The sequence below is a fragment of the Topomyia yanbarensis genome, chromosome 3, assembly GCF_030247195.1.
Source record: "Topomyia yanbarensis strain Yona2022 chromosome 3, ASM3024719v1, whole genome shotgun sequence".
Taxonomy (NCBI): domain Eukaryota; kingdom Metazoa; phylum Arthropoda; class Insecta; order Diptera; family Culicidae; genus Topomyia; species Topomyia yanbarensis.
Genome location: NC_080672.1, coordinates 288,672,628 through 288,723,691, shown reverse-complemented (window position 1 = coordinate 288,723,691; position 51,064 = coordinate 288,672,628). Strand labels below are relative to the sequence as shown.

At 37.2% G+C, this 51,064-nt stretch overlaps 1 protein-coding gene and 1 long non-coding RNA gene across 3 annotated transcripts; both read right to left on the bottom strand.

Moving 5' to 3' along the window:
- Positions 1-17,053: 17,053 nt before the first annotated feature.
- Positions 17,054-40,196, bottom strand: LOC131692038 (uncharacterized). 2 transcript variants are annotated; one of them, XM_058978866.1, is made up of 2 exons: positions 40,010-40,196; positions 17,054-17,334 (listed from the first exon to the last, which is right to left on the bottom strand). In XM_058978866.1, the coding sequence occupies exons 1-2, from the start codon at positions 40,034-40,036 to the stop codon at positions 17,161-17,163; spliced, it is 201 nt and encodes a 66-aa protein (XP_058834849.1). In that variant the 5' UTR covers positions 40,037-40,196; the 3' UTR covers positions 17,054-17,160. The 2 variants fall into 2 exon arrangements, with proteins under 2 accessions (XP_058834849.1, XP_058834850.1); XM_058978867.1 differs by lacking the exon at positions 40,010-40,196 and adding an exon at positions 24,743-24,883.
- On the bottom strand, positions 33,006-33,825 carry LOC131692039 (uncharacterized). The gene is made up of 2 exons (XR_009305901.1): positions 33,690-33,825; positions 33,006-33,489 (listed from the first exon to the last, which is right to left on the bottom strand). It is a non-coding gene; the product is annotated as an uncharacterized LOC131692039 (long non-coding RNA).
- Positions 40,197-51,064: the final 10,868 nt, after the last annotated feature.

Genomic DNA, 51,064 nt, shown 5'->3' with positions numbered 1-51,064 from the left:
ATGATCGCTACCGTGGGAATCAGGGATCACCTTCCACATGCAATCTAACTGTAGCGATGTCGAGCAAAGCGACAAATCCAACGCAATTGCGCATGCTGGTGGTGTAGGAATCCGCGTCATTTCTCCCGTGTTTAAGATGGTCATGTTGAAATTATCACAAAGGTCTTGGATTAATGTTGATCTATTATCATCATGAAGACAGCCCCATACCGTACCGTGCGAGTTAAAGTCTCCCAGAACTAGCCGCGGTGCCGGTAAGGATTCCGTGATATTACAAAGCGTTCGGTGCCCTACCGAGGCTCTAGGAGGAATGTAGATGGAAGCAATGATTAAAACTTGACAAGCGACAATTTCAATGCCTGGTGTCGAAGGGAGGTTAATTCGGTTGAAAGAATGGCACCTTTTGATCCCCAAAAGTACTCCTCCATAGGGGGTTTCTCGATCCAGACGAATTATATTAAAGTAGTGGAAGTTGAGATTTATATCGGAAGTTAACCAAGTTTCACATAATGCGAAAGCATCACATTTTAAACTATTTAGTAAAAATTTAAAGGAATCGATTTTCGGGAGGATACTTCTGCTGTTCCACTGTAGAACAGTGATCGAATCGGTGACCTCGTTCGATGACTTAGCCATCGAAGGATACGATCGCTGCAAGGAGGGGCCATTTAGTAGTCAACTGCTTCAAAAATGTTTGCACTATAGGGAGAAAACGTATCAGAAGGCTTTTAAGAGGATCAGTAACATTGAAAGCTGTGAAAATTAAGTCCACTATGTCAGAAAATTTCATTAGACCGCTACTGGACTGAGTATCTGTTTGAAAAAAGGGGACACTTGGGGTTTTTGGTGTCCCTGGAAGTGGTGGGTACTCCTTGTTAGAATTAATATTTCCAAGTCCTGGAGCAAATTGCTTCGGATTTTGTGCATCACTTCCGTTGGATTTATTGATTGTGGTTGGCGCACTCTGAGTGGACGACACCTTGGCACCCTTACGAGGCAATGTAGGGGAGGCTGGATTTCTCCTCTTCCTGGATTCCCCTGGGTTAACCAGAGATGTTCCCTCTCGTGGGTCGTCAGATTCTTGCTCAACGTTAGCCAAACCAGCATAGGGATTTTCGGACAGGACAGATGGCGAAGCATTCTTTAGCATTTCTGCATAAGAACGCCTTGAGCGTTCCTTAAGGGAGCGCTTAATTTTATCCCCGCGCTGCTTGTACGCAGGGCATGATTTAAGAGCATGTGAAGGGCCCCCGCAGCAAATACACTTTTCAGTTTCTTTGTCGCAAGAGTCATCCTCATGCTCTCCTTCGCATTTGCCGCATCGTTTCTTATTTCCACAATATGTGGCTGTGTGGCCCAACTGCTTGCAATTGCTGCAGCTCATGACCCGCGGTACAAACAGGCGAACTGGTAGGCGAACCCTGTCAAGGAGGATGTAGTTGGGAAGAGAGGACCCGGCGAATGTCACCCGAAGCGAGCCTGATAGAGAGTAGGTAGTCTTACCTCCCTCGGTGTTTGCGGTATACAATTGTATGCATTCCAAGATCTTAATCTGTTCAAGTGAGGGGTCCTTAAAGCAGCCAACCCCATGCTCCAACAGTTCTTCGCATTTCAGGCCCGGTTCGGACACTACCCCATCGATTTCACAGGCCACACAAGGCACGTACGCTTTAAATTCCCGCGTAAAGCGCTCACAGCAAGCAATCGCGTTTGCCTGCCCGAGATCATTCACTAGAACATGTATCTTGTTTGCCCGAACACGTGTTATCTGAGTTACGGCCGGGTAATTAGCAGTCAGATCTCGAGAAAGTTTTAATATATTAACCGGTTTCTCTCCGGTCCGAAAATATACCACCCATGGCCCAGAGGAACCTTCTGGGTACTGCTTTATACGGGGAGCAATGCGAGTGTTAGGGGGATCAGGGACTTCCATGATTACATCAGATGGTATTTCGCCCTCGGCCATTTAAGCACGAGGGCAGAGCGTTATATAAACGGGAATGTGTCTTATTATTTGATTACAAGGTAGAGTAAAAGTAGGGAAAAGAAAAGAAAGCAAACGAGGAAAAAAAATTAAGCAAAACTTATCTGCAAACAACGTCGATTGTTCCGCACCAGCGAAAACAATGTACTAGATTTACTGCCGGCACCAGCAGAATGGCAGCTAACGAACGAACAAAGGATGACCTTCACTCACTTAAATTTACACACCGAACACCACTGTGAAATATAACGATCCGTTCCGTTCAAAGGTTGGGAGACGTATGGCAAATGTGGTTTTAAGCAAGTCTCTGCTTATTTAAGTTAGCTTATCACAAATGAGTTTCCCGTGATTGATCAAAACCTTTTGAAATTGCAGATTTGAACAATTTTATGATGCTTGGGAGTATAACATCATGCTCATGGCAGCGCACATGCAGGTCAATTTTGGGATGGGAAGGAATTTTAGTTTGACACTTGTTGATATTGATGATCAAGGAATTCTCAGCATCACCTACATGCGTCGTAGGGGGAAATTGGTGTTAGTAAAGACAAACACTGCAGTGTGTTAGTGGTGCGTAATATGCGTACCAACTTTTCACATACACACATTGTGCTTCTAATGAGGAATGATGTTGAAAGTAAAGTAAACTTCGTTTTCTCTTTGAATGTTGGTGATTTTTATTCAAATTCTGTCATTTGGACTCAATTTTGTTAGGGTGCTGATAACCGACCACATTTTTCTAAATGGTAAGAAGATATCCTTTCACTAAACTGTCAGTAACATATTTCATATTGACGGAATAAATTAAATTCCTTCACTAGTTATTAGCTAAGGGTTCTAGCTTCCCATTGGTAAGATTATATCTTTATATTATGTAATTGGAGAAATGTTATGAGCCAAAGAGGTGCCGACAACTGACCACATTCCCCTATTATTATTAATGATAATTATGTATTGGCTTCTTTCTCTGCGGACGATTGATTGTGTTTTAATTATTCGCGCGCGTTGTGATGCTATCTAAGGCACATTTTAGACGGTATAAAATAAGCCCTACCACAATACCTTAAGCGACTAACTTTGTATGTCGGATATACAACCGATGATATGTGCGCGTTTTTTGCGCTAATTGCTATAACAAGACTGAAAACAATAAAAAACGAAAAGAAACTAACTTATCACCTTTTGCGTCAATAATCAAGCTACAATATTTTTATACTCATGCAGAAATATGGTTATCGTGACAATAATATAGTGCATACACTACTCCAAAGCATATGCAAGTACTCAATACAATAAGAACAATTAATATAATTTATTGATAATTTAATGGACTAAAAGTAAACAGATGAATATGACAATGAAACATTTGTTCTTCGTGCTGATATGACTGCCGAAAATTGGTAACTGGTTTTAAAGTCTTCATATATATTTCATATATAATTCAACAGTCATCATTCACTCAGATAAGACCATGCGTATTCCCCACGCGCATTAGATACCATTAGTGGATTAGTTTCCTAGTTGGCCAAATAAACACTAAACAAACAAAGTTAGTTTGCTTAGTCCAAAGAAATGTCAGCTTGATTCGCATCAACCGGCGGATACGTGTTCCTTTACAATGCCATCAAATAAAAAAAACCTGTTTTAATCCACCTAGCGGTGCAATTGTGCCTTTCTCAATCATGAACACGAGAATGTTTGCGTTGTTTATATTCATTAAAAGCTTTCAAATGCATATATTATATTTTATTATTATACATGACATGGCAAATATACAAGAAAAAAATCATTATTCAAGTTCTAAAATTTTGCAAAAGAAAACACAGCCACGGTAATACTGAACTGAAAAAGGTGCGAAATCGGCAAAGTCACAAAAAGTCGATTTTTTTTAAAAATTTTTTTCGTGATAGCATAAAATCTCGACGTTTCATGCATTTTAAAGATGTTTAGCATCAAAAATACGAATTCGATTTCTGAAATTTCATGGGGTCCCCCCTTTGAAAAAAAATTGAGTTCCGGCTTATATGGGAATTTCATATCTGACCGGACGGTTTAGTCTATATTTCCGAACCAATATACGCGATCCGTACGAAATTTTATAGATATCTGTGGGGATATTATAGCTATCATTTGGGACTAATTTGTGAAAATCGGCCCAACCATTTCCGGGAAACTGATGTGAGTTCGTCAATTTTGAGAGATGGCCGCTTTTCCCGGGCACTTCCGGAACCGTCTATGGTGGTTGGCCGTCGGTGACCTAGAACAGCAAATTTAAGTTGTTTGAGAGACATTTTAGCGAAATTTTTGCCTTTTTTGCTTTCATCGGAGTATCGGTTTGAATCGCATTTTGCTATGTGATCGCACGCCACAACCTGTAACTCCGGAACCGGAAGTCGGATCGGGATGAAATTTATTAACCATTTACGGGGGCGCAACACTTTTCATTTGAGACTAAGTTTGGTTGAATCGGTCTAGCCATCTCCGAGAAACCGATGTGACTGTTATTCTGAATTTGGATACTTCCGCCGGGGCTTCCAGAACCGATGATGGTGGCCAATGTGGCCAAGGAGACTTTGAAATTTTCTGCGTGATCGTGCTCACCACATTTGCCGAACTCGACGAACTGAATCGAATGGTATATGTCACTCGGCCCACCGGGCCTCCGTTAAAAAGTCGGTTTTCAGAGCAATTTCAATACCTTTCTATTGAGAAAGGCAAAACATTTAAAATTACATACGACAAAATATGTGCAATTCAGAATATAACGAAATGAAGACTGCTTAATTATTTGCATTAAAATAAGATCGGAAAAATAGCTGCATAACCGAGGTGGTCCATTTTCAAAGATAGCACTGCTGATGAATCAATTTATAAAAATAAGTGATAAGGGACGCGGACGGAAATAGCTGACCACCGCCTATCTTCTTTATTTGTTGTGCACATATTTATTTAAAACTATCCTCTAAATGCCACTTTTATTTAAAATAAAATAAACTTCTAGAAATATCTGCCAACTTGCCTCATTCACATATTGAACCGAAACAGAACGCAACGATGCTTAACAAAACTATGTGCTATGAGCCGACAATTGCTGCTTCATATCTCTTTATTCTGCCAGAAATATGTTAAACATTGCACCGATACATGCCTTTATTTTTGCAGGAGAATCGTTTTTTTTACTAATTCACTACAAAAGCACTCGGTAAACGTTAAGATAGGCCAAGTATTGTAATACGTGATTCAGAAATACGGTGGTACACATTATCGCCATGTTTTTCAGCTACACTACCAAAATCAAAACAAACTTTTTTCATCCAGCACTTAGCAAAGAATTAGGGTAAGGTGGGGCAAATCCGACCTAGTAAATGGTTTTGACTGTAAAATACTCATTTTACATCGGATCAAGTCGTCTTATATACCAAATTAAAGGTTAGACTTCTGGGCAATTTTCTATTTACATAATTTTATTCGTATCTTGAGAAAATTTTGAGATACAAGCGTTTTACGAAAACGTTATTTTTTGCTGTTTTCAAAAATGGTGGGGTAAACCCGACCGCCTATGATTTTGGTTGATTTAGTACAGATATTACCCAAATTTTATGGTTTTTCAATGATAAATCAATGAACGCTATTGAATTGTAAGATGAAGAAAATAAAATTCAATGTCAATCTTGTAATGTCAGAATCACGAGCAGTAGCACGTAAAGATATTCCTATTTGCATCGGAGCAATTGCTCGACGAATACTATATTCATCACGTTTTTGTGTCTTTTGTTTGTAATTATGAACCATTGTGCAAAAAAATAATAAATAATAACAATAAAAATATATTTCAATTTGATAAATAAACATTTTCTTAGCAAAAAAAGCGGTCGGATTTACCCCACTGTTTAGAGGTCGGATTTGCCCCACCGCATCATTTTTCATTACGATGCAATTAAAAACAAATATGAAAAAAGTTGGACAAAATTCGTCTATGCACTTTGTAGGACTGTAATCAAAGAATTTAAATCCACTTACATTTTTTATGCTATCACTTTAACAATCAGAAATATCCTGTAGTCAATGATGCACAAAAATCAAATGAAAAGTTGTAAAAACACACTTACTGTCGTTTGAGCATCTCAATGTAGACTAATAAAACGCTGTCATACCACCATTATGATTATTTTCGATGCTCTACACGACAACATTGATATTAGTTCGCGTAGTGCTTCCGATTTTCGATAACAGAGGGGGCTCAGGTTTACCCAACGGTCGGATTTACTCCACCTTTCCCTACCAGTGAGGCCAAACTAAAACATAAACTTGAAAATATATTGTTATGCAGGGGTTTTCCCAGAAACACATCATCGACAAAGTGAATAATTTATTGTTGTATAGGTTCAAAACTTCGTATTATAGACAGAGGGGGAACAACTTGACAGCTCCTATACAAATCGTTGAAACCACTTTTTTTGGGTCTGTGGGTCTAAAATGGCGGATCTATCTTTATTCAAGAGCAATTTCTAAAAAAAAGCGTAAACTTGTTCACAGTGAAAATTTTCTTGTTCAGATTTTTTTACTTCCGATAATTCAATTTTGAAGACTTTTTGGGTTTGGTTTTGTTTTGTTATAAAATAGTGCATCTTTATTCCGATGCATTATTTTTAAATGATTCATGATTTTTTGGAATCATCAGCATACAAACAAGCGGCACTTATGCTAGTTAGTGAGCATCTTCATTTAGTTTCAAGATATTAGGTAGTAATATTTGCATTGCAATGTAAACAACACACACAATGATACTGGACTGTTTTTCTCCCTCTCCGATAGAAAATGAGCCGTCATCACTTCTGAATTTTGTGGAAACCTTTGCACAGTAAATATCGCATGCTATCAGAAATAAACAATCGAATTCAATCCCGCCTTTATTAAATGCGAAGTGAAAAATGATAATCACAAAACTAAATGTATTTAATGCTGATTTCGTTTTTAGATCAGAGTTGCTCTAGGTTCGATCGGAGCTGTCACTTTTGTATGGAAACTGTAAACATTAGAGCGAACAGCATAAGATTAACGACAAACTTTCGAGAATTGTCATATACGAAAGATATTTCAAGGGCGACGGGAGAAGAAAAAGTTCACACTAGAAGCGCACTCAAATCAAATCATGTATTTAGATTACATTTTTACATTTAGCACAATTTGTAAGCCTTTTATGAAACTCCAAAATGATGAATTAACTTGTTTGTATTTATATTAAATTATTACGCTGTTTTGAAATGATCATCTTGATTACCGCTTCCGAATGTAAATAAAGAAAACAAGTTCGTAAAAGACGTCACGGAATTATTTTCTCGCATAGAAATTTACAGTATCGCACGGTGTTCTATGGTGGCGACATCATTCGAAACACGGTGGTTTCATGCAACTTAGGCTAAACGTCAAGTTGCGGGAGGGTTGATTATAGACGACTCATTGGTGTGTTCACAATTGAATATTAGAGCCATGAAAAAATATCGTAGTCGCTAGTTGGATTTTCCAGTTTTCAGCTGTATCGCTTGATACTTCGAAGACACGGGTTGCAGGTAAATTAACCGCAACGGGACAACCCACGTTCTTCGCCCTAAAGACTTGACGCACAACGACCCATTTTAGCAATATGTAAAAACTCTTAATGTTGAGGTGTATATGCTTTAAAAACATTTTGAAATTTTTCTCGCATTAGTAAAATGGTCGTGGGTTTGATGGGAACGCATTAAACAACAGTATGTTGTTTTCGAGGTTATGGTCACTCACAACTCACAAAATGTCCGGCACAGCAACACTTCAAATTATACAACATGAATAATATCATCTACCAACTTGACCCTGAAACGTGATCGAATGTCCAACTTCACAAGCTGAATATATCATGCTCTCGGGTTGATTAGATAACCGCTCTGCCGTATGACGTAAAATAGGCGTGATCTTATCCTCGTGTATGCGAGCCCAGTAGAAGCTGCCCATCTGGAAGGTAATCGAGCGAAAGTGTTTACAAATGGTGTGAACAGTTCGCGGATTTCGGAGCCACAATGGCTGCTAGCGTCGAATGGAGCAACAAGTCATCTTTATGAACTTGCAGTTAGCATACAATATGCAAATAGAAAAGTAGGTACGACACTTGACACACCGGTGTAAAATAAGTAGAACAAGTTTTCCAAATACTATCAACGTATATGCGATGCCGGTCACACGTCTCTCGAGGGGCATACTCTCATTAGATGAACCCGCTTTGCCAAAGGCAAGTGATACTTGAAGATGAATAGATTTTCAGTTTAGGTGTGCCAGTATACATCTTTGTGGTTTTCCATATTGATAATGTAGTCTAGCATTGAATGCTTACTCGCAAATACGTATGCATATGCTGTAAAACTGTTTTGATTAGTTAGTGTTTGATCGGAGATATGTAATGCACAACTTCAATCGCAGCCCACTGTACGATTCTTATGATCTTCTCTATGTGCCAATGACAATTGGTTAGAACATATTACTATCCGTAGTAACAAGATAAGCGATATTGAACTAAATCTATCAGTAACGGTTCCAGGAGGAGGGTCCTGGCGATCCGGACCCCCTCAGAAATTTTTCAGCTTGTTGAGAAATCTTAAATCAGTTTCAATTTTATAGGGTAGACGAGCCCTTATTCATCTCATTAGTCAGGATATCACACTATTTCGTTGATAACTCGACTTAGAGTTAGTGGATTGCGCTTAAATAGGTATCATCATCTTTGCTTCGTTCCTAAGAAGCAGAACAGTTTAAAAAAATTTCCTGGGAAATGTAAAATACTTGCGTTTGAGCGAAGCGAAAAGTCGAGCACAACGTACCCTTATTCATCCTACCATTTGAGCTAATGCGTTGAATAGAGATAGCAGATACTGCTCTAACTAATGTGTTCAAATGGGTGAGATGAATAGAGGTGCTAAGATGAATTAGGGAGCAGTTACCCTATTAGCTTCAAACTTAAAATCATTTCAAACCAAATTTGAGCACCAAAAATGATTTTCATGAAATTAGGTTTTGACGCATAACGTATTGTACAGTGTTCATTCCAAATCGGACTCCTCCCGATTTTTTTTTCTGGATCCGCTCCTGAAATCTATACTGTGTAGGGATGAGTACGGTGAAGTATCACTAAATCGAGTTACTCTCCAACGCAACCATTAAAGTCTTTCATTTCATTGAACCAGCCGGAATTCCGGCTCATTTCTGGCTGAACTTAGGCTTAGGCAGCATAACTACTGTAAGTAGTACTAAGTAGTTATGTTGCCTAAGCTCGACCCTCATCAGCAGAAGACAAAAGTTAGCCCGTACGATATGAAGCCTGTTCTAATGACTCTGCCACTTGTAGTTTTCCGATCTGTTTACTTCACATCCTTGCTCTCACTTGAGTACTATGGCTCTAATTTTCATAACTTTCCCTACCCAGTAATATCTAGCTAATTGAATGTCGTTAAAATGTCTTGCAACAAGAACGGTGCGAAAATCGAGCAAACTAATTCGTTAACTATACTCAAAGTAATCAAGAATTAAAACCGGAAGCAAGTGTTTTGGACCCATTATTCGTGTTTCGTTTAATAGTTGTGAATACAGTGCTGTTTCATAACCAGGAACAATATCCGCCATTAATTTTCAATATTGAAACGATTTTTTCAAGCAAAAACTGTTCATGAAATTTTTCGAGCATGACAGCCTTCTGTAACAATGAAAATTCTTCGGTGTTATTCTTCTATATTGTTGGTGATATCGATTATGAGCTTTAGCTTCCCAAGACAGCATTTAATCTGTTAATTTATAAGCAGCAGGACAAACACATTAACATATCTAGCAGGTTTAGTAGTCCATATAACGAACCCATCCTATCTGCCTTTTTTGCGTAAGACTGTCGCAACTCTTGTACGCATCAGCTAGGTTTTACACCCTCATCACCAAAGTAACGTGACGTGACTCAGATCTTTCGTTTGTGATGTTGGGGATACGCCAACATAACTCACCGGTTTTCTGGTGTCATCGAGACATGTATTACGATGACACCGTTTGCACGAATCTCTACGTGGTGATAATCATTTCTCCCTCTCAGAAGAAAGCGACAGTTTGTACGCCGCCATTCTTCGGCGGCAATAGCCTACTACGTGTCCGGGGAGGATCACGATAAGGTATTTTTCTTCTTATAAAAAGTGGTTGGTATAGTTAAATATGCTTCAGTTACCCGACGACCGTCTAGATAAATTCCAATAAGTGTACCTTTCCCGAAGCAGGATGAAGTTCGTTTTAATGGTGCGTTTTGTGAGGAAGTATAATTTTGATAATTGAGTGAATACCGTGAGGATATCCGTTGCAATTATGCGTGCAAGAATGAAGTGGGGTGTTGTTGAGTGTAGTTGGATGGCAATACTCACAATAAAAAGTGCGATTTTAGATTCCATTAGTTGAATGGGGTCCAAAGAGAGCTAACTTATATTTTTCCCCAAAATTCACTTTTTGCATTTTTCAATAGTTCTAAGTAATCCACATGTACGGTCATTTGAGAAAGGTGGATATTGTTTTTAGTTTTTTTACGAGTGGCAACCAAAGTTAGCCATGAAAGTAATCCCTGTAAAAGCTGGCTTCTTATGGAAACTCGATATTCCTCGTTAGTTTCCCGAGGTTCTCAAAAAAGTGGTCTATGAATTTGCCATCTAGAAGTGTTTGGTTGTAGCTTATATATCGGCGAACTCGATATGAACCGATTTTAGTTGGATTGCGCTGTATGTTAACGTTTCGGACCAAACAGTTGCTCCTGAAGATGAGCAGCGCTCAAGTACTTGCGATGTATGGCTTTTGCACGAATGTACACTAAGATTTTTTTTACAAAAGGAATACCGCGTTAATTGCGAAATCCGTGTAAAAAACCGCGTTAAATTGAATGCAAAAGACTTAGACAATTTTAGGAAAGTGATGATTTCGCAGTTTTATCAAAAATAGTCTTTTAGAAGGCAAAAGACAAGACTTAGACCAGTGGTTTTCAACCTTTTTCGATCCATGTACTCCTCTCCGAATGTTGATTTCCATCATGTACTTATTTCTGAAATTTTTCTTACCCTGCCAAGAAAAAAAGTATATTTGCAATTGAATTAACTCCACCCTTTTTTATTTTGAAACCTATTCCTCTAGGACACTCTCAACCAACATCCTAGTTCATGACGCACTGAAACTATATATAAATGCTATGGGAATATTAGGAAAACAAGTGAAAATTATCTCGCATAATTCACCCCCTACAATAGGCTTTTTTATCCCTGGGGGTGAATTCACCCCCGGTTGAAACCCACTGACTTAGATGATTTCTGAACAGTTTTTTTTATACGGATTATGCAAGTAACATGGTTTCTGCTTTTATTCCGATTCTCAACTTAACTTACCTTAGAAGATTTTTGGAAAAGACGGATCTTGAAGTATCCTATTGGTCTGCACTTCAATAATATGGTTGTTTTCGGAACGGCATTAACGACGCCAATTATTGATGCCTGATGCCATTTTGAAAACCAAGATGGCGACTTCCGATTTAGTGAAATTCTCTAAATCCCAATCAATATCAGACCCCCTCGATTTAGCAGAAAATCGTAAGATTTTCTTACTGTCGTACATATGTGTGGAACCGCTATTCTAAAACATTAATGTTGACAGCTGAATACCATTCTTCATTTTGTGCCACCCTTAAAACAAAAATCATTATAATGGTAAAACCGTGATTAAAGAAACAAATAAAAGTGAAAAAACTAAAAGGTAAGAGTTTTAGAAAACTTGAGGCTCCTATTTTATGGAATGATTTGTGTTTGGATGAAAACACAGATAATTTCAAGACGCTCACCACTTTTGTGCGTAATGCGCATACGGGGCTATTAGGACCCCTTATTCCATCAACCACTGTTCAGCGACTTGCGTCTGCGCACACGATTGCACACGCCACAGCAAAGAAAATACATGATGCGCCAATTGACAACTGTGACTAACTAGATTAAGTTTTTTTAACGTATTTTTTTGCTTCTCCAATAAAGATTTCACAGGTATAAATAATTCCATTATCAAAAACCTGTTGTAATCCACCTAGCGGTCCAATTGTGCCTTTCTCATTTGTTCAAACTACGATTCCATGGCTCATTATGTTCAATACAATGGTGGAAATGTATCTTACATATTCAGTACGATTTGCATATAGTACATACAATGGATCGACAGCCACGATTTTGAGATACTATGTGTCGATACTGAAACATCGCTTGAAACCAGCGGCGAATCAAGGAGGAAGATCCGTTAAGAAATTGAACGCTATTCCAAAAACTCACATTGTTGCGGTTATAGAAAATTTTATTAATCCAAAGTCGCCATCTTGGTTTTCAAAATGGCCTCAAACATCGATATTTGGCATCTACTCATCAATCTCGTTACAAAAATGTCCATATTGATGAGGTTTTAGAGGATTCCACTGAACCGGAAGTCGCCATCTTGGTTTTCAAAATGGCATCTGATATCGATATTTGGCTATTACTTATTAGGCCCGTTCCAAAAATACCCATATTGATTGGGTATCATAGTATTCCACTGAGCCGGAAGTCGCCATCTTGGGATTCAAAGTGGCCTCAAACATCGTTATTTAGCGTCTGCTCTTCATTTCATATTGATTGGGGTTTTAGAAAATTCCACTGATTCGCAAGCCACCATCTTGGTTTTCAACAAGGCTTCAAACATCGATATTTGGCGCCTACTTCTTAATAATGTGGTCAAAGCTACTTTGATCGATCAATAATGATTTAGACCCGCAAATCCAAGTAATGCTGCACACATTTCAATATGTATTACATAATTTGGAAACCACGGTGGTACCAGTTTATATGGGAATTTGCTGTGTGACCGCGCTCTTCAACCCATAACTCCGGGACCGGAAGTCAGATCAACTAAAAAATAATTTGAAATTAATTTTATGTAAATCGGTTCAGCCATCTCTGAGAAAACTGTGTGAGTTTAAGGGGGGCGTCTTGTGTGGAGGGCAAAAATAATCGATTTTTTTTTTCATTCGCCTAATTGTTAGTATTGAACCTCTAGAAAGATCTCCCGCAATCTCGGTGGCCACGCTGAACTTCTTTTGTGTGTATTTGCTATAATACACGCAGATTTCAATTGATCGGCAACTATTTTCGAAAAACGATTGCGACAAAAATACAGTCTAAACAGTACACTCTAAACTACTTCTACCCAAATTACACAACGATTCATTTTCTACAGCGTTTTTTCCGTGACGCAATTTGATGGGGGACACCCTTTAAAAGCGTTTTTCTCGAAACCGCGTTCACATTGGCGAACACGATAACTCAAAAACTAATCAACGAATTGACTTGATTTTTTATGAGGTTATTCAATATGTTGTAAGTTTGTCTTACTTAGAATGAATTATTGTATTCAATAGTATATGCATGACGATTGCCATGCATACATCGATACATAGTACATAGGGTCATAGCGTTAGACGCCTGGAGTGACAATTTGCTGCGTCGTATCCATGTGCCTTGCACGTCATGAAATGTGCAGCGTCGACAATAGACCTCGGTGATCCCCCGACTTGGAAATGGTTGGACGTCTACTCTTGGAACAATAATATGTGTGGCTCTGTATGACAGCTAATATTTTTTCGTACATAATAAATGTATAAAACGATCCTAACATTACACAAAAGATCTATGGGACGATCCCTAAATGACGTAGAATTTTTGAGTGATATTTAACACCCCCCTCCCCCATCGTAGCATTTCGTCACAAACCTCTAAATACCCTCCCCGGTAATTACGTAGCTTGACGGTAATTCTCTCCCCCCCCCTTGTCACCGTAAAATTAAAAAAAATATATAAAAAACGATGTTAATTATTCCCCTTTAAAAAGCTACGTAGCTTGACATGACCCCTACCCCCTGTCGTCACACATCATCACAAAATACAATACTCCCCCTCCCCCATATAATGCTACGTCATTTATGGATGATCCCTATTGTTACCTTGCCTTCAAAATCGTTAAACAAAAAACTTTCGTTTTGAGCACTTTACACCAGACGCTCCCCTTAAATGACACAAATACATACACACAGACATTTTCCGATCTCGACGAATTGAATCGAATGGTATATGACACTCGGGCTTCTGTTAACAAGTCGTTCCATAGACTGATTGATAGGTCGGAATTTAGTCGCTAGTGTAGCGCTGTTATCAACTTTTTAATGATGGTAGATACAAATATGGTGTCTTCGAGATAGTTGTTAGGGGTTATTATTGTAAATATTTCTTCTGAAGATGCGAATAATAACTTAAACTAGTGTTCTTTTCACCAGATATCGACCAAATGTAATTATTGAAGATTTCAATTTTGTATTTTCAGACCATTGCCCTGATGGTGCTAATTGTGGCTTTCGTATCCGCCGTGCCTGCTGTTCAGGATGAGTCTCTTTTAAGCGATCCGAGTGCCATACATGAAGTGGAGATTATCAATCCCCAGGATCCACAAGCCTTCTTCAAGTGGCGCAAATTGAAGCGACTGCTCTTCCTCGGGTAAACTGTTACACCGAACGAATGCCATTGCTCCCGTGTCAGTATTATGACTTTAAGTCAACATTAATTTTAGACTAATTGTTGTTTCATAATTGACTGTTAGATAATATGTTAAAGTTTTGTTGTTCGCTTTTGCATACACGATTAAATTTTGCAATAACAAGAAAAAAATGCTCACGTGCAACATCGATTACGAATAAGTGTAAAAATGCAAAATATAGATCCTTGTTCGGAGGCTCGTAAAAGTTCGGAATCATATTTTTATACTACTTTTCAACACAATAAAATATTATGTATGTATTCTCTGTTTTGATTACAACGTAGGAAGTGACCTTTAAAATGACTAACGAGCATACTCGTTCCATTTAAAATCAATTTTTACGCCCAAACGCCGGTATTTTATTCATCAACATTTAGCGGGTCTAAGGCGTAGAAATCGATTTTATTCGTAACTGCTTGATCTGGTACTGAGAGGCGTACTAAGAGTTGAATCAACAAATTTAATTGGCTTCGTATGACATTTTATTATTCGAATGAAGCACTTCCAACAGAAGTATGTTGTGAAGGGCATGACCAGTGTATAGCGTTGTTAGTAAGACATTCGCTTGGCTTAGGTTAGATTTCCCAGTTCTAATCCCCTCACTTAGATTATATGTCAAATTGAGGCTAGATAAATTTCTGGTTGAAACGGTGCAATACAAGTATTCTATATTGAGTTCTAAAACTATTTATGCAACGATTTTTTATAATCACAATAATACCCCGATGACATTTCGAAGAAATGTATGAGCCAAATAGTTGCAAATGGCTGTAATTTCAAAATAATTGCAAATAAAACTAAATTTCTTACTCGTTTCATTCATATTTTGGCAGTGGTAAGCCTTTTCCGAGCACAAAATGAAGTTTTTGTTGTAAGCTACGACTCATTTGCGGGTGAAAAAAAGCAAACTGTATCACTTTGTCAGTTCATGAGCTGAATCATAGGTGTCGCATGACTAATTTTGGTTTTGCCGCAAATCGCCAATACAGTACAGCTTGTTGCCAATGGGTCTGCTTTATTTTTCATGCTCCATTGTACCGCCGAGTAGCGAGCGCAGATTTCTTCTCGCAAGCATACCGACCACTTGATAGCCTGTTATGTTCTAGGCATGCCCCGTAAACACTAAAATCTAAATGATCAGAAAACTCATCTGTCAAGTCATCGCATTTGTCGGCGTGCTGGCGTCGATCAAGCTGTAGTTGAAAAACATGTCCTTTATCCTCAATACGTAGATACGGGAGCCGTAGTTGGGTTTACTGTGCGAAATTCCCCCTGTGCAGAGCTTTCGGACTTACGGGAGGGCTGAAATCTGCACCTTCCCAGTTCCAAGTTACCGAGTTTCCAAAAAGTTTCCGATAAACATAGCCATACCTAAGCTGACCAACTCTGACGAAATAATCCGTACACTGTGCGGACTGTTTGCCTGAGCGTGGTGAACGATTTCGCTTCGTTGCGGTATGGTGTACGGATTTTTTCGTCAGAGTTGGTCAGCTTTGCCATACCTATTGCGGATCCATTCTGTATCTTCTTTAAATTTTTTGGGTTTGTTGAATTACATCGCACCTATAAAATTAATTACAAAAATTCCGTACCCGACCCGATTTCAAGGGTTTGTTTATTAAATTGTTTTTCACACAGTTTGTTAAATAATATGAAAAGTATAATTACAACATTTTGTGTACGGTTTAATTCATAATTCGTAAAATAATCTGTTCTCTCCTAATATGTACCACCTAATGTCACTGGGGGCGTGTATGAATTTTTTCCCAATTGAGACCGCCATCGTTTAAATTTGATTAAACCATTCAGACTGTTTGTCGACAGATGAGAAGTGGAATACACACATTATGCACAGTAAAAAACAGCATTTGTATTGGTGACCTAAGTTTCCCAGTTCATTTCTCAAGTAGTTTTTTTTTCTGTAAATTAGTGCTTTTAGTTGTTTGATATTTGAATTGATTAATGAATAGATTATCTCATCTAAGCTGACGTGGGAATTGAGCTTCGTTACAGTAATCCACTTATGGATACGGAAGCGGTTATTTTCGTTATCAGATGCGATAATTTATTTGCTGTTGAAAAAACTGCCAGGCGAAGTTTCGAAGAGAAAATGATTCACGGTTTTCTGATTGTATGTACAATCGCACATTATTTATTAAACATTTAAATTTCAATAACAGTTGAGTGATCGAACTACTCGAACTTTGTTGATATCCTTTTTGTCATGTATTGCTTTGTTCAATGGGAATGCAAGAATCACTATCGGGGAATGTAACTGGTAGGGGAAACCGAGGAGAGTTGAAACAGAGGAGATTTCAAACAAAGCCCATTTCTAGCGAAACTGTTGTTAAACATATAGGAAAGATGTATAACAAATGTTCTTTGACCAGATTACTAACGACATGGTTTCGCTACCAATGAGCGGTTTCCCCTACATGTTATCTAGTTTTGCCATTAGAGCAATAATTAATCTAAGTTTGGATGCAGCTACTGCATCTTTGCACACGTTAAACCAGCTAAATTACTTTTGGAGATTATTTTTACCCCCAGAAAAGTAGCTTTTTTAGCAGTAATTTCTTTTTGAGTAGAAAAGCTTGCGGATCCTGGGGGTTAAGTACATCATCACTGGCTCCTGTCAATCCCAGAATAGTCTCGTCATTGGTAGCAGGAATGGCCGATACCAGAGCAAAAGCCAGTACGAGGATGCACAGAGTCTGTGGAGAAATATAAAATGAAATGTTAAATGCTAGATCAAACTAAAACTTATATCAAAACTATTCCAAAAATCGATAAATTGTTTTTAAAATTCCTTTTTCCTCTGGCAATTAGAACATTTTGACACGAGAGCAACTTTTCAAAATGACGTAATGAAGTTTTTGCATGCATTACCTTAAAAAATTGTTCGATTGACATATTTTAACATCAAAGCTATCCTAGAATAAGTTAAAGGGAATATAAGAAATATAAACTAAAAAATTGTGACACTAACAAAACCAAATAATCTTTAAAAATTAAATTGTTTAAAACCTATTTTTTGTCAATAAGACAGAAAATATTTTAAATGTCATTGCATCATACAGAAACCACTAGTGAAAAAGATTTTTCTAACAATAACATTAAACATGTTCAAAATTTCATACTGATTGACAGACAAAACTGTAATTTTATTGTGGAATATGATTCTAACTAAATGTCATTTCAAATAAAAGTGCTTTTAACTAAAATCTTTCAAAATGTGATAGTTGTCGAAATATTTGGAATTTTGGTTCAACTAAAATAATCGATTCGTGAAATTATGTTCTTATAATAAGTTATTCGCGTTTGTCTCCAATCAATTTTTTTTGTTAAGTGTATTTGCATCATACAATAAAGAAGTTTTCCTTTTCATATTGTTTGCATGCAGAATACAACTTTTTTATAGAATATGATTCTAAAAGATAATTTAAATCGAAATGCTCATAGCAAAAAAATGTCAAAATATAGTCGTTTTCAAGATATTTTAAATTTTGTATCTACAAATACAATTATTTTGTTTGCTTACGACTTTTTCTTAAGTTTTGCTCGTTTCTCTACCAAAAACAAAGGGTTTTTCAAAATGCGCAAAAATTTCCTATAACATTCCTTTTGACATAAACGACATTGTGAGCCATTTGAAAGGTACATGAAAACATCTTAGCACCTCTATTTATCCCACCCATTTGAACACATTAGATAGAGCAGTGTCTGCTATCTCTATTCAACACATTAGCTCAAATGGCAGGATGAATAAGAGTGCGTTGTACTCGGCTTTTCGCTTCGCTCTAACGCGAGTATTTTACATTTTCCAAGCCAGATTTTTTATTAATCCGCGGCTTAAGAACGAAGCGAAGATGTTGAAACCTATTTAAGCTCAATCCAAAGCCGAGTTATCAGCAAAATAGTGTGACATCGTGACTAATAAGATGAATAAGGGATCGTCTACCCTAGTTAAATCATCTGACAGTTAACTTACATATTAATTAGCAACTTGTTTTTTTTTTAAATTGTTCCGAATATCGACTTGGAGTCAAAACCTATTGTTTGTGATGGAGAAACGCGAATAACATATGAGAAGATCGTAATAAAACAAAGTAATTGAATTTTGTTGAAACAAAATGTAAAATATTTTGAAAATCACCACATTTTTGAAAATTGTTGTTTTGAGGATTTTCATTTCAAATGGCATTTAGATTCATATTTTACAAGAAAATTATATATTGACTGCAAATAGTATGAATTATAAAAATATATTAAAAGTTGTTGTTAGAAAAACTTTCTTATTGATAGCTTCTCCATGGTGCAAAAATAATTTAAAAAATCTCTTTCCTTTTTAAAACAATAGTTACGGTAGCTCATGATAGAGAAATGCGAATAACTCTTAAAAAGCACACAGTTTCACGAATTAAATGTTTTTGTTGAAACAAAAATTCCAAATATCTCAACTACGATCAAATTTTGGAAGGTTTTAGTTAAAAGTATTGTGGATTGAGATGACGTTTAGAATTATTTTTTATAATAAATTTACAGTTTTATCAGTCAATTAGTATGAAATTGAAAAAAATCAAATTGTCGTTAGATAAACAATTTTACGGACGATGCAATTAGAGTATGTGTTTTCTTTCTCTTCAGGCTTTGTTAACAAAAATAAAATTTTGCGATATGGCTTTCTTGTAATTTAACTTTTTAACATAAATTTTTGGTTTTATGAAAAATGTCACAGTTATATTTTCAGTGTATATTTTTTGCGTAGAATTGTTAATTCTCTGTAACTCCTTCTCGGATAGCTTTGCTGTAAAAATACGGTAATATAACATTTTTTCCAGAAAATTCTGCATACAAAAACTTCTACGCTCTCTAAAAAAAATATTCTTGAGTCAAAACGATCTGATTGACTGTGAAAAATGTTTAGTCTTCCACGCCAGTGAAACGTGTAAAGTTTCATCGGAATGGAAGATGGCCGGTCACGATTTTAAACATTTTCTGACGAATCTTCTTCTACAGCTCCATTTTGGAAGAAAAATGGACCCATGACGCCATTAGTATATAAACCGCATTACATAGTCACTTTAATAGGATGAACTGGGTTCTCTAGGATCTGCTTATCATATGAATAGACAGTTTTGTTTATGTAATACCCCATGCAAAAACGATTGTTGGCAGCTGTTTGCGAAAAGTTTGCTTGACCGAACGGTCATTTTTGATTGAAAATTCCAAAATTTGAATACGTGGTCAAAGCATATATATTTGACATGAGAAAATTGTAAAGAACCTTACCCCAATTAAAAAAATAAGTTGATATGTCAACTAGGTCATCAAAAGAATCGCAATTGAAAAAAATGCCAAAAACCCCTTCATAATAAAAAATTGGAGTGAAATTATTAAATATTCGATGCGAAAAACAAAATGGAACAGTCCCCATTCATCATGCCAGAAAAAGTAAATACAACCCTATAACCACAGATAACAGACGTTTAGGCTAGAACAAAATTTCTTCAAAAACCTGTGTGAACTTTCAAATTTAAAAACGTTGGAAATCCGTGTTTCACTATTGCCATCTGCACAACTCTTTGCTATACGTGTTTGACAGCTGTACTCTAACTGCATGGTATCGATCACTACGCCATCTACAAACGTTTGCCTAACGTGTTTCAGAAGTCTGATTTATTCAGATTTTCAGTAGCGGGTATTTACACACGAATCAAATCGAGTCTAAACGTCTGTTATCTGTGCTATAACTAATGTGATAAAATGGATAGGATGGTCAGGTGAGCTAAGATGAATTAGAGAACTTTTGTTATTAGTGTTTAATTAACTAATTAATTCTTATTTTTGTTATAAGTGTTTAATTCATAACAATCAAAATTTACAATAATGCGAAGAGATAAAGACCACCCATATGACGTGTTTTGGATAGGAAAAGTGAAACTGTCAGGCTTGTCGTTAACATTTCGCAGTTTAAAGTTTTTCACGTTCATTGGAGCATTCTTCGGTGAGATGGCTTGTTCACTGAAGGATTCCATAAGCGGTGGCTTGGGATTGGGTATTGGACCTCAAAGCCTGGGCCCGACATACACCCGACGTATTTTTAAAATATTAAATTCTCGGGTATGGTTCGTGTTATTATTATGTTATATCACAGGTAACTGAGCGTGTCGAATGACATCGAATTCATTGGCATCGATCGAAAAGCAATGGACGAGGCGTTTAAGCCGTTTACAGGGAAAGCTGTGAGAATTGGACTGGTGATAAACTTCGACAAGATAGCGTACAAGTTAAATGATAAAGAACGAGGCTCTTGCAGAAATAGTTTAGGCTGTTAACATTTCATCTCTCAACTTTCTGTTTTCTGGCGAGTTGGTAAGTAATTCACGGACTTGATAAAATAGACTTTCCCATTTAAGATGATAAAGTTTCTTTGAATATGTCAAGTTCGAACTGTTTTAATACTAAATTACACTCGTCAGTAATTCGCATTGTCAAAGGCCGATATAAAATAGACGTGTAGCGATTTTTTCAATTGTCATCACACTTTCAACGACATTGAACAATTCTAAAAAAAATCATTAGAATATCTAAAATGTCAGAGGATTCTAAATAGGGGAAAGAGGGAACTATGAAAACGTATTGTTTTCATAGTTCCACTGTTACCCTCTTTCCCCTACTGTATATAAATGAGTTCTAACGATTGTTGATGAGTTTTGCATTTGCAAGTTACAAAGGTTTTCTTTTTGTGCCTCGGATTAAGCTCCGATTTTTCAAAACCATCGCGTGTTTGAGTTGTGTTTAATATCTTCAAAATTATCAAATTTTCGGGATCGAGTCGAGTTTGAATTTTTTTAAATTTATATCGTCGGGTTTGGTTCGGGTTTTAAATTTCCAAATTTTTGTGCTCCAAGATAGAGATGGTCGGGTTTCATTTTTTTCGAACCCGAACCCGACCCGAACCCGAGAGCTTGAAAATTGAAAAACCCGAACCCGACCCGAGCCCGAAATTATAAAATTTGAAAAACCCGCACCCGACCCGAGCCCGAAAATTTTAAAATTATAAAACCCGGACCCGACCCGTACCCGAGAATGAAAATTCTGTAAAACCCGAACCCGACCCGACCCCGAGAATTTTAAAATTTGAAAACCCGAACCCGACCCGAACCCGAAAATTTTTAATTTGAGAAACCCGATCCGAACCCAACGTGCTAATATGGAGAATCCATAAGAGATCTCGAAGATTTTCAATTTTAGGCAACCTAGGCTCATCCTAGAATAGTAGAATCATTCGAATCTGAAGTAGCACCATACGCGTTGAGTTATAACGAATTACTGGCGAGTAAAATCCGCATTTTTATTTGCTATTATTGAACGTCGAATATGTAATGTTATGAGAAACTTACAAATTGTCGATATATTAACTGAAATGTAGAATAAATCGGTCGCTAACTCATGGGGAAACAAAAAACTTAATGGTGACAGTTTCAAACAACCTTACCCGTCGTACTTAACCAAAATTTCTAATTTTGTATCAAAAACGAATTCTATACATTTCTTTTCTAGGAAATGTAAAACCATTCACAGTGATCACCTTCCATACAAAAGTGGGACAAAATCTCAAAAGTGGCCTGAATTTGATGAAAACTTTACATTAAGGTAATTTTGTGACGCTGAATTCATATTTGATGTTTATTTTTTGTTTTTTTTATTGCCACAAAATTTTGGCACTTAGGGTGGTTCGAAAATTCAATATTTACGAATATAAAATTCATTTTCAATAAATTAGGAGCGGTGAATTTTTTAACAGAATACACATTTTTTCAATTGTTAATAATGATAAGACACATCTATAAATTATATTACGAAACTTGGGTAATCAAAGGCTACCATGCGTCTCCTTCAGACATATCATGAAAAATCACCTTTTTTCATATCTCGGGGCAGAAAGGGGCAAAACAAGATATTTATTTTCGGAAAGTACACTAATTTTCAAGTATCATGAACAACAAGCGATCTTTCCGAACTGTTTCAAAAAAAAGTACAGCCACTTTGAATATTATAACTTTAATTTATTGCACGATTTATTATTTGTTCCTCATGTCTGAGCGAGAAGAAAGGCTTGTATCGACTGAATCGAATGGCAACTATAAGTCCAGCGAATAACCTTTAAAATGAAACCAGTTCAATCCAAATCGGAGTCATAACTAAAAATGTATATTCATTTGAATAACTTAGGTTTGAAAACAATGTTTCTCAGAATTGATCATCTATTTCACCTTTGAAGTTCTGTAAAAAATCGAACTATCGGCCTCAGGACTTTATATTTTGAGAAGACTTTATTCAACCTGTTAAGAAACAGGGAAAAATGTTAAATCATGAAAAATCTAAAATAAAATTTTGAGGTTTTGTCCGGCTAGGCGACACTGTGCAGCAGTACCACCAAATTTGTGATTTCAATATATGGGAATTGTGAAATCGTCCCCGGGCTACAACGTCCTTTTTAGTCAATGGTTACAGTTTATTTTAACTGCAAGCATTCTTTATCATAAATCAATTTGATTATTATTAAACTTCTATTAAAGCAGGTATAACCTATTTGTTGCATTTGACCAACTTAACAGTGCCCGCTTAAAGTTTGTTTGGGGTACAAATGTACCCCACAAAACCATTTACGTTAATGTTTTGTCATGTTTGCATAATTCCGAAGACATTATTTTATCTTTTTTTAAAAGCAAAACATCGATACACAGTAAGCGAAAAACTTGTGAAAAATCGTATGTTTTAGAATAAAACTATCCAATTTAATTATAAATTTAATAAAAATTAGACATATTAGAGCGATTTTAGTTCTTGGCTACGAATGTATCCCAAAAAACCGTTTACTTAGAGAAAAAGTCACGAAACCGTTGTAGGGTTAATGGACAATTATTATTCAATATGTAGCAAAAAGTACTACCATTAAGTGCACTCGCAACACCCACTGTTTGATTTCGGATCAATAGATTGGTTTTTATTGTTTCTACTTTCCGTAGATTTCTACTCGCTTTGCTTTGGACTCTGACCGCGGCCTACGTATCGGTTTTAAAATACCTGTCGAAATTAATATTTTAAAACAGAAAGTTGAACCAATATTTTCCGATAAATTCCTATTGACATGATTTATTACTAATTATCATTAAAAATAAATCGCAAAGAGATTTTAGATGTGAGACACGTATTGTTGAATGCTCTCTCATGAATGTTCTTTTAAAACATAAAATAATTCAGTCAGTTTGCGAATCTGAAGAGACAGAATTTTATACAAGAATGAAAAAATACTATATTTGAGCACCAGAAAATACGACGAATTCTAGCGATTTAAAGGTGCTACCATTTGGTACGGTTATATGTGTCTTCCATTCGTATCACGAAGTATAAAAAAAAAACTGGGTCTTGTGTATAGACAGCGTCAAGAAATGGTTGGGTTGCTTTGTTCAAAACCCGAACCCGACCCGACCCCGATAATTTCTAATTTGAAAAACCCGAACCCGACCCGAGCCCGAAAGTTCAAAATTTTAAAAACCCGGACCCGACCCGAGCCCGAGAATTTCAAATTTCAAAACCCGGAACCCGACCCGAACCCGAGAAGCTTAAATTTATAGAACCCGAACCCGACCCGAAACCCGTCGGGTTCGGGTCGGGTCCGGGTTTCGGGTCTAAAAACCCGAACCCGACCATCTCTACTCCAAGAAAATAAAACTCATCATCGTCTTTGAAAGTTTCGCTTTATCGACGCAAAGAGCGAAAGAAAAAAATCTTCATTTAATAACCCAAATTTAAAAAGACAAGTTCTCTAGTCACACTAGAACATGCACGCTGAGTTTTGCAACTACCACACGCGTACCACAGTGCTATATTTTCTACACGCCATGATAACTCAATTTCACTTCATGTCACTTATTTGTGCTTTGGTAGCGATTTAAATTCTGTGAGCAGAAAAATAAAAACACAACTTATCATAACAGTAACACAACTTCCTCGACCATATAGCAATGGTCGGTCTTGTATCATCTCACTCTATACACTAGCATATTATTCACTACTTGCAGTTCGTATAGAGAACAGTACCTGCAAACATACCATGGTGAAGAACTTCATGTTGGTTATATAACGTTTCCTCGACTATCGAGCCAAATTCGAACAATTTAACTAGCACTTCAATCGACAACTGATTAGTCCCAAATACATTGTGTCAGTTTTTATAGTAGAAAGAAACTATCTTAAAATTCAGTTCCACACCTGGCCGATCGATGCAAGTGACCATGGAAATACATCGAATTCGTGGTGGGCTTTCGATCCCACCATCAATTTTAAGCTCGTCGATCTAAATTTCTTCCTTCGAACGCGCATCAATTAGGGGTGACACAACAAGATATGCGTCTTTCTTCTGCTATAGGTGGATGTTATTGATTATGGTTGCCTATACTCGGATATCAAAGCGGCAAATCTTTTTGGATCCATCTTAGACGGTGTGGTATCATCTGCTAAGAAGCGATGACATTGCAGTATCCCTTAATAGCAATCTGCAGCACAAAACCATAATTCTATTTATTCTTCGAAATGGTTAAAGAGACTTTTGTAAACAAACTTAATTTGTTCATTCATTCCGCAGCAGAGCAGAATTTCTTGAAATACATCGTGTCCCACCTTAGTAGCAGTTAAAAAATATTTTGCATAGCCGCACAGAGGAGTAACTAGAACAAATTCCTGGCCAATATCCAAAACAAGTTATATTTATATTTGCATTCCTAAAAGCATACTGCATAATGTGGCAAAATTAGGAGTTTGTCAGTAATTGCTGAAGAATTTTTATATGGAAGCAAAATTATGATAATTTAAGAGGTTTTTTATCATTTTTCATTATATATCCAGCGATATGGCTTCCTGGTGATGAAGAGTAAATATTCAATAGGACAATATTATTACAAACGTAGTTGACCACAACCATTTGTGTAGTCTCAGCTTAAAGCTAACTGAAAATAATAGTATTGATGTGCATTGCACCAACTTCAAAAATACGTTTATTTTACTGTGACTTTCTCATTTATCCAAACTATGATTTCAATAAAACATTGTGGGAATGTCTATTACATTCTTATTACACTTGATAAGCATATATAAGTGCACGACTGTCACGAACCTGATAAGCAACATGTAGACACTGACACACTTGAAACAAACAAAAATATTATATTTATAAAGCTTGATCAGTGTGAATTCAATATTGTCTTCATGTTAACTTCATGTTGGAGAAGGGAAGGGATATTATTAATGGAAGGGGGAGGATGCGTCGAGAATTATTTAACTAATTTTAGTATACGGAGTGGATGAAGGGAATGCTGGTGGGTGGTTGGTCTGAGTGGATGGGGGGTGAGAGTGGGGGAGTGGTTTGAGAAGTAGAAGGCGGAGGGGTAGATGGAGGGTTCAACACCGATCTTCATAACATGTATACCTTCAATTTGAGACTAAGTTAGTGAAAATTGGTTCAGTCATTACCGAAGTGGTTTTTGATCTGGAATGCCCGGAACCCGGGACTTTCGGAATTATCGATAGTGGACAATATATTCCAATAATCTTTAATTCTCCAATAGTGGTCTAGGCCTGCGAATCGAAGTTATTTGATGTTTATTTCAATAGATTTAAAACCTATGAGGTATTACGATTGTACCGGTTTATATGAGAAATTCCTATGTGACCGCAATGACCACTCTGTAACTCCAGAACCAAAGGTCAGAACTGAATGAAATTCAAAAACAGTCAATGGGAGTATTACATCTTTCTTGCGAAAGTAAGCTTGTAATAATCGGTTAAAAGTTTGCTGGGAAATAGGTGTGACATTAGCTCAGGAACTTAGAAAGTTCCCTGGGGGCATCAAGAACCGTCATGGGTGGCCAATGTGGTCAAAGCTACTTTGATTGGTCATTAGTGATCTAGATCCGCAAATCCAAGTAATGTTGAACCCGTTTGAATATGTATTACATCATTCGGACATCATAGGGTTACCAGTTTATATGGAAATTTGCTGTGTTACCGACCGCACTCTTCAACCCGTAACTCCGGAACCGGAAGTCCGATCAATTAAAAATTCAATATCATCTAAGAGCGCAAATGTTTGAATTCTTTTGATGTTGTAGAATTACTCTGGAAGCTGATAGAACTCGATCAACATTTTATTCTATTGTAAATACCTCAAAAAAGCTTAGCTCAAATAAAAGATGCAAAACGAATGCACATCGAATGAACGAATAAACAAATTGCGCATCTCTAAAACAGGCTTAATACTCTTGTTTAAAAGCGATCTATTTTTTTATTAAGGCATGAATAACGCACATCTACCCCTTCATGGCCATAATTTTTGTAATCAAAAACGTTTTTGAACTGCTACAACTTTTGATTTAGGCAAAATTCACTCGAAAAAAGAAGTAAGACCGGTAACTGGTACTATTAGAACTTAGAATTAAAGTTATTGCTATTAGTCTGATATTTATAACTCTGCTGGAGCAGTACTACCAGAGATATTTACAGTTAGCGTTGATAAATGAAATTGTGATGTATCTTCATTATTTTCCATTATTGTTGAAAACTGATAAAACGTATCAATTTGAACCGTCTTCGACTATCTTTCCTAGCATATAGAATATTGAAATTTTTCTAGGAGAATTGTGTTGAGCACCGGAAGGTAAATATTGAGCAGCTTCCAGTACTGCGAAAAAAGCATCTTTCAAATCGGGTTTTTCGTGTTTCTTGAACTCTATGAACACTATAAAAAATTTGGGCATGTAAGGGTTAACTTAGATTAGTTTATCATGCATGCAAGATGTAATTGTCCAAGAAGAAAGTATATAACCTTGAAGAACAGCTCATGAAAGAAAGAATGATGCATTTTATTATTCATTCAACGAATATACGAATATTGCTGGTTCTATATTGATTGTCTCCCATATTCTTAAGCACAATGATTGTATTCTCGAGGCCATCACGAATAGAACTACGGAAACTCTTTGATATGAGAGAAAGTTTAATCCTGTACTGTGACGAGTTACCGAAACGAAAAAGGTGTCGTCACAAACGTAGAATCCGTAGCCTAATGTTGATCCTGTACATGACACTGTCAGTTTCCATAGGATCCAAAACTTAATGTATGTTAATTATTTTGTTTTTTTTTTAATATTTGGATGAGTTGTATTAGCAATAAATCTAAGAGGCTTGAAATGTGCTTGTACCAAAACTGTTTACTTAAATGAAGCGATAATTTCTTCGTCTCGTCTTCAGAAAAAATAGAAAAAACGACACTTGCAAGGGTTAAATATCTCGCTAAAGATATGCGAAGCTATAGTATAGCAAAGCGTCCTTTTTCCATTCTTACAAAAATAAGCGAAATCTCTATAATAACGAAAGCCTTACGATTAATTTTATATTTTTGTGAATTATGCCTATCGTCCATTATGTCTAACGTACATTATGCCAATCGTCCATTATGCCTTACGTATACTATGCCAATCGTCAATTATGCCTAACGTCCATTATGCCTAACGCACTTATGCCTAACGTATGTATGCCTAACGTACTTATGCCTTAAGTATTTATGCCAAACGTCGCGCACCCCCAAAATATAACCATTAACCTACACAGTCCGAACCAAGCTTTTGTCGTGACCACACGTAATGATATTCTGAGGTGAAAAAATACATTTTTGCTACGCATCTGCGCCGTTGAGTGCGGCATCTCATCCGCAGTTTTGATGCGACAGCTATCCCAACTGTTGGGGAGAGATGCCGCACGACGACATTTTCCTCTGAAATTATAGATGACCGTGTTCGTGGCCATAATGCCTTCGAAAAGGTCCCAACTATTCAACTGATACGAAACGAAATCCTAAAAATTATCGGTACTCCGCAATGCAACTGTACGAACATAATTAATATTTTTGCAGGTGAATAGTAAAAAATAGTATTTTACATCTCCAGTGTTGTAATTCTTCGAAGGACACAGTCGCAATATCACCTTATCGTGGTAAAGTTACTCTATATACGAGAAGTAGAGAGTACGGCATCTCTTCCGAAATTACCTTATCTAAAGAAAAATCATTAAAGGCCCCTAAAATATCATATTTTTGCATTCATGCAAATAAGTTAACATGTTTTGACATATTCCATATTTGAGTATGTAAAAAAATATAAGTAAAAAAATCGAAAGAAAAATTTTCTGGGGTTTTGGTTCAGGAATTTAGTTTAGTCTCCGAGCCACGTATCAACAACTACTCTGTGTAAAAAATCGTGTTGCTTCAAACTCCCTGATTAAATTGAATTTGCTATCGATATGAGGTCAATGTGTCCTGTATTTTCAGAAAATCTATTTTTGTATTTGGTTGATTGGATACGGACAGTGAGATATTTCGGAAAGGAGCACACGGAGTGCAACAGGTTCAACTTGTTATAAATAATGCAGCTTCAGTTATAAGTTGTTCAAAAATAGTGCGAACCGTTGACCAATCGTGTTATATTAGGCAAATATGTTTAATTTAGCGTAATCAAGAGAATTTAACTTTTCAAAGAACTTCTGTTATTATTCTGTCCTGTAGGAACGTGACTAACATTTTGATAAATACAAATTGATGCGTCTTAGTCACATTAAATAAAATTTTGAAGTCAAGTGTGCATAAGTTACATCACTAGATAATTCTCTTAGTAAAATAGCTTACGATTAATAAAACTATGCAAATAAAGAAAAGAAAAGCAAATGTTGACCGTTTCGGATATAACAAACACAAAACCCAGCTTTAAGACACTGGCGCGCCAGCAGTCGAAGATACAAATATGAATGAACAACGATGATTTATGCGCAAAGGTTTATGCCTAGCTTCTACCCTTCGTTGGCAATAGAAGCGGTTGGTTACATGAATGAACAGGAACCATGGTGCGTCAGCGGATTTCGTTGTTTCCGCGTGATTTTTTTTTTGTTTACTTGCTTATAGCGACCGATCAGTCCAGAAGTTGTTCAGGATCATGAACCTTTTCGAAGTTGTCTGCTGAAAATCTCTTTCGCTGGTTTCTTCCTTCTGCATCAGGTTTAGGTTGATGAAGATCTAACAAACGGTGTTGCAAAAAATCTTGATTTCGTTTTCAATTTTCGTTCAATTCCCCGTTCCTTCTTAATGTCCGTTCCAATAGAAAAGTTATGCACTTACTCTGAGAATCGACTTTACAAACGAGCCCAGTGGGTAGCTATATTTCAACATTCGACACTATGATATCCGCACCAACTACTCTAATCTATTGCAATATTAGTTAGAAATTAGTTCCCGTTTCATTTCAGTATTAATGTTATTCAAAACACAAAATTGGTAAATCGATTGCCTTATACGCAGCTCACCTGGGTTCGATTCCCGACCCCGCAAATAGAGTTAGAAATTTTTCCAAAGAGATTTTTCTAACTCGAAATAAGGCTAATGACCATAAGGTTAAAACCTCTATAATCGAAATAAAAAATACTTTAAAGTTGTGTAATGTAATGAGGCATACCATCCAAAACTTAGTGGGGCATTTTAATAATTCATAAGTTCCTGGGAATAGATAATTCATGATTCATGATTCCTGGGAATAGGAGGGGCACTTTGCCCTGGTGGGGCGTATTATATCCTTTTACCCTATCATTCCATTCAATTTATTGATTTCGGCTAACTTCTGCTTGATTTTTGTCTTCCTCTGTTTGATTTTTGTCTGGCTGGATAGAAATAACCTTGACATTTTTCTATCTTTCAGGAAAGTATGCTAATTGAAAACATTTGTTGTATATTTCGACTAGGAAGTTTTTTAAGAGGAAGGTTAAAATTTCCATCATAACCTGGAGCTTTCATATTTTTAACGTTTCCATTATGGATTTGATCTTATCATAGTTTGCTTCAACAATCTCGTCTAAAGATAATACTTGATTGCTGACATTTCTTTAGACCAAGCAAACTAATTTATTTGTTGGTTTAGTGTTTATTTGATCAACCAGGAAACGAATCCACTGGGTCTATAATGCGTGTGGGAAATACGCATGGTATTGTCTGAGTGAATGACTTTTGAATTATGTATGAAATTGGAGAATTGACAATTCGCAAGATCAGTTCAAATCCAATTACCAATTTGCGGCAATCATTTCAGCACGAGGACCAAATGTTTTATGCTTTACTTTTAGTCCATTAACTCATCAGTCAATTATACTGAGCTAAGAATATGTACGTAATATTTGGAAACGGGGGGTGTTTGATTCGTGCTGATGTTAATATCGTTTAGGAACGCAGCATTTATATTTTTTCTGTTTCGCGTCTTTATTGTAATATCGGAACGTTTACACGAACGAGGTGGAAAATTTCAAGTTACGGGATCTCAATATGCTTGTGATTATACCAATACGGACCATTTATAAATTCGGCCACGCTATTAGAAGGAAGAGATATGACTAATTGTGACATAAATAGGAGGGGAGCACGTCATGTTCTTCGACGCAATTGGTCGTTTACGCACGATTGCGCAATGTATATAGGAAATTCCATAGAACATGAACACTTTTGGGAGTAGCGGCATAAAAGAGCTACTACAAAATGAAGGAAAAACTAAAAGAATTTGATTTGTATTAGACCAAGGGGAAAAATAACGTAGTAATATGAGGGTTAGTTAGTATTGGGTAATCTTTGCGTGACATAATTTATTAATGTTCCACCATACCACTTTTAAACTCATTGTTTACGGTCCATTTTACATTGTCGACAACACTCTCGACAGCCGGCTGTCCGGAGTTCAAGTTGTTTTCGATTAAACAATCTCGATAAACGATTAGCCCGAGTTTAAACGCCAAGAAGATTTACGTATCCTACAGTCAATAAACTATTCAAACTTGCACAAAAATATATTCTCAGTCGCATCGCTTGCTTGAAGCGAATCCTGACTAACAACCTACCCACTACCCAATCCGTGGTACTTATGGGAGTGTCACTGAGTCGGGGCCTTCCGTTGAGTAAGTACTACATCAACAACCCTCTCTCATTCCAAGTTACGATAAAGATGGTCGTGGCTCGCAATGGTGGCTCTCAGGCGAAAATCTCGCTTGGACTTGATCAATTGTTATTCCCAAACGATGCTCCTCAAGTAGTCTGGCTAGAAATGAGAGTCAGCAGACTGCAATCTACGAAGTATACCGCAACGCAACGCAACGCAACATATTTTAAATCTGGTGAAAGTCGAATGTAGTCCAAGAAATTCTTTATCCAGTGCTGTAATTATCTCATTTTTTGAAATTTTGCGACTTAGTCCGGTCTGGCTTAATACAGACCATTTATACGACAAATACTAACATTATGATTTTTGTAACTAATAGCTAACGATTGTATACTATTCCCCCAAAAATCATTCCCCAGAAAGCCATTCCCCAGAATTCCACTCCCCAGAATATCATCCACCAGAATATACTATTCCCCAGACAGTCATTTCCCAGAATGTACCATTCCCCAGAATTCCATGCCCCAGAATGCCCCATCTCCCAGAAAGTCATTCCCCAGAAAAGTTTAACTTTTTTTTATTGATTTGATCTTTTTAAACGTACTAGTCGTTCCCACTTTCATCGAACGACATTCGTCGATTCGGTCACATTAGAAATTATTTGCATTGTGTTGAAACCGGAAGTTAGGATGACTTTATTTACTCCGAATTAAAATAAAGAATCGCTGACTTTCCCCAAAAACCATTCCACAGAAACTAAAATACCGAAGTGTTTTCCCCAGAAAGAACTATTCTCCAGAAAACCATATCCAGAATGAACATTGGTTCATAAGTTCATTCCACAGTTATAACCATTTCTCACACTTTTTTTTTTGAAGTGGTGAATTTTTTTGATAAAAATCAAAACATTTTTTCATTATGTTGGCTTTGGCACTAGTAGCAGCATTAGACAATAGCAATATTTTTACTTTTCTTTTGATAATATAAACATACATATAGAACAAAGCGCAAAATTCAGCACAGGTGTGTTTTTCAGTGCCATTTGGCAACAATCATAGAAAGCGGTAGCCCCCTTCTTAGGATCCAAAAGAATGAAACAGTGTTATGTAAGTAAGGTTATGTGACGAAACCAAAACTTTGTACATTACCTAAATCAAGGAACTGATGCGTGACGTTAAGCTGGTAAGGATAAGCCGTCGAAAGCGGCGGCTCCTCGCAAAAATATCGTTGCACCAATTCCTGTTCTCGAAGAACCAATCCCAAAGTCAGAAAGCTGAAGTAATTTATCTTATTTCGTTTGGTAACACCGGGGAGGGATATTTTGTTTGTTTCGAATATGCTATTAGAGTAAAAAATAATAATTTCGTTCCTTCAAAAATCTTATAATTTATTTGGCTTGTACATTCGATCTATTTGACTGGCAGTTTCATTGTTGCGGAAAATGAAAACAGCGAAACATCTTTTGCGCTCATTCTCAAGAATACCACACGAGTTGAAAATTATAAAAAATAACCGTTATTACTTAGTCTTGGCATTAGGCGTTTTTTTGTAAAATAACCAAAAAAAATCATTTCTTATGTCGCTAAACTTGATCCGAGCTGTATCCCTCTGGAAGAAACTGCTCCTGGCAGCCTATCGACCGTTGGGCACGACTCGGTTCCTACTGTCTATTTAACCCAGCAACAGAAGCTTCTTCTTGAGTAAGAGCTTCTTAAGCAGGATAGCCTGTGGATCCTGGGGGTTCAACGTATCGTCGGCGGCTCCATCAGCTCCAAAGAGGCTTTCGTCGTTCACGGCAGGCAAAGCGGATACAAGCGCGAAGGCCAGAACCACGAGGCAGAGGGTCTGTGGAGCGTAAAAGAAAGTGTTCAAAAATTAGCACTCGTTTGGCACTTTACAAAGATTTTCTATATTCGTTTAGAACTTCACTGAACACACGCAAAAGTTTCAATGAGAACAATTCACTTTGCACAAATTACTGTTAAATTTTCCACTTCCTTGTGTGTTTCACTTTCCGTTCACTATAACCTCTAGCTGCAACGTACCATGATCAGGAATTTCATTTCGGCTAATTGGGGTTGGTTGGTTGCACGTCGACGGCGAAAGAAGCGTTTGGATCGTTTAACGACACTCGACTGATAGTGACCCTTGCGATGGCGAGGATTTTTATACCGACGTGGAAGTGCGTACCCATCAGGGCGTCGCGCGATCTCTAGCCGATCGGGTATCGACCATTAACTTAGTCCCGGTTCGACTGAGCCCGCCTCGCACCATCCACCTCACCTTGCCTCGCACATAGATCATGACGCTCTGGTATGTTGTTTAATGGTAGTGTACGCGCAAAATGAAGCAACGCCACACGCGGTGTTTTTTCAGACACTATGCAGTAGAGTGAATTGTATAGTAGACCATACAGGTTCAATGGTTTTAGTGTTTTATTTGTTTAATTTTGCCATGCCACTTTGTATTGCCTGTGGTATCATTCTTTTTCTCTCGTTTGTTGTTGGCTGTCTGTTCGATTCGAGCAGGCTCAGTCTCGCGCGGAAGCTGGAATCTTCACAACGTACGTTCTGCGGGAGACAGTGCTTAGCGTGGTCTGGCGGCTTCGAAAAAGTAGATCGAACGTGTGGTTTTTCTTCTGTACTGTTGAAGATGGCTGATTCGGGTGCCATCCCGATCATAATAAAATAACAGGATTCTAACAGAATGCAATTTTCTCAGCAAATTATGTTATAAGTCTTAGGTCTTATTAGTAAAATTATAACAAGTGAGATCTGTTATAAAAATCTCATACAGTAATGACCTAGTACCTAGCAAAAACATGAACTAATATGAAGTCCTGAAACCATCGCTTCGGATGCCGATTCTTCTTTCAATGCATTGTAACTGCAACTATGCTCAATTCAACGATATTATTCGTAATCTGGGATAGATAAGTAAAAGGAACGAAACATCCGTCGAAGACTTTATTTATCTGATTCCATATGAAAATCCGTACCTGTGAAGTGTTGCTAACGGTGACAATCGACGTTTTGCCTAGTGAGGCGTTTCTGTTCAAAACATTTTTTGGAACACCGAAATGTGTTGAGCTCTACAAACCATTTGATACATACTATCCAGTATAATAATTCACAGTAGTTAAAGTGTTTTACGCCTGAATTCAAATAAATATAAATAATATCAGTGTTCATCAATCATGGACGAGAATAATCCTTGCCGAAGCAGTAAATTGTTCAGAAGATGTATCGAAGAAATATCGTATTTTAAAGTATTTTTTTATGATAAAGTTTATATTTTTACATTTCCTGCAAGGAAATATAAACGATTCGTTCAAACTTTGCAAACTTTTTCCGAGACCCGAAGGGCCGAGTCTCATATACCAATAGACTCTGCTCGGCAAATTGGGATAATGTCTGTATGTGCGTGTGTATCTGTGTGTATGTATGTGCACTAATGTCATGTAATTATGTCAGCAATGGCTGATCCGATCTTAACGAAACTAGTTTCGACTCAAAGGCCTAACGTAACTATTTGACTCTGTTATTTTTTTATAACATGTTTTAAACATATAACTTGCGAACACAGCAATTTGGTCACGCTTTGTGCATATAATTAGGAAAATTAAAAAAAAACTTTCTAACTTTTCCATTGATTGTCAAAATCCGTTCACGAGCGGCTGAGATATTAAACATTCAATATTCCTATTTCTCACTTACCAATTTTCAATAACTAATAATGGAACAGTTAAATACAGCGTATTGCTTTACTGGTGTTTATGAGCAAAACTAAACCTTTTGAATATTGAATAATATATGAAAACACATCTACGTGACTCAAGGAATTCAATTTAGAAAACATTTTGCGAATTAAATCAATAATAAATTAACTAATTCTCAAAAATTAATTAATTAAAATACAAAAAAATGTGTAAGTTCACCGGAAAGTGATTTTTTTCCATAGTTCATGTATTGACCCCTTAGATTAAGCGTTGCGTTCAACCGTGAGGTAGATGTTCGATCCTATAATACTACTCAGATCACCACGTAATCCACTTAGAAGAGAGAAAGTAGATTTATTCTCGTGGCATTGCGAGTATCAATATTTTTAAATCCAAAAATTCTAATGAAAATTTGAGTTCTTTCGCAAGGTTTCCCTAGTAACAATTGAGGTTTTATAGTAGTTTTCTAGCCTCTGATAAAACTTCAATTGTTACTTGAGTTAGGTTTTACTGATCATGGCGCAAACATTACCGGTTGCATTATTTATAGGAAGGATGTAAGGAATCAAAATATCGTATAATATGCAAAAGTAATGCAACGGTACTCATCATAATTTATCATTCCTCACACGTCTCTCTCTCTATCTCTATCCTTTTCTCTCTCTCTCTCTCTCTCTCTCTCTCTCTCTCTCTTTCTCTCTTCTCATTTTGTCACGACCAGACCCAGGGCAGGGGTGTTTCCCCCCAGGCCAGGAGTACAACAGGCGGTCCGAGTTTTGAACCAAAACTGCCATTCTGATCAATATTATTTCAATAAACATTTATTTTAAAATAAAATTCAAATTTTGATATCTTGTGTATGATGATGACTTGTCTCTCTGAAAATATTTTTAATCGCAGATATTTTGAATTTCATCGAAAAAATTTTCTCGTTGATAAGTGAAAAATTATCGAAACGTATTTTTAGTTTTTCAATGTGATAATAAAATTGGGATTTTGATGTTATAGTATTTAAAGTATTTAAAGCTCGTCCGGACATGCCGCTGACTTAGGTGATTCGCATTTCTAATGCCAAAAGATCTTAACATTTTTGAATGCTCATCTCTAGGACTACAGACCCTAATAAATGTCTCGAAAAACCAAGATATAAACCACAACAACCACTGTAATTGCATTGACATTAGACTATGACAATTTACTAAAATTATTTGATGAAAATCCAATAAAATTCAAATTGTAAATATATTTTTATGAACGTAATATGCTCTATCTGTTGATATTGTGGTTTCATCTAAAAATTGATATTAAGACTAGACTAAATAGTGTGTTCATGAAAGTTATGTAATTCATTGATGTCTACAACCATCTGGAAAGAACCAGTGTGGTAAAAATTCATTGTATGAATAAAACGCAAAAAAAATTATTTAAAGGTACCCCTACCAACATATGGGTATATATTAGACTGCCCAGAAAAATAATGAATTTTTGAAATTTGCCAAATTTGAAGCAATTCGGACAAGTCTAGCTACTGGACCAACGTGCCTGAAGTTTGTATGGGATTTTTCGACAATTTACATGGAGAAACCCACTAACTCGCATTTTTGTCGCTAGGTGGCACTGCATTTATCGCATCATCACTGTAAGTGAAAATAAGAAAAATAATTTAATTGTCAACAACTTTATCGAAGACTGCTAGTGAATCCGGGTTTACTAAAAAACATTATTAAACTTTTAACGAAGTGATATCTGAGTCAGTTTTGCATGGGGCCTAGCAGTGCATGGTTGTGTAGCAGTACTCGATTCCCACGAACTATGCATATTTGTGAAATAGTCGATAGATTTAGCCAATAGTATGTTCAAAAGAATTATAAGACATAATACGAGTTATGTTTTGGTTGTAAAATTTTAGTTCCAACTGTGACCGCATAAAGAGCGCCAACACTAACTTTTCATAGAAGAGAGATAGAATATCAGGATGTTCGGAAGAATTATTGGAAAATTCCTATTCTACAACTTTATAGAAGACACCTAATTTCTATCTCTTTTCGTTGAAAAGTTAATGTTGGCGCCCTCTATGTGGTAAAATGTGGAACTAAAATGTTCGAACCAACACATGGCTTGTATTATTTAGTAAAATTCTTCTGAACATACCACAGAGCTAAATCTTATGGTAATTTCACAAAAATGTTCAGGTCGCGCAAATCGAGTACTGATACACAACCATGCACTGCTAGGCCCCATGCAAAACTGACTCAGACATCACTTCACTAAAAGTTTAATAACTTCTTTTACCAAAGCTGAATTCACTAGCAGTCTTCCGCAAAGTTGTAGACAATTAAATTATCTTTCTTATTTTCACTTACAGTGATAATGTGATACATATAGTGCCACCTAGCGGCAAAAATGCGAGTTAGTGGGTTTTCTTCATGTAAATTGTCGAAAAATACCATACAAACTTTAGGCACGTTGGTCCGGTAGCTAGACTTGTCCGATTTGCTTCAAATTTGGTGCAAGTACTCCTGTCACTCAAGTATATATCCCCTTAATAAATTAACAGGCAAACTATATTTTCATCAGAGTTACTCGAAATTAACTGTTCTACAAGGTTGTAGAAAAAAATATTTTTTATTGTGGAATGAAAAAAATCCGAAAATAGGAATACCCCCTTAAGAAAAACTAAGGTGGCAACATATTCAGATACTTTATCCAGTTTTATGAAACGTTACTGAAGACACCTAAGCACGAAAACATCATCGAAAACCTTTTGACCGTCTTTTTTGAGGTTGAGACCACTGTGCGTCGAGGCGCCAGCGAACCGGACGTCAGACTCCACTGGAATCACCGGACCGACATCGACACCCGGGTTGCTCGCGAGAAGGCTAAATCCACCGCCGGGGATTAGCGCGAGTAGTTCATGTCGAACAGCTAGCATTGGGTCGGTGGGAGCGGGGCAAGTGAACCGCAAGCTACGGTCCACCCGGAACCGCCAGGGATTGGATTGATTAGATCGGGACGAGGCGGGCAGCTAAATGACTCACGGAAACGAACATCGGTATCGGGAGCAAGCTACCTCCAGGTAATTCACAATAAGGTATATTTACTGCCGTGAACCATATCGTTACAAAAATGGGAGCTAATTGGTTGACGAACCAGACATCGGTATCGAGATAAATTCCACCGACAGGGATCTTTCAGTCGGAGTAGGTTGAGTTCACCGCCGGGGACTATCCGAGTAGATCGGGATAAGGCTGAGAACTGAATGATTCATGAAAACAGGAGCTGAATAGCTCATTAAATCAGTAGCTAAACGGCTTACTGAGACAAGAGCTAAATGGCGATGTAATAGATGGAGACTGAAAGCAAGAGAAAAAAAGAGTAAAAGAGAGAGTTAAATGACACAAAGGTCGAGACATTTCATAAATCAAGTGAGCTCCTGGATAGCTCCGTAAAACTCGTGAACAAAAGAAAGAGGTGCGACGAAAGCACAACGAACCCGCCTCCCTCACCCCCCCCCCCCCCCCCCCCCCCCGCTCGAAGTAATAGCTTGATATAGTTCCGACTACATCGTGACAATGCTGAGTTCTAAATGGCTCAAGAAAACGCCAGCTAAATAGCTCGCGGAAGTTCACCGCAGGGGACTGTGATTGAACGTTTTTAGCTAAAGGACAGAGCATTATGGAGTATAAGAGGAAAACCGAAGAGGATCAAACGAGGCTCTAATTTAATAGCGGAAGTATTCAAGCAAAGCAAGCAAAATGAGACGATGAGTAAGAAGTGTTTTAGTGTTTAGGCATGAAAGTTAGTCCCACACAGTACAAATACATTGCAGGAGACTTTTCAAGCCTTTTAAACATTTAAAAAACCTGTGTGTGCGGTTTGCCCAAATCAACATATCCTTTCTTATACGTATGGCAAAAGCATAGTACCTTCCTGCTCTGTATGTGGATCCGAATGGCCTAGTGCGTTTTCAGGATCCTTGTATAGAAGACGGTCAACGAACTTTTCATAGCTCACAGATCGAACTGCTGCTGGAGTAGCCGCATTTGAACCCTCAAGTACATTCGCAATTGGCTCAAGAAAATTTATATCCGTTCCTGCGATCAAACTTAATGTACTTGTGTCATTGTTTATAAGACGATTCACAAATGATTCATATTCTTTCAAATTCAAACTTGAGTGTTGCTGAGATGCACTGTCGGATACATTTTGCAAAGGCGCTGTATCTTCTTCTGAACATATCTAGAGCTTTTATTCAAAACGACATATCTACAATAAGTTACTCTCTTTGTTTACTTTCTCTTTCGATTTTTACGGCGTCACTATAACACTTTTCCCTTATTTTACAGTACAGATCGAAAGACGGTGGTTTTAACTAGCATATTATGCAGAAAGTTGAGGGATAAATGTTAAAGCGACCGAATTATTAACAGAAGAGAAAGTAAACAAAGAGAGTAACTCATTGCAGATGTCTTTTTGAAAAAACGCTCAAGATATATCCAATAAACTTCTGTTAGATTCCATTCTATTGACCGGCGGAAGATTCTTTGACGGTACCCAATCAACGTTTGTGATATCCAAAGCAAATGCAGTTCCTCCAAAGCATTTTAGCTTTAATTATTTGAATTAATATGAGTATGTAATACGTACCTTCAACGAAATGCAAATTGCAAACATATTTGTTTTTGGGGTTAAACTGATATTGAAATCCTAGTACTTCTAACCATTTATATAGCCTTATGTGGTTTTCGTTTGAGGCGAAACTGAGTCAGTTCCTAACCCCAACTGCTGTCAAAATGTATGAACTGACAGCGGTTGGGGTTAGAACCTGACTCAGTTTCAGGTTCAAGCGAAATCGCTATTAGTTTCACAGCCGCAATTGACAGCTCATTTTTTACATAAGGGAAACGAAAAAAGCGAGCACCGCTTGTTAAAGAGGTAGTTTGATATCCAGGCACAACACATTTCCTTGTCATTTTCAATTGTTCGTGCGAAAGAATAATTAATTGCAGCAAATCACTTCAGTAAAAAATCACTTCAGTAAAAAAAAAAAGCTTCCTTGAAAACCTGTAAACAGCTGATCGATCGGTAACAGTAAACAAGAGCGCAGCAAATGTCATTCGGGACGAGCTGGGGCTCGCATAGTAACGCTTGTAACACGGCGTGATATGGTTGATAGTGGTAAACATTTCAACACTCCAGACCTTCAGTCTGTCAGAAAATAAAGGGCCATCGGAAGCTAAAACTTCCTAAAATCGCGCACCTGGTCCTCTCTTCATCCAGTGCAGTACTCTGCGTTACTCTTTCGAGTTTGAACCGCTTATATGGTAGTCGGTCTTTGTCAGTATTGCTCTTCTCCTATCCATTCTTTTTCTGGGCCGCCGATAGATCAAGAACCCTTGTCGTTGTGTTTATTATATTTATTACGCATCAAAAACATGTCGTATGCAATTAGCCATTTAACCCAATTATGGAAACGTATCTGATAGGGAGAGTTGAGATGCCAACTTATCATTAGCATTTCGCAGTGAATTTCTTCACATTCATTTGGGATATCTTTTATACTTTTTATGCGCTTGCTCTGTGCTGCAAATTTTGGAAATGATCATTGAAGTGTTAATAAGAAGTAATACTCCCGATGGTAGGCTGTTCGGAGTTCAAATTGCTCGTTTCGAATTCTCGGAAATTGATCGCTAGCGACTTTCGTACATATTGCTACGATTATATTGTCTATAGATGAATAGATACCTCTTTTATATTCCACGCAGCTTTATCCTTTTATGTGACGCCCCGCGGAAGAATAATTATTAAAAAGCCTATTCGAACGGCATTCATATTTCTATTGGAGGTCACGCACCCAAAATTTTTCATCTCAAATGAAAAGACAAAGCGCGTGAGTACTTATCTACCACGATATATCCTGACTCATTTCCCTACCTACTAACATCAATCCTATCCTGCGACACTTGTGGATGATGCAGAGAATTCCGCAGTCATAATAGTCACAAGTATTGAACTAACATTCTTTCCCATCACAAAATTAACCTGCATGGGCGTGGCCATCTACGTTATTGATCATATTATAATCTTAGTTTCTTTAGGTTGCACGTTGAGTATGATGTACTAATCCCAAATATAAAACAATTGGTTCAGTATGCAATTTCAACAGGCTTTGATCAATCGCGGGAAACTGACGGGCGGTCAACTAAGCTAAGCTATGACACTTACAAGCGTTATATTGTTTCGTTCTGTGTTGTTCTCAACTTCTTGCTATTCCTGATACAATGGAATTGGCAAAAGTCTATTTTAAACCTCTGAAAACGCAACATTTTATCTTTCAATCAAAATTTCACTTCGTTTACAGATGGCAATATTGAGCATTGCAGCCTTTGAAATCAATCGATATTATATTGAACCTAAGTGCGCGAATCGCCTTGAGATTGATTCATTTTTGATGTTCGCCTTTTTGCTGCAGGCATAGAACTATCGATACTTTGAAATATTGTCTCTTTTGCACCAATTGTAGGTGAGACGTTTTGTGTATTCGTTTATTGTGATCAATTCGCGGAGCGGTAGAGAGTGAACATATGCATTTCAAGTAATAATAAAATAAAGTCTCCTTATTTCACAAATTGGTATTACGAAGACGGCGCTGGTTGATAAGTGGCAAGCTTATGAAAGGAGTCGTCTATCTAGTGTTGATGATAGGCACTCAGTACGGAAAGAGACCGACGGAAAATAAATTTGAATAATAACAATAATTAACAATTTTAGCATTCCGACAAAAAGTTAGTGTCGGTTTCTGATGAGGCGAAGCCGAAACGCAACTGAGTATGAAATAAGGATTTGTGCTCTCAAGTGCAAAGACTAGTTTTACCAACAAGTTTTCACCCTAGTGAGAAATTTTGGATTTTACCAACTTTTCCTCCCTAGGGTAAAATATAGCATAGTGCTTTCGCATAGGCTTGCCAAGCCAAGACAAGTTTCAGCTTCACTGTGTCTCATCGGCATAAACAAAACATCTGCTCGAACGGGACATCACGTTTGATCAGTCGTTCGATTGAAACACAAAGTGTGTTTTAGTTTTAAGGGATTTGCGTCAAGCCGGCGCTAATCTATTCCGACAATAAGTTAGTGTCGGTTTCTGATGAGGCGAAGCCGAAACGCAACTGAGTATGAAATAAGGATTTGTGCCCTCAAGTGCAAAGATTGGTTTTACCAACAAATTTTCACCCTAGTGAGAAATTTTGGGTTTTAACCAAATTTTCCTCCTTAGGGTGAAGTATAGCATAGAAATTTTAAAATGTTTTTATAATTCCTCGATCCTATTAATATGAGCGGTACAATTCATTTCATTGCCAGTCATATAACAAATAATCGAAATAGAAAACACGCCAAGTGCACGGGGTACTTTCTATTTGAGCCAATATATTCTGATTCTTACACGTAACTGTGACCCATAATATGCTTCTGTGTTTGTCATTTGACCGTCAATTGAGATATTGAATTTAGTAAATAAAAACTGAATTTCAAACTAAAACTTAACTAACCATACAAGAATCGTGGAAAAAATATTGGGATCAATCGAAAATAATAACACACGAGGTTCTTCATATATCTTGAAAGGTACCCGCTTTGACTCCTATGATCAGATTTAGGGTAAAGGTAGGGTCGATTGGTGTAGAATTTTTCAATCACGCTTGCACAAAGGCATTTTTAATTTTTTTTGGGGTTTTGCACCTTTTTTGGTGGTAGAACAATAACATTATTCTGTACCAGTCTAAGACGGCATAGTGAAAGACCTAGAAAACATAGAGTCGTCGTGAGACCTCCAGAAGTCCACAAGTCACTTGTGGAGGCTTCTATATAGATTTGTCCGTTGACGGTCCCAGACGTGACGAAGAAGGGAAAAATTTGGCACATACGCGAATCGCTTGATCAACAATGATTTTGTAGCGAATTTCAAAATCGTCTTCCACTTTCTGTGCAGCTTCTTGTACAAGTTTTGCCCCGTGTTCTGGTTTCAGTTTGTAATCGGTGCCTTTCGAACTTTGTATACGTGTTGTACAAAACATTTCAATGTTTTTGTTAAAAATAAACGTGAATCGAAATGTTTAATTGACGTTTAAGTTTGTTTGAATACCACCCTGGTTATGCAGAGCCTTGTTCTCTAAAGCTACCGCAATTCCGCTTGATTACCTGATGCTATTTATTCACATGCAATGGGGTGCAATGTGCGATTCCTAGCTGCTGCTGATCGATTATTACCAACACACTAGTGAGTTATAAACAATTGAGTGCGACTATTTTTTGGAATATAATCTTTAGAATGATTTAAATTCATCCTCAGTAGGGAGCCCCCAAAATCCCGGGGCTGCTGGCCCTGGGTCAGTGTGCCCATGTGTAAAGACGGTACTGTTGCCAATTGAATTAGTTTTATTTTTGATGTTAATGTGTCTAGTTTTTTCGGATAGACGGATTTTTACACGTATACGTGAAGCACAAACATAAACATAAACTTATCATCTCACCAATTCCCGAGGATTTTTAAAATGTTGCATCACACTGTTGTAGAAATTGATTTACACTCATTATTATTACACATAATAACTAGAAAAACTCATAGTAAGAGAACTGCGGAGAGAAAAACAGCATTTTTGGCAACGTATGCCCCAGTATTGTATGGCAACACGTCCAATGTTATAAGGATAGGCAATGTTCGATTGGATTCGTTTTTTGACAGCTAAACGCGAATCCAAACGATCCAAAATGGAGTCTCCGCAGTTCTCTTTCTAGAGTTTTTCTAATAATAACCTAGTCTAATCACGGCACCTCTACTTTACCCAACTTCATATTGCCATTTGCTTATATTTCCACTTAAAAACCAAGAATATATGGGGAGAATAGGTTTACTATTATAATAGGCACAGCACCCACGAGCAATATACCGTTGTGATCCCGAAAAGAGTCAATCGTCATCTATTCGGAGAACTCAGATAAACGAGTTGTAGCACGTTCTGGATTTCTTCAAATCATTCAGTAAAGAACCGGAATAATAACAAGAGCGTTTGGCCATGGAAGTGACTTGCATTATTATTTGAAGCGGTTCACATTTAAAGCGCATAGAAAAATGTACATAGTAATGAAGGCGACTTCATTCATTACCGATATGTTCGTATAATGCCAAATATTTATCATCTAAATAGAGGAGTCGTCGAACGTTCAAAACTACGGGAGGTCGCCGGTTTTAGCCACCTGCGGAATCAGTTCATTAGCAGTACAAATCAAGCCCAAACATTTGGAGGTTCAGGTCCCGCGTGATCGCCACCCAGAAGATGAATCAAATTACCGCTGGCAGCGATGGCCGGTGTACACTCAATGCAGCACAGTCGAAACGGATAAACTGGTGCGAATTACCGTGTGTGTCAACATACGCACGAAGAAGAATCAATATTTGCACCCCCACGTAAATCTGCTGGAGCGCGATGGAAAGACTCTTCTTGCCGGCTTCTGACCAGGAAATATACGGCATCCGCAAATATGCGCTGAGCGATTACTGGAAACCTGTGCATAACAGTTACGGATACAACGAAGGTTCCATAAAATCTTTGAATTTTTTGAAGGACAAATATCTCGAGCTGTTATTTATTTGATGGAATCGAAGGTGGCAAAGAGATAGATATTATGGTATATTTGCTCAGTATCTTAAATAGTATGATCTCAGCCAAATGCCATTGACACGCTTGGTGAGCAGAAAAGTTTGGGATCGCGAGTCAATTTAAACCAGTCAGTTCGTCGTCTACGTTGATGCGATCTATCTTGATTGATTGGTAATGCTAATTAGTAATTTTTAATGGTTGATTTCATCTTTTTATGTAGATGTCGACTGATGAACGTCAAACATCAATCGATCTGAATGGATCAGCTCAAACAAAGCGTGACAAACTTGAACAATATGATAATTGAAACTGTCGAAGTTTGAAAAGCGTTAACAAGATGATCATTCTAGAAATAAGCCATGTTGAATATGATGGGTTTGGATATCATGAAAAAAAAGTTGATGAATATTCATTTATCAACCTTTGCATAAATGATATGAATAAATTTATCAAAATTAAAAACTGATTTTTTTTATAATATTTTAAATTTACGCAAACTTTTCTTATACAATCTATTTGTTTGACAAGGCACGATTTCGTAAAGCTTGAAGGTACCAATTAAATGTTATAAAAAAAGAAAAAAACAGATTTGAATTTGCTGTTATAGTACGAATCTAAGCACTAACTCAACCTATGACAAACACAAGCAGAAGTTATCGCGATCTCATAAACAAACTGAAATAGATCGTGATCAGTAATAGTGAAGGGTGGTTATAGGTTTTCTCGTACTTGCATCCGAATATTAATTTTGTAAGATTACCCGAGATTCAAAGCCCGAACCCGCCCCATACCCGGACAAAAAATCCAAACACGAACCCGACATGCATTATAAACCTTAAAACCCGTACACAACCCGAATCCAAAAGAGTAGGGCAGTCCACGGCTGGTTGACGGTGCTTCTTTGACTTGGTGTTTAATTTTTATCTCTTTTTCTTGTATTTTTGTATTTGTTTATTTGGGGCTCTAACCTTAACCTCGCTCAATCTATCTTTTTCTTCTGTAGATCGTGCACTATCGTAAAATATAATCATTCATGTAATAGATTAAAACTCACTGTAAATAACACAAAATCTTTAAAATACAGAAAATTCACTAATTACATGCTTCCGAAAACACAGTATCGCCTACACCTTTTACAACACTAAATGTAATGAAACATAAACACATTGGAGAATATTACTTCATGTAAAAACAAGAGATAGTGCCATATGCTTAACCCTAGAACGGTTTTGTGGAGTAACCCAGAGCTATTTGTAATCCCTGTTATTTTGTTGCGGCGTATTATAACTTCAAGTAATCTTTACCATAAATCAATTTGATTATTAAACTTCCATTAAAGCAGGTGCAACCTATTTGTTTCATTTGACCAACTTAGGGACCGTTCATAAACCACGTAGACCGAAATTTGAGAATTTTTAACCCCCGCTCCCCCCTAGTAGACCTTAGTAGACTTTTACCAACCCCCCCCCCCCTCCATCGAAAGTCTACGTAGACTTTTAATTTTTTTTTATTCGCGGGAAATGTGTAATTAGCAAGAAGTACATTATAATGTTCAATTAAAAATTAGCGTTCAGATTTATTTCAAGCTTTTTAAAGGTGTTTCACATTGGTTTTTTGTCTATGATTGATCAAATCAATTAGTACCAAATTCAAGGTGCTTTCCAACGTTTGTGTAGGGGAATTGTGGGAAAAACCGACACTGTGGGTAAAACCGACACCCCACAACTTTGCCTAGAAATCAAATTTTTATTCATTTCATAATGATACATTATTATTAGTACGTTTATGTAGAGCATTTGAATAAAAATTGGATTTACGTTGGTGCGCCGAATGTCAGAAAAATAAACAAAACATACGACAGCAGCGTTCATACTCGTCTGGATGTAAAATTTCGTTGGTAGATTTTAAGGTTTTAACCGAACAAAAGCTTTTCAAATCACCCCATTTTTCAGTACCTATTATTATCGGCCTTTCCTATGATTAATTAGATGCATTGAAGACGAGTTTGAGAAATTCAATATTTTTAATTGCTTTTATAAAAAAATGTGCGCCGTTGGGGTAAAACCGACACCCTTTGGTTAGGGTAAAACCGACACACTGTTAAGATGGTTGTGTTTACTTGCGATTCATTACAAAAGGCTGGGGATCTTCAGGAATCAGTAGCGTCTGGCTCAAATAGCTGAAATACACAGAAATACTTTTATTGTGTTTATTTCTTATAAGTCTCTTTAAAAATCAAAAATTGGAATTTTTGCTTATCTAATTCTATCGAAGCTTTTGCTATTTCTCCAAAAAGCTCATCAAACCGAATTTCTAGTGTTTTCTTGGTTTGTCATAGACGAACTTTATCACAATGAGACAATGATATTATGTATACCCCAATAGATCGTTGATAATCAGAGTCCGAAAAATCAAATCTGAAAAAGATAGTTTTACTAAGAAATGTGTGTGTGTCACTTATAAGTGAATGAATCCAATTAGCAGAACGTAGAACGCTTGCAAATCTTCTCTTACGAAATAAAATGACACTGGAAGTTACAATGATGTGCGCAAGGATTATTTGGAAATACTCCTATCAATAAATAATCCTATAGCATAAAATACTCTTATTTATAGTACACCGCTTTCGAAATTTCTTCCCCTCACTACATGATGAAGCAATAAAAATACATACATACTCACACTTTATTAATCACGCATATATCTAATTTTTAATAAAGATAAAGATTTTAATAAAGTGGAGAGAAAAGAAAAGGGGGTGTCGATCTTACCCCTATAGGGTGTCGGTTTTACCCGCAGTGGCTACAAAAAGTCACTTTGTTTTCCAAGTTTTACAACCAATAATTTTTAATGAAATTAATTTTTCGAAGCGCTGAAAAAATTAAGTCTTGTTAAGAATTTTCTGAAGAAGAATTGTGCATTAAAATTATAATTTTATTGATTTTGTGGCAACTTAGAAAAAGTGTTAAGCTTAAGGTGTCGGTTTTAACCATAATTCCCCTACTTCTTTCGTTCAACGTTCGGAATACTTCTTTTCAAGGTTAGTCACTCAAATATATGTAAAAAGATATATTTCTATAACTAGCTTAAATTTTGGCCGAAGTGTGCGAACAATGCAGAATTGCTAAACACTTTTTGAGCCTTACTGGTGCATTCAAAATTGTTAAATTATAAGAAACATTTACGAAATAATACTGTCGAAGTGTACTATCATCTAGACTAAAATAATAAATCAAACATGCACACAAATTTCACTTTTCGTGAACAAATTTCAATATATAGACGTAAAATTTAACGGGTGTTTAAAGATTTTGAAATCAGTGTAAATTTTTTTTTTTTTTTTAAATAGCCCGCCTCTTACCCCCACACCAAAAAGCTCACAAACGGAGCCCCCTGGTAGTGGACACATCAGTTCTCAGCGTACAAAAAAAAGGTCAGCACAACAAAACAAAGTTACGAATCGCGGAAACGCTGAGAACAAAAAAAAACAATTCGAGACCGACAAAACACAAAATTTGACAAGAAGCTACGGCGAGTACCCAGCGGAAAAGAATCCTTTTAAGGGTCCCATCGTAGCTTTGCAGGAAGCTCATAATAATTTAAATTTATTTATTACTTATTGCTATAAAAAATGCATTTATCAATTGTTTTTATTTAAAAAATGTTAACCAATTATAGCTAAAGGAATAAGCTCGATTGGTGGTGAACGAAGTTTATATTAAAAATTCTCCTATTTTATTTTTTAAAATTAGTTTCAATTTTGCTTGGAAACGAGTGCGACATGTTATTTGCTTTAAATCCGTAGGAAGCTGGTTGAATAACTTAGGTCCGATGAAAGAAATGCGTCTTTGACCAAGGTTCGTGGATACTCTGGAGTATAATAAATGATTGGCTTGTCTAGTGCTGTGAGCTCGAATGCCTGTTGTAAATTCTAGAGTCTGTTGTAAATTCTAGAGCCTGTTGTAAATTCTAGAAATTATTGCAAGAGAAACTAATTAACTCGAGTAAACACTTTGTTGTAGAAGTTTAACTACACTACTGCTTTAACCACCGAAATCAATAAATAAAAAATAAAATTAATCCACTTATTGTTAAAAATCGGGTGTTTTGCTGTTACAATGCTTAACTTTGACCATTTTTTACGTTTTTATGGTTCATACATTTAATGGTCCATGCATGTCTGCTAACTAGTGATGTCTTAGATGATTTCACAGTCAAAATCTTCCGTCGAGAGGAATTTTGGGCGATCGTCTTTGGAACTGTCATTTTGTATTATTCCTAGATCAAAACTATATCGAAATATACGCAAGAAACAACACTGTGTGAGGTTGTCCAAAAAAAATCGTGGGTTCTGGGTTGAGTGGTCGCTTAACGAGTAGTTACCTCAATAGTGTACTAGCTTTGAAGTGTCTGCATAAATACTGAATAGACCGATATTTTGAATACAACTCTCTTTAAATCCCATTTATAATTAGTAATACGAGAATAACAAAAATAAAAGTCTACGTAGACTTTTTCAAAGACCCCTCCTCCCCCCTCGTAGACAAACGTAGACTTTTGCCAGACCCCCCCGTCCCCCTTATGAGTCTACGTGGTTTATGAACGGCCCCTTAACAGTGTCCGCTTAAAGTTTGTCTGGGGTACAAATGTACCCCACGTGTACGTTATTGTTTTGTTTCTTTTGCCCTATTTTATGAACGACTAAGAGTGAGTCAATTTTCCTTTTTACATTTATTATAAGAGAAATGTGTAGAATTCGCTCTAACTTTCAATATTTTTTGCCGAGGCCCAAAGAGTCTTATATTCCAATCGACTCAGCTCGACGATTTGGGACAATCTCTCTCTCTCTCTCTCTCTCTCTCTCTCTCTCTCTCTCTCTTTATTTTTTTGTTTTTTTAGAGAGCAGTAAAAGAAATTTCAGGAAAACCCTGAGACCTGCGGAAAAATGTACAAAAACCCCAATGTCTCAGGGAACGGGTTTGGGCTGCCATCACCCGACCCGCTTAAAACCACTGCTCTTCCCCAGAACCTGCTTCCTCCCCGGCATTACCTTACGGCCTTACTTCGGGGAGGGGTTTTTATGTGCATAGCACACACTCTAATTCAACTACTTACTAGTTCGTTTCTTCCGCAGGGTTACAGCACCACTCCTCGATACACCACCAATTTTCCACCATCCACACAGACGCGAACTACTCGGTCTAGTCCCCAACAATGGATCTAGCCTGTTCTCCTGCAACCGAGCGGTAGATTTCTCCTGATACCGATGTTCGTTTTTGTGAGCCATTTAGCTTTCCGCGTCGTCCCGATCTACTCGATCTAGTCCCCGGCGGTGGATCTACCCTACTCAACGGGCCATCCAGTAGGTGCTGAGGTCTATCCGGCGGTTCCGAGTGGAGCGTAACTTCCGGTTCACTAGCGCCCCAACGACCCACTGCTAGCTCTGCGACGCGGTCTAATCCCTGGCGGTGCATCTAGCCTACTCACGAGCTACCCAGTAGGGTGTCGAGATCGGTTCGGCGATTCCGGTGAAGCTTGACGTCCGATTCACAGGCGCCCCGACGACGTAACTCGGTGCTACGTCACGTACTACTCAACTGGTTCCCGGCGTTGGACCTAGTCTACACAGTTGGAAAGTTCCCCAGCGGCGGAATTTCTCTCGAAACCCGATTCGTGGCTTCTTGTTGGTCGCTTCGCCACTTCCTCTGCAGCTCGGAGAGTATGCTCGAGACCACTCTGTTGACAGCGTACCAGGTATGTTCGTCACGGCACACCTCTTCGACGATATTGTCCACTGTCATACCAGGTATACCCCTACGAGCTTCTTCGAATCTAGCGCATTCGAAGACCACGTGTTCCGGTGTCTCCTGCACAGTCGCACACTCCGGGCAAAGGGATGACGAAGCATGTCCAAACCGATGCAAGTACTTCCGGAAGCATCCGTGCCCGGACAAAAACTGCGTCAAATGGAAGTTCACCTCTCCATGTACATAACCCAGGCCGACACATTTGGGACGAGTCGGTGGGTCCACCTTCCTTTCTCTCC

Excerpts from the sequence above, each read along its gene's own strand:
- LOC131692038 (XM_058978866.1), bottom strand. The coding sequence starts at position 40,036 with ATGTTTGCAATTTGCATTTCGTTGAAG. Across the intron at positions 17,335-40,009 it reads CAATTTGCATTTCGTTGAAG|ACTCTGTGCATCCTCGTACT; the intron begins GTACGTATTACA and ends ATTTCTCCACAG.